The sequence below is a fragment of the Phoenix dactylifera genome, chromosome 10 (genome assembly GCF_009389715.1).
Source record: "Phoenix dactylifera cultivar Barhee BC4 chromosome 10, palm_55x_up_171113_PBpolish2nd_filt_p, whole genome shotgun sequence".
Taxonomy (NCBI): Eukaryota; Viridiplantae; Streptophyta; class Magnoliopsida; order Arecales; family Arecaceae; genus Phoenix; species Phoenix dactylifera.
Genome location: NC_052401.1, coordinates 14,385,931 through 14,458,019, shown reverse-complemented (window position 1 = coordinate 14,458,019; position 72,089 = coordinate 14,385,931). Strand labels below are relative to the sequence as shown.

General features: G+C 40.3%; 3 protein-coding genes across 5 annotated transcripts; 2 read left to right on the top strand and 1 right to left on the bottom strand.

The window, feature by feature from the left end:
* The first annotated feature begins 27,118 nt into the window (after window positions 1-27,118).
* Window positions 27,119-48,544, top strand: LOC103722008 (ethylene-responsive transcription factor-like protein At4g13040). Of its 2 annotated transcripts, none has more exons than XM_008812421.4 (7): window positions 27,119-27,335; window positions 32,861-32,919; window positions 33,488-33,618; window positions 38,744-38,828; window positions 40,791-40,971; window positions 47,819-47,940; window positions 48,038-48,544. In XM_008812421.4, exons 2-7 carry the CDS (start codon window positions 32,877-32,879, stop codon window positions 48,169-48,171), a joined length of 696 nt encoding a protein of 231 aa, XP_008810643.1. In that variant the 5' UTR covers window positions 27,119-27,335; window positions 32,861-32,876; the 3' UTR covers window positions 48,172-48,544. The 2 variants fall into 2 exon arrangements, with proteins under 2 accessions (XP_008810643.1, XP_026666181.1); XM_026810380.2 differs by lacking the exon at window positions 27,119-27,335 and adding an exon at window positions 31,480-31,701.
* Window positions 48,545-49,584: 1,040 nt separating this feature from the next.
* LOC120112090 (RING-H2 finger protein ATL57-like) lies at window positions 49,585-50,238 on the bottom strand. Its single transcript, XM_039130657.1, has one exon. The coding sequence runs from the start codon at window positions 50,236-50,238 to the stop codon at window positions 49,585-49,587; it is 654 nt and encodes a 217-aa protein (XP_038986585.1).
* Window positions 50,239-56,186: 5,948 nt separating this feature from the next.
* Window positions 56,187-63,248, top strand: LOC103722007 (ensconsin-like). 2 transcript variants are annotated; one of them, XM_026810381.2, is made up of 3 exons: window positions 56,187-57,688; window positions 58,809-58,889; window positions 62,933-63,248. In XM_026810381.2, the coding sequence occupies exon 1, from the start codon at window positions 56,362-56,364 to the stop codon at window positions 57,616-57,618; it is 1,257 nt and encodes a 418-aa protein (XP_026666182.2). In that variant the 5' UTR covers window positions 56,187-56,361; the 3' UTR covers window positions 57,619-57,688; window positions 58,809-58,889; window positions 62,933-63,248. The 2 variants fall into 2 exon arrangements, with proteins under 2 accessions (XP_026666182.2, XP_008810640.2); XM_008812418.4 differs by lacking the exon at window positions 58,809-58,889.
* The last annotated feature ends 8,841 nt before the right edge of the window (window positions 63,249-72,089 follow it).

The window sequence follows — 72,089 nt, the reverse complement described above, 5'->3', positions numbered from 1 at the left end:
AGACTTCCTCTGGACGGCTGAATGTCAAGTGGCGTTCGACCAGCTCAAGGAGTACATGGCGTCTCCTCCCCTGCTGTCCAAGCCGCAAGAGGGGGAGATGCTCTACCTTTACCTGGCGGTCTCTCCAACCGCAGTCAGCGCAGTACTGGCTCGGGAAGAGGCAAAACTTCAGAAGCCCGTGTACTACACCAGCCGAGTCCTCCGGGATGCCGAGACGCGGTACACGAAGGCTGAAAAGATCGCCTTCGCGCTGCTGACTGCGACCAGGAGGCTTCGCCCCTATTTTCAGGCTCATTCTGTCACCCTTTTGACCGATCAACCACTGCGGCAGATCCTCAGCAATCCTGAGAATGCGGGACGGCTGGTGAAGTGGGCAGTAGAACTTGGTGAGTTCGACATCTGCTACCAGCCCCGGCCCGCCATCAAGGCCCAGGTGCTCGCGGACTTTCTCGCTGAGTGCACTATGCAGGAGGCGGAACCTAGGCCGCCGGAAACACCCAGCCTCGATCTCCCGATCTGGACGCTCCACATTGACGGGTCGTCGAACCCTGAAGGTGGAGGGGCTGGGCTGGTCCTTACCAATCCCGATGGAGTGATAGCCGAGTATGCCTTGAGGTTCGGATTTCCAGTGACCAACAATGAGGCGGAGTACGAGGCCCTAGTCACGGGACTCAAACTCGCCAAGGAGCTCGGCATCCGGCGTCTGAAGGTCTTCACCGACTCCCAGCTGGTGGTCGGGCAGGTTCGAGGGGAGTTCGAGGCACGGAGCCCGACCATGCAGAGCTACGTCCGGAAGGTGCAAGCACTCATTCCCGACCTCGGCAGTATTGACATTCAGCAGGTCCCAAGGAGCGAAAATGCTAGGGCCGACAGGTTGTCCCGCTTGGTGGGCGCTGAGGCACACAACTTGTCAAGGGCGATATACCTGGAGACCCTAGATGCCCCGAGCATCGGCGAGGCTGAAGCGGTAATGGCAATTGATCCGGAACCATCTTGGATGGACCCGCTTGTAGCTTACCTCGCCGAAGGGATCCTCCCCGAAGATGAAGATCAAGCTCGGCGACTTGTTATGAAGTCCGCCCACTACGTACTCTACGAAGGGAGGCTGTATCGGACCTCGTTCACCGCCCCCCTCTTAAGGTGCCTCCGCCCTTCGGAAGTGGCTTACGCCCTCAGCAAAGTCCACGAAGGCATCTGCGGATCGCACCTGGGGGCTAGGTCCCTGGCACATAAGATCATGAGGCAAGGCTACTATTGGCCGACCTTATTGGAAGACTCAAAGGATCACGTACGGAAATGCGACGCCTGCCAGCGCCACGTCAACATCCAGAGAGTCCCCTCTATTCCCTTGGCGCCAATCACCGCCCCCTGGCCCTTTGCACAGTGGGGAATGGATATCCTCGGACCATTCCCCATCGCTTCGGCCCAGCGGAAATTTTTGATTGTCGCCATCGACTACTTCACCAAGTGGGTGGAGGCAGAGCCACTGGCCACCATCACGGAGGCGCAAGTCCGGAAGTTCGTAAAGAAGAACATCATTGTCCGATTTGGGGTACCTCGGGTCCTCATCTCGGATAACGGTCGACAGTTTGATAACAAGCATTTCCGAGACTTCTGCGAGGAGTTCGGGATCGAACATCGGTTCACGTCCGTGTCGCATCCCCAAACCAACGGCGAGGCCGAGGTCACAAATCGGACAATCCTCCAAGGTATCAAAGCGCGGATCGGACGGACGGGGCAAGCTTGGGTCGAGGAACTCGAGAATGTCCTTTGGGCGTATCGGACCACGCATCGGACTCCTACCGGGGAGACGCCTTTCAGCCTAACCTATGGCACGGAAGCCGTTGTCCCCGTAGAGCTCGGACTTCCCTCACCTCGGGTAGCCGCACACCGACCCGAGGCCAACTCGGAGCAACTCCGAGGGAACCTGGATCTCTTGGAAGAAGCAAGGGAAATGGCGCAGGTTCGGATGGCAATGTATCAGCGGAGGGTGGCCCGATATTACAACTCCAAAGTCCGACCGAAGCTTTTCAGAATTGGAGATCTGGTGCTGAGGCGAGCTAAGGCATCTCAACCTACGGAAGGTGGGAAGCTAGCGCCGAATTGGGAAGGCCCGTATAAAGTTCGTTGGGTAAACCGACCTGGCTCCTACCAGTTGGAAGCCCTAGATGGCCGAGAAATTCCAAGGGGCTGGAATTCCGCTAACCTGCGGATGTATTACCAGTAGAACAACAAGGCCAGAAAGACAATTTGAAAAGGTGCAACGCTTTTCATTTCAATAATTTCTGGTTACAATGGCGTGCTCGTGTGATTACAAGGAATTCCCAGAGGGGAATTAGGGAGTAAAGAAAGCAAAGAAGAGGTGGAGAATCCGTGGAGCTGAGGACCGAGGATCCCAAACCCTCAACCCAAAGCAGCTGCAATCCCACCGGAAGTGGGTGCTTCTAACCGGAGGCGCCATCCAGCACCTCACCAAAAAGACGAGGAGCCGCCGCAGAAGAAGCTCCCGCTGCCCCCAGGGGAACGCCGCCTCCAAAGGATATTCCCATCCTCCCCAGTGGTAGGAAAGAGAAGGAATTCGAGGGGGAAGAGCATATGGAGGCGCGGTCCCGGACTGAGCGTCTGGTGCAGAGCTCAATCGGGAGGCTGAACTTCAAGGAGGGGAGATGTGATCCCGGATGAAACGCCTAGAGCGGAGTTCCACCGGGAAGACCCTCCTTGTTGATCCCAGATGAAACGGCTAGTTGGCTGAAGTCGCAAGGGGAGCGCCTCCCCTTTCCTTCAACAGGAGTCTCTCAGTCATATGCCAAGGAGGAGGTCCGCGATCCATGGCAACCTGAACAGCTCCGGCTTGGCAAACTCCATCGTACCTGCACCTGTATTTATAGCCAAACTGCGGCCCCCTGGTCGTTCCGATGCGGGTGGCTCCAATAAATGCAGGCGCATTGAAACCGGAGCCGTTCCGGCTCCCGAGGCGTATCTCCCCGCGATTTTCTAAGCGTCATTCTCCTTAAACCGCATTCTTTGTGCAGGACAATCCGGGTGTCATGTACCCCTAGGTCCACATATCTCCGCTCGCGCCCAGGCCGTATCCTCCTCGAAGAACCCGCGTATCGCGGCCGCTCAACTAACACTCCTCGCAAGCAGCAGCTGGCGATCCGATTTCCCAGGTAACGCATTAATTAGCGTTTAATGCCCTTCTCATGTTCCCCCAGGCAACGCTTAGAGAAAAGGAGAAACATGATCGCGGCTGGCCACGGAGAAACCCCGTCGGGCAGCGAGCGACAAGCGCACGACCAGCGAGCGGAATTTCCCGAGGCTCGGCCCTCGGATGCCTGGCTAGCCCGATGATCATCCCGGGAGCAGACTAGCCGGAAGCCCCGACCGGTCGCCTCGGCTTGCGCCAGCCTTGGCCGACCAACGAGCGGAATGTCCCGAGGCTCGGCCCTCGGATGCCAGGCTAACCCGATGATCATCCCGGGAGCAGACTAGCCTGAAGCCCCGACCGGTCGCCTCGGCTCGCGCCAGCCTTGGCCGACCAACGAGCGGAATTTCCTGAGGCTTGACGGCCCTCGGATGCCTGGCTAGCCCGATGATCATCCCGGGAGCAGACTAGCCGGAAGCCCCGACCGGTCGCCTCGGCTTGCGCCAGCCTTGGCCGACCAACGAGCGGAATGTCCCGAGGCTCGGCCCTCGGATGCCAGGCTAACCCGATGATCATCCCGGGAGCAGACTAGCCTGAAGCCCCGACCGGTCGCCTCGGCTTGCGCCAGCCTTGGCCGACCAACGAGTGGAATGTCCCGAGGCCCGGCCCTCGGATGCCAGGCTAACCCGATGATCATCCCGGGAGCAGACTAGCCTGAAGCCCCGACCGGTCGCCTCGGCTTGCGCCAGCCTTGGCCGACCAACGAGCGGAATGTCCCGAGGCTCGGCCCTCGGATGCCAGGCTAACCCGATGATCATCCCGGGAGCAGACTAGCCTGAAGCCCCGACCGGTCGCCTCGGCTCGCGCCAGCCTTGGCCGACCAACGAGCGGAATTTTCTGAGGCTTGACGGCCCTCGGATGCCTGGCTAGCCCGATGATTATCCCGGGAGCAGACTAGCCGGAAGCCCCGACCGGTCGCCTCGGCTTGCGCCAGCCTTGGCCGACCAACGAGCGGAATTTCCTGAGGCTTGACGGCCCTCGGATGCCTGGCTAGCCCGATGATCATCCCGGGAGCAGACTAGCCGGAAGCCCCGACCGGTCGCCTCGGCTTGCGCCAGCCTTGGCCGACCAACGAGTGGAAGGTCCCGAGGCTCGGCCCTCGGATGCCAGGCTAACCCGATGACCATCCCGGGAGCAGACTAGCCTGAAGCCCCGACCAGTTGCCTCGGCATGCGCCAGCCTTGGTCGACCAACGAGTGGAATTTCCTGAGGCCTAACCCTCGGATGCCTGGCTTAGCGCCGGAAGAGTTTCCTGGGGCCTAACCCTCGGATGCCTGGCTTAGCGCCGGAAGAATTTCCTGAGGCCTAACCCTCGGATGCCTGGCTTAGCGCCGGAAGAATTTCCTGAGGCCTAACCCTCGGATGCCTGGCTTAGAGCCGGAAGAGTTTCCTGGGGCCTAACCCTCGGATGCCTGGCTTAGCGCCGGAAGAATTTTCTGAGGCCTAACCCTCGGATACCTGGCTTAGCGCCGGAAGAATTTCCTGAGGCCTAACCCTCGGATGCCTGGCTTAGCGCCGGAAGAATTTCCTGAGGCCTAACCCTCGGATGCCTGGCTTAGCGCCGGAAGAATTTCCCGAGGCCTAACCCTCGGATGCCTGGCTTAGCGCCGGAAGAGTTTCCTGAGGCCTAACCCTCGGATGCCTGGCCTAGCGCCGGAAGAATTTCGGGAGCCAGGAGTCAGCAAGACGCTACCGAGAGTTAAAAGAAAAAGAAGGACGAAGGCGAGATGAAGAAACATTCAACTTGCATTAATTTTCATTGTTTCAGGGCCGAGGCCCATACAATTTGGCAAAACGCCGGTATACAAAAAAAAAGAAGACAACGAAAGGTACAAGAGGTCAGCTTGGAGGAACTCCCGGGTCGGGAACGTCGGGCTCGTCCGCAGGAGGTAGGGAAGCAGCAGGAGAACCAACAGGCAATGGCGCCGGAGAGGAGTCGAGAAGGGAGATCTCGCTCAGGTCAACTTCGGGGTACTTAGCCGACACCCTTGCCAGGCCCTCCTCGAAGCCTAAGACAAAGGCTTCGGCCCCCGCGTCCGACGCGTCACGGACAAACTCGTCGGACTGACGATAGGTCTGTACTGCCTCCGACATATCATGAGCGAACTCGGCGGACTGGCGATAAGCCTCTACCGCCTGACGCCCGATTTCCGCACTCCTCTCGGCCAGCGCCGCCTCTGCCTGCTCCATAATCTGGGCTTTCGCCTCCAAGACCTTCGCCACAATTCGGCCTTCCGCCTCGGTGGAGACCCTCAGCAGCTCAGCCCGAGCCTCCTTGTGCTTCGCTTCGGCAGCAATGCGAGCAGCCTCAGCCTCCGTCAGGCGCGAATGAAGCTCCTGATCGCTCGCACGGGACTTCTCCAAGGCCGACTCCAATTCGCCCAGCTTAGCTTCAAGAGACCGGGTTCGGTTGCGGGCGTTGTCGGCTGACCGCTGGGCCTTCTCCCACCTCTCCCGGTAGTCGGCAGCCTTCCGGGACTGCTTCTCGGCCCGCTCATCCGCCTTCTTGACCTCGCCCTCGAGACCCGAGGCAACCTTGAGCTGCTCCTGAGCCTCCAACAGTTGCTTCTCGAGGGCAGCAAAGCCGAGTGCCCGCTCTTCGGCCTCCCGGAGCCTCGCCTCGAAGTCCCCGGTCGTCCTGCCTGCCACAGCCTGGCCTCCCTTTTCCACTGCTTTCAGCCGGTCCTCGGCCTTCGCCAGAAGCCCCGCCTGTTCCTTGTAGCACTCCTCCAGACGGATCATGTACTGGGCGAGCTAAGAAATAGGAAAAATAAGGGAGTCAGGCGGAGAACAACAGAGCCAATAAATGGTGAAAAGCGGCCAGAAGAACACTCACCGACATGAGACAGACACAGCTGGCAGCCCCAACGTCAGAGACCTCCAACTCCCGGACCCGCCGACGGTCCTTCTCCAGCAGCACTGTTTCGATGAGATTTCGGGCGCCATCGGTAGTGAAGGCAGACCCCGATTTCTCCCCAGAGCCGGACGGTGGTTCTGCAGCCTTACCCCTATCCATCGCCTGGGGAAGAGTCCGGCCGATCGCGCTCGGGGCGGGGGTCACCCCAGGAATTGATAGGGTCCCGCTCGGTCGGGGCCTCGGCGCGTCCCTCCTCGAGTCATCAGGAGCTGACCGAGTCGAAGGCCGGGTCGGGGACCGATCACGTCCGACCCGTCCGTCTCGGGCAGGCTCGGATGATACCTCCGGAGTAGCGGCAATCTTACCACCGGAGGGCTGATACAGCGTCAGCTGCCGGTCCGTGCCCACGACGTCTCCCTGATCGGTGGGCCCGGACTCGTCGGTCGGCGTCGGAGGCACCTCCTTACGGGACTTCTTCGCCGGTGGGGCCCCGCTCGGAAGAGCTCGTTTCCTCCTCTGGGCTGCTTCCAGCAGGGACGCCCTACCAACAGCCTTTGTCTTCACCGACCGCATGACGTCGTCGATATCTGCAAAAAGGACGGGATAGTCGGAGACGGAGAAACCAAAGGAAAGAACGGGACGAAAAAAGGGAAAAAGTCAAGAAAGAATCGGTGGCGGACTCACGGTCGGTGGGGACCGAGCTCAGACCGACATTCACCAAAGTATCCTCGGAAATAAGGCGGGCCACCGGGGGGAGCTGGCCCTCGGCAACCAACCCCTTCAAGGCGGCCAAGCCATCGGACTCCTCCCTTGACAGTCTCGATAGGCCGATCGGAGACTTCATCGGGGTCTCCCAGGTCGCCCTGATTTCCCAAGAGGGATCTGCATCAACAAAAAAGAAGCGCTCCTTCCATTTGTGAATGGAGGTAGGAGCCTCCTTGACAAGGCCGCATCCTCGCCGCGCTGCGAAGCACCACCACCCTTTGTCCTGGGGGTGGCCGCTCAGGCTGTAGAACTCCCAAAAAACATTCAGGGTGGCGGGGATCTCGTGCATACGGCAGAGAACCTGGAAGACTGTCAGGGCCCGCCACGAGTTCGGCACCAGTTGCGTCGGTGCCACTCTTAAACCCCGTAGCACCTGCATGACCAAGTCCGAAGGGGGAATGCGGAACCCGGCCTGGAGAATGCCCTCATTGATGGCGATCTTCCCTGGAGGAGGATGGGACATCCTCTCCTCAGGCCCCGGGAGCGTGGCGTTGCAGGCCTCGGGAAGGTGGTACCGAGCCACGAGTCTGTCTAAGTCTGTGGCGACCAGCTCCGACTTAATTTGGTCTGCTCTCACTTCGCCCATTCCTAATGGCCAATAAACCTACGGTCAGGACGGGGACAGAAAGGGGGGAAAGACCGGAGCGACTGGAGTACACTAGTATAAGAGGGGAAAGTATGGAGAGCCCTAAGTAGAAGAATGGGGAAAACTCACCGGAAAAGAGGTAAGAACGGCTCCGAGAGCGCCAAAGGAGAAACAAGTGAACAGTCCGACGGCAGCAACAGCTGCGCAAAGGGGAAACTTGAAAATATCTGTAAAGAAGAAGACGGACGGGGAAAGGCCCCCGATTAAATAGGCGGAAAGGCAAGTGACGCCTCGATGACGCCAGAGGACGCCTGGCTGCCGAAGGGTCGCTCGCGCCCCAAAGGCGAATCGACACCATTAAGGAAGGATGTCCGCCGAAATCCTCAGACTGCCAGGTCGGCAATAACCGCCATACGCCATAAAAAGGGCGGGGAGCTCGAAGCGCGCGCGCCTCTCCGAGGAACGGCGGCAATCCCGAAACATCACTCCCTTCACCTGTTCCCCTTCTGGTTCCAGGCTCGGAAGTGGGGGGCTACTGTTACGGGGGAAATAAGCCGCCATGCCCCACGTGACCGGCACGCGCGCCCAGGAAGACTACGGCTGCCCTTTGATCCAGCAATCCGACCCCGAGTCGGACATCCTCGGCTCCGCAGCCCGACCCCGAGTCGGCTGCCCTTTGATCCAGCGCTCCGACCCCGAGTCGGACGTCCTCGGCTCCGCAGCCCGACTCCGAGTCGGCTGCCCTTTGATCTAGCAATCCGACCCCGAGTCGGATATCCTCGGCTCCGCAGCCCGACCCCGAGTCGGCTGCCCCTTGATCCAGCGCTCCGACCCCGAGTCGGAGATCTCTTGATAACGACAGGCTATTCCCCAGAGGCACGCCGCGGCCTCCTGCTCCACTACTCCCTGCAACGGCTGTATCCGATGCTGCTCCACGATCTCCTGCATCAGCCGTACAAAGCGGAGCCCCACTATGCCCTGACGTGGCCGTACCCGGTGCTGCTCCACGACGCCCTGTAACGGCCATGTCAGTGGCCACACCATCGTGCCCCACGATAACGAACCCCCCTGAGAGACCCCCCAGCCAGGTATATATGCGGCTGGGGGGAGAAAGGGGGGGGAGGTGAGCAATATCTCCCAGAGCACTCTCTTATTTGCGATTATCACCTCTCCTCCTCCTCCAATCTCCTCTGACTTGACCGTCGGAGGGCCATCACCACCCTGGTGGTGGTGCAAGGCTTGTTTGCAGGTTTCTTGACGGAAGGTGGAGCGCAACCAACACCAACCAAAACAACTCAGACGGAACCCCGTTCACACCGCAGTGCCAATCGTTCTCGGTTTGGACCACCAGCAACAGAAATAAACTAGATGAAGATGGAATAGTAATAAGAAACAAAGCTAGGCTAGTGGCCAAAGGATATAATCAGGAGGAAGGAATAGATTTTGATGAAACTTTTGCTCCTGTTGCTAGGTTAGAGGCTATTAGACTACTTTTAGCATATGCATGCTTCATGGATTTTAAACTCTATCAAATGGATGTAAAAAGTGCATTTTTAAATGGTTATATAATGGAGGAAGTTTATGTAGGACAACCTCCAGGTTTTGAAAATCACTTACATCCAGATTATGTGTATAAATTGCATAAAGCATTGTATGGCCTTAAGCAAGCCCCTAGGGCATGGTATGAAAGATTAAGTAATTTTCTAATTGAAAACAAATTTAAGAGAGGAAATGTAGACAAAACCCTCTTTATTAAAAGAAAAGGAAATGACTTATTGCTTGTACAAATTTATGTGGATGATATAATTTTTGGTGCTACTAATGACAGTCTTTGTCAAGAGTTTGCCAAGCTTATGCAAGGAGAATTTGAAATGAGCATGATGGGTGAGCTCAACTTCTTCCTTGGGCTACAAATAAAACAATCAGAGGAGGGCATCTTCATCAGTCAGTCCAAATACATCAAGGAAATGTTGGAAAAATTCAAGATGAAGGATGCAAAGGAAATCAGCACACCCATGGGCTCAAGTTGCAAGCTTGACAAAGATGAAAAAGGTAAAAGTATAGACTGCAAATTGTACAGAGGTATGATAGGCTCTCTACTTTACCTTACTGCTAGTAGACCAGATATATTATTCAGTATTTGTATGTGTGCTAGATACCAAGCATGTCCTAAGGAATCACACTTGCAAGCTGTTAAGAGAATTTTTAGATATCTAGTAGGGACATCTAATGTAGGCTTATGGTATTCTAAACAATCTGACATAAATTTAATTGCTTATTCCGATGCTGATTTTGCTGGGTGCAAACTCGACAGAAAAAGCACAAGTGGCACATGTCAATTCTTGGGTGCCAATTTGGTTTCTTGGTTTAGCAAGAAACAAAATTCAGTTGCCTTGTCCATAGCTGAGGCTGAGTACATTGCAGCTGGAAGCTGTTGTGCCCAAGTTCTTTGGATTAAGCAACAACTTGAAGATTTCGGTATCAAAATGGATAATATACCAATTAAATGTGATAATACAAGTGCAATTAATTTAACAAAAAATCCTGTCCAACACTCTAAGTCAAAGCATATAGAGATTAGGCATCACTTTATTAGGGATCATGTGCTGAAAAATGATGTGATGATTGAATATGTATGTACTGAAAATCAATTGGCTGATATCTTTACAAAGCCCCTTTGTAAAGAAAGATTCAACTTCTTAAGGAATGCTTTGAGCTTGTATGATCCTAGCAAATGAATTGAACTTGTATTGCATTGTTTTGCTGCGCAAACTAGTAATCAACCTCAAGGTAAACATAAGTGAAAACATGAATTCATGTAAGCTAAATGACGAACTGTTTGACTTTCCGGAGGATGGTTACCCTCCCTTGGACTCTTCATGGAGATATTTTCAGAGCCTATTTCATAGGTATTCGAAATTTGGTCAAACATTCCTCATTTCAATATTAATAATTCAAAAATTATTATCAAATTATTATAGGATGTATCATTAAGGGGGAGGATCACAAACAAATTCACTCTAAGTTTATCAAAAGAGATCATGTTGATTAGGATGATTAAACAAAAATTGGAAGAAGATAGAATTTAGTCTGAAATTTTTCAGTGCCGGAGACGTCTCTGGCAAATTGCAGAGACGTCCCCCCAGGGGAGACGTCTCGCCTTAGTCGTGGAGACGTCTCGGGGACCGAATGAGGACTTTTAAAATAGGTCGAAATAGCTCGAGCTGACCCGAGCTTTCTCCTTCATCCCCGACCAAAACGAAAAACCCTAGCCTCCATTTGCTCTCCACCTCAAACCCTAGCCTCCGTTTGCTCTCCATCACAAACCCTAGCATCCATGGCACCAAAGAAGGCTAGGACGACCCGTGGAAGGCGACCTAGGGCAGCGGCCGACGGTGAGGAACGGCGGGAAGAACCCTCCGCGCCGTCTCCTCCGGTTGCTCCGCCAACCACGACTATTTCCTGTGCAAATCGCACAGTCACGACCGGAAGGTACATAGATTTCTCATTTTTAGATCATGAGGGGTTCTCTATTGGAGAGAGACTCCGAGCCCAAGGGTGGGAGCACTTTTGTACCCTCAATACCTCGACCTACCCCGGCCTAGTTAGAGAACTTTTTAGCAATATGGCCTTAGGGGACATAGGGTACACTGCATATGTCCGAGGGACATTAGTAGAAGTCAATGAAGATGTCCTATCCACTGTCTTACAAATTTCTAAGGACGGTGAGGCTCCAACCTCACATCCCCAAAGGGAATCAGCCCTAAATCTACTTTTAGGAAGAGAGGACTGCGGCCCTCTTGATGTTGTCAATTCCCAGGACCTAAATGCAGAGATGAGACTTCTTTTAAGTATTGTCAACCGGGTCCTATTTCCCAAAACCGGTCGCTTCGATTTTGTTTCGGAGCGAGATTTAGTTATAATGCACCATATCCTACTAGGGATACCCCTAAACCTCCCTAGACTTATGCTAAACTACATTGCCCTATGTCATAGGTATTCTAGGTTTAGTTTACCCTACGGCATGATCTTTACCTTAGTTTTCAAACACTTCAAAGTTCCCATTCCAACAAATGAACCTGCAAAGCCCTTGAGAAACACCGACTATTATAAAGAGGGCACAATGAGAAGAATGGAATTTCATAAGATAGATGGGTCGTGGGTGAAGGTACCAAAGAGAAAAGCCCAAATCCTAGAGCCCGAGAACCCACATCATGAGTCTGACCATCACTCTCCTCCACCTAGCCACTTGGATATCCCTGATATACCCTCCAGCTCAGCTGGACCTTCCACATCCATGCCACCACCTCCTCCAGTTAGTGGGCCCTCCTTCCTGTCAGAGGATCAGATGCGCACCTTAGCATCTGCCATTTGCCAGCAGATGAGGGAGAAGATGAGATCCATGATTTCTACAGAGTTGGCCCCCATCAGAGCTTCACATGAAGGGCTTCTACAAGAGATGAAGGATATTAGAAGTCAAATTGAAGCTACAACACAAGAAATAATGGGTGTGGGTGCCACCCAAACCATCAGATCAATAGAGCTCAAGGACAGCTTGAGGAGCATTTCCAAGAGTCTCAAAGAGCTGACAAAACCAGATGGCAACGTGGGCACCTTGGTTGCCCAACTCAGAGGAAGAATTGAAATGGCAACCATAGAGTTTGAAGCACTTGTGGCAGGTTTCCACAAGTCACAGGAAGATCAATTTAAGACCCTCATAGATTCCATCAATGCATTCATAGATGCAGCTTGTAAGGTTTATGAACAAAATACAGCTGGTAGGGCCCATGAGCAACGTCGCCGATGAGGGACATTTTGCAGGCTCTTCTTTTTGTAAATCCTAGGCTGTTTTGAAACACTTTTTGTATTAGAAATCAATACTTGTAATGATTTCTTCTTTTGACTATGTACTGACTTCGAAGATTTACAATGTCATATGAATGACATACAATTTCTTTTGCAACCCTGTGTACATTTCCAACTCTGTATATGTAAATATGAATGTGCCTCTTGATGTGTCATAAGAATCTCATAACATACATTATGTATTCAAATTTGGCACAACTTATCAAAGCATATGAAACAGGGGGAGCACAACCTGAATATCAAAGGGGGAGTAAAATGAATGCTGAACTCTTTAATAAAGATAACTTGAATATCCTTGAGTGGTTAATTATATTATACTATGAATTGAGTTTTAAGCACCTAATGATAATTTGTCCCCTTCATTGTTGATGACAAAAAGGGGGAGTAGATATTGAATATGGAGATATTGAAAGGGGGAGTAGATATAATTGAAAGGGGGAGTAGATATATAGAAAGAACCAATATGGATATTGAATATGGAATGCAAAATTTATAATCATACTCCAAAGTTGATTTAGAAAAGATAAAATTGAAGAATATTGACTTGATTCAAATTCAGCATCAATATTTTATTTTAACTTGATTCAAATTCAGTTGATATGCTAAAATTGCTTAAGAGCTATAAAGTTCAATCCCATGCAATTATGCACACTGTATCTAGCTCTAATCAAAACATTATACTTGTACATCTGATCAAATACTGTGTATATGTTTAAACTTCAAATTTTTGCATATACTCAGTGTTTTGTCATCATCAAAAAGGGGGAGATTGTTGACCCCCTAATGGATTTTGATGAATACAAAACACTAGAGTATAATTCCATTTATCTTAACAATTTAATTGAGGAATTCATGTGATTAATTGAGAATATTGTTAACAAATGTCTAGGCAAGTTCCCATAATTTTTATGAATTTATTGAAGAATATTTTGAGTTAAAGAAAACAGATCAGGGACAGCCGAGACGTCTCCGGATAGTTTCAGAGACGTCTCTGGCACAAACAGGAAGAACTGGGACACTTGGAGACGTCCCCGGCACCTGCCGAGTCGTCCCCGCGCTAGCGGAGTCGACTCTCTCAGTAGCGGAGTCGACTCTCTCAGTGGCGGCAGAAAGGCAATTTTCAAGAGATATGCGCGAGACGTCCCCACTGTACGCGGAGTCGTCCCCGCAAGTAAAAAGGAGACTTCCCGAGTCGTCCCCAAGATAGCGGAGACGGCTCTCTCAGGGTTTTCCAGAGAATGGTTTTTTCGGTGATAAGGAAGCGGAGTCGACCCTGAGACAGCGGAGTCGTCTCCATGCATAAAGTGCAAACAAGCCGAGACGTCCCCTGAAGGAGCGGAGTCGACTCTCTCAGGGAATTCCAGAGGACATGTTTTTCAGAGATAAAGAAGCGGAGTCGTCCCCAAAGCAGCGGAGTCGTCCCTATTCAAAAAGTACAAACAAGCCGAGACGTCCCCTTAAAGTGCCGAGTCGACCCCAGACAACGTAAAAAGTAAAATCTTGTAGCCGAGACGTCTCTCGTTGAAGCGGAGACGTCCCCGGAGCGCCTGGGACGCGACTGACAGCTTTTCAGGTTTGGTTTGAATTTCAAATCCTTTTTACTTTGTCTCTAACGGCTATATTTGCTTTTTTGGGCTATAAAAGGGACCTCTTAAGTGCTTCTCAACAACTCTTCACCAACCCAAAGCTAGATCATTCAAGAGAAAAGTAAGAAAGAAAAGTTCAAGGGAGTGAGTGCATTCAAGTGAAGAAATCAAGTGTTTTCAAGCTTCCCAAGTGATTTCAAGCTCAACCTCTCTCGTACGCTCGGGATTCAAAGCTCACACTCAACCCTACGCGGTCCACATCGGAAGAATCAACATTTCTCACGCTTCCAACGGCAAAAGGATTCTTCCGGGTTCTATTGTTCATAATTGTCATATTTGCTTTTTAGAGCTTTACTTTTTCTTTGTAAACTCTTTCATTGTGGTGCTTGTTCCAGTCAAGGGACTTGGAACAAGAAAAAGGCGTCCCAAGCCTAAGTGAAATTGGGGGTTTTAGGGTTTGTTGTGAGCCCGGTGTAAAACAACGAGTTGGGTAGTGAACTCGCAAAACTACCGTACTGTAATCTTGGATTATAGTGGAAATTCCCAAAGGTGATTTGGGGAGTGGATGTAGGAGCAGTGGAAGCTCCGAACCACTATAAAACATTGTGTTTGCGATTGACCTTTCTTATTCCTCCTTCTTTACTTTAGTGCATATATTCATGTGTTTTATTTTTAATTAGTCAAAAGCTTTTAAAACACCCAATTCAACCCCCTCTTGGGTGACCATCTCTGGGCAACATCTCTCACTACAAGACTTCACCTTTTTATTGGCAAGTCTTTTATGGCAACTACATAGGGCTTATTTGGTTCGCGGAAAAAGAAGGGGGGAAAGTGTGGTCAACGGAAAAGTGATGAGATGCTTTTTGTTTGGTTGGAGTTTTCAAAGGAGAAAGACGGAAAAGTTGTATTTCTATGGGAATATGATTATCACATTTTATGGAAAAGTCTTTCCCATGAGAAACATGTGAAAGTTACTTTCCTATGAGGCAGAAATCACTCCATTTTATTTTTTTCAAAAAAGGTCCTTCAGCATTAAAGAAGCATTAAAGAGACATTAAAGACCTAATTTTTATTAAGGGCATAATAGAAATTATACATAACTTTTTCAGGAAAGTGGATGGCCAACCAAACATAAGCACTTTGGAAATTTGTCACTTTCCCATGGTCAACCAAACATGCCAAAAGTACTTTCCTAAGCATCCTCTTCCTAAGAATTTGTTTCCTAGAAATCATATTTCTAGGAGGAAAAATGCTTCCTGCGAACCAAACAAGGTCATAGAGTCACTTTTTTGGCCTTCTTATCATTGAAGTCCCTTTTCGCTACTACAGCAACCTCTTGTACTTCATGTGATTTCCCCTCTTCTTTTGATGTGAGGATATTTAATTTACATTTTACTTTACTAAAATCTTTGTTTGTAGTTTCCGAAACCTTCTCCTCATGATCTATTTCTCTCTTTTGTTACCAAAGTAGTAGGTACTTTATAAACAGGTTCTCTTGACTGTACTAGTTGAGTTTATGAGTAGGACATTGACGAGCAAAGTAGCCTCTCCTCTAGAACCTATAGCAGCCTACTCTTTATTGGATTTCTCCTCTATCTTATATACCAAGAATTCTTTTCCTCAACCCTCTTCCTGATTAGTTAAGTGTTGTGAAGGTTCTGGTGTAGTTTTTCTTCATTGGCTTTTAACCCTTCTTTTGTTCAGCTTCATCACAATAGTTTTGATTCATATTTAGGCACTAAGCAATAGAATGTTTTTCGAATTTATTAACCAACATCTTTAGATTTTAGAATCTTAATTTGCAATTGTATTCAAAGTAGGAGAAGAAATTTGAACATGGTACTCCTTGGCTTGAAAAGCTAGCCTCTGGGTGTACTTAAGGAGATAGCCTTTTCTTGCCTTGGTTGGAGGAGCTTTTTGTAAACTTGATTTGGATAAGTACATGACAAGTATCTCTCTCCTTCAACTTCACTTATATTGTTAATTTCCCAAGTAATTGGTTTATGATAGCTTCAATATAGACCTTTATCTTGTTCCATTAGTTCTTGGCTTCTCCTTTGAACTTATTCTTGAGAAACTCCATATTTCTATGTCCAAACATCTTGCATCAAGAAAGGTAGCCTTTAATAGGAAAAAAGCCAATTTATAAAGTCTCTATTAAGGTATCCATGGGATCTCCACAAAAGTCTTCAACTACAAGTCTAACATTTTAATGAGATGTTAGTTGCTTGAATGATTCTTTGATCTTCTACACTTGTTGTTCTCATGAATCTGCTCCTGGGTCGAAATTGACTTTTTCTTGGTTTCTCCTGTTGACCATTGTGCTTATTATGCATCCGCTTTATGGGTGTCTAAAAGGACCAAGTTTTATAGCAATATATTTGCCTTTTTTGTCCCATTCGGGAATGCCAAGGAACTAGTTTGCCGATGGAAAGGGTTGCAAGTCAGATGGCCAGGAGTATAATGCGTGCATATGCATGCCACCATCATTGCATTAGGTAAAAATATGGTAATCAAAAGACTTTCGTCGCCGTCACACCACCGTTCAAAGAAAAGAGATTTTGGATAGGGATAAGGGTGTAGTACTGGGCTATGGCAATAGAGATTCTAAGTTACAACTATTCCTAAAGTAAAAATTAACTACTAGTAGGCTAAAAACTAAGACAAGAAAAAATGTATTAATTTGATTTGTCAAAGAGCTTCTTATTGAGTACAATTATGCATATTTATTCTAAGAAATAGAATAATTGTAACATAATTGCTGGTCCCTATAACTGCCCACATGGCCACTATTTTCACTAATTGTGAAGTTTCCATGTGTAGCATAACTGTTCGAATATTCTTCAGCTTGTGACTAGACTTGGGCATCGGGCCGTGCCGGGTCGGCCCGGCCCAGGCCCACCGGGCCAGAGGTCTAAACGGGCCGTGCCCAGCACGGCCCGCTCAGCAGAGAACCGAAGCCCGGCCCGGCCCTAGGCCCGTCTATTGGCGGGCCGGGCCCAGCACGGCCCGTCTGGAGAGGGGGGGAGAAAAATAGCCGTTTCCAACGGCTATTTTGGGATTTTTCCAAAAATGCCCCTCCCAACAGTCCAAAAACGGCTAAATTGAGGGGTATTTTGGAAAAAAAAATTTTGGGCTTCTATAAATACCCCTTTCCTTCCTCATTCTCACCACACCAAACCAACTATTCTCTCCTTCTCTACTACTATTATTTCTCTCTTCTAAAGTGCTCTTCTAGCAATTTAATTTTTAGTTTTCATTTAGCAAGTGTTCAAGTGCTACACAAGAGGAGGTTTCTGTTGAGAAGAGAAGGTCACTCCTGTTGAGAGCACAAGAGGAAGCTCAGAATCTCGACTCTGCCTCTGCCCTCCGACCCTCTACTCAATTCCTCCTTGTGGTTAGTTTTTATTTTTTGAATTCATCAATTTAGATATGTCATCTTTTGAGGAAAGTCATTTTGGCATTCCTCCTGTTTCTGAGGGAGAAGAAACTAATCCCCAACCCCATGTTCCTAGTTCCTCTAGAACTAGTGAACCGAGTGAAGATCAAACCTCTTCTCGTAAGAGGACTAGTGCTGTATGGAATGAATTTGATAGAGTTATGGTTGATGGAGTCTGGAAAGCTAAATGTAAAAAATGTGCCAAACTTTATAGTTGTAGTAGCAGTGGGGGAACAGGGCATTTAAAAAGACATCAAGAGAGTCATAGGATGCATGATTCTCATGCTCAAACTCAAAGTACCCTTAATATACAAGGGGGATTACTTGTAGGTAATTTTGCATATAATCAAGAAAATCAAAGAAAAGCGCTTGTAAAATGGATAGTTAAGGATGAATTATCTTTTAGTTTATGTGACTCTTTTAATTTTGAAGAATATGTTCAATTAAACCTACAACCTGCTTACAAAAGAACTAGTAGACGTACATTTAGAAGAGTAGCTATGACTAACTTTTTAGCAATGAGACAAAGTTTAATTGAAATACTTTCTACTTTAAATGTAAAAATTTCATTAACTTCTAATATTTGGTCAGCATCTGTAGGTAGTAATTGTTTTATTGCCATTACTGCTCATTATATTGATAATGATTGACAATTAAATAAACGTATTCTTGCTTTTCGTGCTTTTGATTTTCCACATTCTGGGCAACAAATTTTAAATGTCATTTATCAAACTACATGTTCATATAATATTAATGATAAAATTATGTCTATTACTTTTGATAATGCATCTAATAATAATTATGCTGTTACATTATTAAAAGACTCATTGCATCCCATGTTAGATGGAAATTTATTGCATATTAGATGTGCATGTCATATCTTAAATCTTTCTGTTCAAGCTGGCATGGGCATGATTCAAGATGTGATTTAAAAAATTAGAAATGCAGTTTCTTTTATTCATGCTTCAAGATCAAGACTTCAAGAATTTAAGGAACTATCTATAAATCATGGTAAACATTTTAAAAAATTTAAACTTGATGTAATTACTCGTTGGAACTCAACATATAGCATGATACATGATGCATACCCATATAAAAACTTATTAAGTGCATATATTAATTATCGTGGATTAGGCTTTACATTGACTGAAACTGATTGAAATAAAGAAAAAATTTTGGAAGATTTTTTGCTTAGTTTTTATAATGCTACCAATGTTCTTTCTGGTATTTATTATCCAACTTCATATTCATTTTTACAACAAGCATATATAATTAGTCAAAAATTTGCAGAACATAGATATGATGATGTTTTAATGTCTATTATTAACCAAATGAAATCTAAATGGAATGAGTATTGGGACAAGATATGTCCTATGCATAACTTAGCTGCTGTATTTGATCCAAGAGTTAAATTGAATGGCGTGCTAATTTTACTTGATGCATACTGTGAAAATATGATTCAAGATCCTGAACCTGCTAAAAATGAGGTAAAACAACTTCTTTATAATATTTATGCTATATATGATGAAAAAATTCGTGGATCTAGATTCTCCGTACAAAGCTCTATTTCTTCTTCTAGTAGTTCTCGTTCGTCATCTATTTTTTCATTCATTGCACAGAGAAAACACACACATGCTTTAAGTTTATCTTCATCTTCTTCATCTTTAAGTAGTGAACTAGAATTTTATTTACGAAATGATCTTCAGTCTGCATATGATGAAAATCAAATAGAGAGTCTAGATGTATTATCTTGGTGGAAGAGTGTTAAAAATCAATATCCTGTTATGTCTACAATTGCACGCGATATTTTAGCTGTGCCGATGTCCACGGTAGCATCGGAATCCGCTTTTAGTGCAGGTCGGCGTGTTCTTGACGAAAAAAGAAGTAGGATGACGGGCGAAACGGTTGAGATGCTTTTCTGCTTCAAAGATTGGTTGGATGCTGAAGCAAGACTTCAAGATAAAGGTGGACATAATACAACATCCTCTGATGATGATGATACAAACACTACTGAAGAGTGAATACTGATTCACTGAATCACTGATGATTAGTAAGATTTCTTAATTTTTTATAATTATACATTTTTATTTTTTTAATTGTTAAAGTGAGTCATCTCTATTTTTTCTCCTTTCTTATTGTATTCTGGAGGTCAGACCAAGGTCCAAACCTCCCTTCATGTACCATTTTGATTTAAATTAATAAACTGGTAGGGGTCTATGCCAAACCCCCCACCATTAAGGTAGCTTTATATTAATAAATCCTTAGTTTTCAATATTTATTAATTTATTAAAAAAAATTTATGAAGCATTTATTTTAATGGAGACGGGCCGTGCCAGGCCCGGACCGGGCCTGGCCCGCGGGCCATGCCGTGCTTGGCCCGCGGGCCAAGAGCGGGCCATGCCGGCCCAGGCCCGAAGCGGGCCGTGCCGGGCTCGGCCCGCGGGCCAGAAACCCGTGACCCAGCACGGCCCCCTTGAATGGGTCGTGCCAGGCACGGCCCGGTACTGTAGCTAGCGGGCCGTGCCAGGCACGGCCCTCTTCGTGCCGGGCCGTGGGCGGCCCGGCCCAGTGCCCAAGTCTACTTGTGACTCGTACTGGTACATCATAATTAATCATGGCTAGATTTTAAGCTCTGTTTGGAGGAGCTGTTGGTAGTAGAGCTTTTGAAAGTAGAGCTGTTGGAAGTAGAGCTTTCTGAAGTAAAACTTTTATAAAAAGTTATTTACTGTTTGGTAACTATATTTCTAAAGTGTGTGACACTTTAACATATGTTTGGTAAACAAATTGAGAAAGTATTTTTGTATAACAAAATTACCATAAAAGTATTGCATAGTATTATACAACAAAGCATAATAAAATATAACATACATTAATACATAAATATATAATATAGTATCATATTACTATAATATAATATAATATTATTATAATATAGTAATACAACATTGTATGCTATAGCATAATAATTTAATATAATATTAAATTATTTAATATAACATATCATTGTATTATGATATAATGTAGTATAATACAATAATAAAGGTACAAAATATTATGATTATTAGCATACATTATTTTTCATAATATAACATAATATTAAATTATTTAACATAACATATTATTGTATTATGATATAATGTAATATAATATTATATTTATAGTATAATATAATAATAAGAAACAAAATACTTTTTTTTTGTACGGAAGGGAGTCTGATCCATAGCTAGGGTTCTTTGTTAGGGCTCCAGCAGATTTTTAAGTTTATAAATGGACAAAGTATGTAATTATTATATTTTATTATAGGTATTTTGGTCAAAAAAATATTTTTCTGACAAAGCTGAAAACAGTTTTTTTGGAAAGCTCCAAAATGGAGCTTCTCCTAAAAAGCTGTTTTTAGCTTTTTGAAAAAGCTTAAACAGCTTTCCGAAATTTTTACTAAATATTTTTTTTCATCCAAAAGTGCTTTTGGAGGGCGAAAGTGCTTTTTGGCCCTTCAAAAGCTCTCCTAAACGAGGCCTTAATCATTTAGCTTGCCTATTTATGGTATGGCTAAATTCTACCTTTTAGACTATGCCTCTACACTTAGTGTAATTCATTATTGTCGACTTAGTGTAATTCATTATTGTCGAACCCTATCTAGCCCATCAAGGGTCATTTGACTTTCATTTAATTTGTCTCAAATCTAATTAGATCCATATAGTGCTTGTTCATGGCTACAAATTAGATTGATTGAGATGGGGTGTAAACATTACTCACCTCTCATGTCATGAATTTTGGAAAGTTGGGTACCATTACTCATTATGGACACTTATTTTTACTGTTGTGTACCATATAAGCCACTATTCCCATGCATGGTAGATAGTTTGACCACTCCTCTCATGCATAGGTAGTTGTAACCGTTAGCCTACCTTCATCTCTGGACTCTACTCTACTAAGGCTTCATTCTAGCTCGGTTGAGAACTCTTACTTCCTTGGATGTACATCACATTTACTTGGCTTGCACCCTTGGTGTTTCGGCCTGCTTCTCCCTTGGTGGATCGGTCTTTTGATCACAACTAGTTAGGATGTTGTGTAAATGCAATATGACTCCTACTCATACATATTCCTATTGCTGGGAGTCATTTGCTTTTGTACCATTCTAGTGGTAGTTGGACTGCGGTTGGTTTGGATCCAATGATGTGTGGCTTGCCATTGAATTGAGGTGCCTTGGAAAGCATGTTATACATTGACATATTTGTTGGCTTTTGGGAGCAAGGTGGGGGGCAGCAATTAGAGCCTAGTTGCATTAGCAGGTTGCGCCTAAAGTTACATTGCAAGTGTGGGGTTGGGGATGTTTGAGAATGGTTGTCAAGGAGCAAATGCCAATAGGATAACTAATGGGACCCAAAGATGCCCTCCAACCACCCAAGTACAGTCGTTGCTCAAACAACAAAGTAAACAAGCAAAATTGAAAAGCCTGTAGGCAAGTGAAAGCACAAAGAGTTCGAGAGTGATTAGGAATTTAAGAGCAACTAGGATTTCAAAAGCAAATAGGATTTTGAAAATGTTTTTATTTTGAGAATTGATAATGAATTCTACTTCAACTAGGATTCATACTTCAACTAAGAATCCTAAGTCAACTTGGAGATTGAAAGTAATTTGAATTGAAATACTTTTTTTTAATTAGTGGGGAATTTTAGTTTAATCGAGAATCCTAAGTCAATTAGAAATTTGTGTAGCTAGGAATTTGAAAAGCAACTTTCACTTTATTGTTTAGAACTTTTCTATCAACTAGGAAAAGTAATTCTAATGCTAATAGAAATCATACATAATTTCAAATGCTAACATAAATAGAAGAGAACTTGCTCCAATACCAAATCTTATGGAATTAGATTTGGGGTCCGATTTGAAAAGAAATATTTTTATTTTTTGATTTTTAGAAATCCTAAACTAATAATAAAGACAAAGAAATGTTTTTCTCTGATACCAAATTTGATACAAGTATAGGGTCTTATGGGATTCCTTAGCCCACATGAGATCAAAATAATAAAGAAAAATAAAAAAAGAAAAAGGAAAATGGAGTTGTAAGCTAGAACTAGAGCTAGAAGCAAGAAATTAAAACTAGAAGAAGTATAAAAGTTAAAAGGAAATTAGAAGGCCATGCACCTTCTCTCTATATTAGACCTTCAACTTTACACCTCTGGATATCATTGACTCGAGATAGAAGATGCCAAGCCTTTCATCAACATCTCCTCCTCTCTAGTCTCAGAGCATGGGCTCTTGACTAGTCCCATATAGGGGTGTTAATTTACTTTACTACATTAAGTACCTAATTTAACTTGGCTTTAGTAGGGCGAGTTTTACCCGACCTTTAGCATATCTGAAGAGGATGTGGGTAATGGTAAAATTCAACCTGAACCTAAGTCGGATATATATAACCCTTTACAAATGCCCTTTCCACCTTTTGCCCTAGTCGCTCCACTTGTGAGAAAGACCAAACATATAAAAGGTTATACCGTTTCAGCGAAAAAAAAGTTACATGTCATGATGATTAGTTATTCATTTTTTTAGTTGATTACTTTTCTTAGTTTAAGAAATATTTGACTTCTTAAAGAACAATATTTTGTTTGTATGTTTCTATTACTGTTGAAAATTTAGTTTGTTATGTTCTATGTCTTCAACTTTTATTTGGTTTAATATTATGTGAAGCACTAAGATTTATTTTTATATTTCTTTTTATTTGTTTGATTTGTATACAATGAAATTGATTTTTATAGCTCTACCCAATCTAATCCATCCAACCTATTTTGTCTAACTCTACCCATCCCACTCTACCCGGAGGTGAGTACGGGGTGACATGGGTAATCGTCTATCCGACCCATACTCGACCTGGTATCATCGCTAGCCTTATACCATATGAGAAATTGATAGAAATCTCAAAGAAAGCTTTGTTAATTATACTATGGTGATTGATTAAATTTGAGTATTATGAGAAAGTATTTATAGGAGAGATTTTTTTAAAGCTAACACGTTTTTCTTAATTCTCATAAGATATAATTTACCTAAAAGAAATAAAGAGATAACATCAAGAAAAAGTAAAAAAGTAATTGTCTAAGTTCAGTTGGATTTCTAACTTATCTAACATGAGTTTTTAGAAGAAATAAGCAAAAAAAATTTGAAAACATAGAAAAAAATCATCCTTAAATTATTTTGTATTTTTCTGAATATTTGGAACTTTGCTAGCATTAGCATGTCTTCAATAAATCAACCATAACTCGCTTATCTAATCTCCATTTGAGTGATTTAAGATAAATTGGAAGATATCTTAGCATCAAATGTAAGTGGTTTCATCTGAAAGTTCTAATTATGTCGATGCCGTTGAAGCTTCTTTTTGAACCAATTTGCATAAGACTGTTCTTTTTAATTCAGCTTGATATAACCTTCAAAATTTAAGTCTATTGGATATGAGTCAGGTATCACCTTATATCCTCTTATAATCCTATTAGAGGTTTGATGACTATCCAAAGTGTACCCCATCCCACCAGTAGAATTTAACGCGAATCTCAATAAATTGGCCTTGAAGCTTGTTCAAGCACAATTTTTGGTATAGCAATACAATCCTTTTCATCTTTGGTGGTTCTCAATCAACCTTATGGGGCCTCTTTTTTTTTTTTTTGGTGCACTGGATCTCACATCATACAAATATGAGTATAGCCAACAAAATCAGAAAAAAAAAATTAGCTAAACGGGCAGGAAACGTCTGCCTGATTCCTACAGAAGAAGCTCCTAGAGTGATGCGTTGCATAGGAGGCCACCCAATCCACGACTGTGTTTGCCTTTCGATAAACATGTGCGGCCCTGAAAGCGCCACAGTCCTCGGTTATCCTCCGTTTGTCCTGGATCAGAGACATCCTGTCCGTCATGGTATGCCCCCTGCTGATCCTCTTGATCACAAAGGCTGAGTCGCCCTCCAGGTAAATATGCTCGGCACCCAGTGTACGCCTCGCATAGATGACACCCTCCCATGCCGCCTGCAGCTTCGCTCCAATGGCCAATGTTTCATAAATCCTGCAACCACTAGCCGCCACAAATCTGGAGTGGTGGCTCTAATAACAAAGACCACACCTCCCTTCTCACCTTTCTCCACAGCACTGCCATCAAAATTCATCTTAAGAAAACTAGGGGATGGGGGCTCTTAGAAAATAAGGATAAACCTGGTCGCTGACTCAGCTGGATTAGAGACCCAGATGTCCTTAGTTGTCTCAGGGGATCGAGATGGAGCACTGCTAATGACCTCCGATGCATGTGCGAGGCTCTGTCCACCACCACCCTCGGATGTAGCTGGCTTTCCTCAAAAATTCGAAAGTTTCTATTTAGCCAAGTATAGTAGGCCAAATAGGCATACCGGACCTCCCACTCCACCATATCTGACCTCCTCGTAGATGTTCCCAGCCAAGTAAGAAACACCTCTAATGGGGACTTGCTCCGCCCAACATCAAGGGATATCTCTGCGCACCACCAAATTTTGATTGCATTAGTTACCCTTATAAGTTGCGGGAGAAATGATGGATAACCATTTCAAATTGGTATCTTTTGTAACCTCTCGATATTTTTTCATGTGATTTGGTTAATATAATTTCTGTCTAACTATTTCTCAATGAGATTTCATATGACTTGGTTAATATAACAACCTATGATTTGGTTAATTCCTGCTTGCCACTTAGTATTTTTCCAACATCCATCAATTATTATTCTCTCTGAAGTTTGAATAGATTATGCACAAAACAAAAGAAAGAAAACTTTTAACAAAATGATTAACAATATTAATATACCATAAAAATTAAAATATAAAATATTTTGTAAAAGAAGATGGTCAAAAATCTCAAGTACTCTAAATTTTTTTGAACTAAACCTTGTGGCTGTCAGTTGTCCAGGTATGCATATTAAGATAACCCGCAATACATGATTATGACCCAAACGATCCAAAGTCAACCTGACTCTTGTAATCTCTATAATTTTTTAATACCAAGCCTGGATTTGACCCTTGATCTAACAAAGTTGAATATAGGCTGACTTAATCCAGATTATCTCAAGACGATTGAACGAGTCGGGCCAAATGCACTTCTTTGACACCAACTGACCAACCGATATACACAACAAATAATCAATCACATTGATACAAGCCAAGTTAATACAACTGCTTTAAGATATTCATCGTCTGTTAGACGAATGCATCTTTTATCGAGCTTCTCATACTTACAGAGGGGCCAACAGTGCTGCGGATTGGATGGCCATATATGCAGCTCATCATTCAGGGGATTTTATCTGAGTGAACCAAGCTTCTGTCCGCCTCTTTTACAATCTAATTTACTTTTTGATTTTTTGGGCAAGTCTTACAATCCTTATGTGTGAACTGGCGATGTACCAAAAAAATAATAATAAAAGAGTTAGATGAATCCACAAGCTTATGCAAATGCACAATTTTTTAACTGACACTTGCGCCAGAAGAACATAAACAAAACCAGAGGGAAGAAGGTTGGCAGTTAGGTTCAAGTTCAACACGACTCCCTCTCTAAATGCTCCACCTATCAAAAACCACCACCCACACGAAGACACGTACTTTAAAGCATTGCCCCTTGAAAACCTCCTTCCAATGCTCCACACCTCCATCTTACTTATCCTAGACCTCTCATTACCTAATGGATGGATGCATTGAGGGGGTGTGATGGATGATCAAGATGGATGGATGGCTTGGGAACAGGATAAGGAGGGAGTTTTTGAGGGGCAAGGTAGTTGGGGGAAGTACGTTATCCGAACGCCTTATGGCCGCCTCTTCCTTCCATCCAACCAACGCCCCGTCGGTGCCTGCCGCTTAAACCTCTCTCTCCTCCCCTCGTCACCCTAGCTCCACCAATGAAAGCCCCGGCCCACCCGGTTAATTACGGAAATGCCCTCAGAAAAATATTTTTATTTTCCCGATCTGCCCCTCTCTTCTCCGAGAGTCCGGAGGCCCGCGTTTCCTTTCCTGGAATTCCCGTTCTGCCCCTCCGATCCCTCCGGCGAGCCCGCCGCTAGAGTTTTACCGTCGCCTCCTCCTCATTGGAGTGGGCGAAATTATTAGACTTCGAAGCAAATCGAAAAAATTCAAAAAAATTTAGCCGCTCATCAATTTCTAGGGTTTATGCGACGAAAAATTCGTTTTTTTGGGGGGGCTCGAGAAAGGGGTTTTCTCAGGTAATTTTCAGATTTCGATCAGAAGAGGGATTGTTGCTGAAAAAAGAAAAAAAATTGGATGCAACTCCAGCTTCTAATCGAATTCTAGAGTTTATGTGATGAAAAATTCGTTTTTCTCTTACAAAATAGGGGTTTTGCTGGGATTTGCGGATATTTGCATGAAAAGGGATTTTACTTGAAAAAGGAAAGGGAATTTGATGGATCTCCAGAGTCGGTCTATCCCACGGAAAATTTGTTTTTTCCCTTTGCCGGTGGGTTTTCTCCATTAAATTTTTCAGAAAATTGGATTAGAAAAAGATTTTTAGTTAATAAAAATAAATTATAACAGAATTCTAGTTTTGGAAGCAACCAAAAACCCTAAAACGCGACGGACGAGAAAAGCCGTTCCCTTGGAATCGGGATCTCCCGAAAGGTCTCCTGGGGGGGCATTTCGGGAATTCCAAAGTTCATACACAAATATGGGAAGCCGAAATTTACGTGGTCTTTTCGGCAATTCTTCCTAATCTTCGGGGGCATTCCCGGAATTGAACCCAGAGTAGAATTAGCCCAAACATACGTCCCCCCATCCCTTCAACCCCACCAGCCATAAAACGAAAGCGCAGTAAAGAGAAGAGAAACCAAAAAAAAAAACAGAGGGAGGAGAGAGAGAGAGAGAGAGAGAGAGAATAGAGAGAGAAAGGTGGTTGATGTGAGAGCTTCTCTCTCGTCCCCTTCGACAACTTCTCCACCACCTTCCGGTTATGCCCCTGCGAGCCCACCAACCTCTGCCGGCCTTCCCTGAATACCCCTGATCTCTTCCTCCCTCGGCGCCGTCGTAGGTTCGTCCTGCGTGGTTTTCCTTTTTTTGATGCTTATATCTTTGTGTTTTGTGTTTGTTTTGGTGTGGAGTGGGGTTTTGGGTGGTGGGTTTTTGATGGGCTCGCCGCCTTCGGATCATAGTTTTCCAGCGGTTTTTGTTGCTGGGTTTTTGTTGGGGTTGTCGGCTTTGGGAGGAGGAGGATGAAGGACGGAGAGTTTGGCGTCGCCAAGCTTCGCGGGGTGGTGGATTGGTTGGTGGTGGGATGGTTGATGAGGAAAAGAGTCAGGAGATGGGTTTGTTAATGGGTTTTCGTGCGTGGTTTGAATTTTTGTCGTGAAAATTTTGCGCCGTGGATTGGGTTTTGTGGGGTTTGGGGTTTGATTGGTCGAGCTGAGGGCCTTGCCTTTTTTTTTTCTTTTTTTTGTGGATTGTGTGAGTGTGGAGTTGTTTGTTTTCAAGTGTGTACTGTGAGCGTGGTTTTAGTTTGGCTGAAGACTGGTTATTCATGTTGATTAGTTGATTAAAGTTGAGGTGGTGAAGGAGTTGAATTTGGATACCGAGATGCCTAGAAAACTAGATGTGGTTGTCACTGTTGCCGAAGATTGTGTTTGAAAGCTGATTCGGTTTAACTTCCTCTGAATTCTATGAAAAATAATTGTATTTTGGGAAATAACCTAGAAGTTGGTAGATTCATGCAAATTGAACTTTGGGCATTTCGTTAATGGTTTTGACAGGGTTGTTCATGTGTTGTTTCTCTGTTTCTAGATGCGCTTCTTATATCAGTTAAGAAGTTATGATAACAAAAATTTGTACAGTAATTTTCATCCTATTAGCAACTTCAGTAGTGCTCCTTTGATTGAATTCCTTTTCTTTTCGTTCTAATTGCTTATTTTATTTATTTGTTTATTTAATTTGATAATCAATAATCAGAGGGTGAGGGTGTGCCTGTGGTGCCTTCACGCTTGGGTGGCTTTGTCTCTATGGTCAACTAATTTGGTCTTGCAGTGTGATGCTTATATGTATATCCCCATGTAATGCAATCCTATGAAGTCTTGATCCATTAATCCAGATGTTTCAGCATTTGATGAAAGGCACATGTCTTGCCAATTGGGACTCTCTTGCATAGATTTTCTAGGCATCCGTAGTTTATTGGTCATGAGGGATGTCATGCCCCCGCCTGCGCGGGGCACATGAGGCACCCAGTGCCCACGTGGGGGCCACATGAGGGGAAAACATGGGGCTCCCTTGATAGATATTGTCCGGTTCCGGGGCTTGCCCACGTGCACACGCACTGCTCAGATCCCTTTCCGATTTTGTTTTCTATCAAAAACGCGTCTGCAGGATTTGCGGACGCCTGCCTCATATGCCCAGGCTCTGGAACGAGTCTAGTCGATGTGAAATTTTTCATTCACCCATCCTCGGACTAGAGCCGTCCTCGGCTCTGATACCAAAATGTCACGCCTCCGCCTGCGTGGGGCATGTGAGGCACCTAGTGCCCACGTGGAGGCCGCATGAGGGGGGAACACAGGGCTCCTCTGCCAGATATTGTCCGGTTCTGGGGCCCGCACGAGTGCATACGCGCCGCTCAGACCTCTCCCCAGTTTTGTTTTCTACCCCAAACGTGTCTGCAGGATTTGGAGACACCCACCTCATATGTCCAGGCTCTGGAACAAGTCTAGCCGATGTGGAATCTTTGAAAGGCCTTCTTCATTTCCTGTTTACCTACAACATGCTTGTTTTGAGTTATTTGCATTTCATATTTGATAACATTTTGTAGTCTCTAGCACAATTTTTTAGCCACTTATGGTTTCAACCAACCTCACAGGTTCATTCCTTCGATGTTTCTCTCTTTGTCTGTATCAGTTAAATTTTGCACATAGTATCTTATGTTGTTTGTGCCTTTGCTTGTTTCCAGTATCTTTTCCTTTTTTTTTTTTCTATTTTTTTAAATTTCAACTCCTCTCATTTATATAACATCCACAAACAATTTAAACTAAAATTTCTGGTCCAGTTATATTATATTCAGATTTCAGACCATGCGAACAATAATCTATCTTGCCTTGGTGTATAAGACTGGGATATAATAAGAGTGTGACTTCTTGTTTAAGCTTAGCAGGGTTCTTGAATGTATTATTTAAGGCCTTTTTTTAAAAAAAAATGTAACATAAAATTCTAAAGTAATCCCACTTGCACTTTTTGAACTGTAATGTTGTATGTTATTGGTCAAATAATCATTTATCAACTGGTTAATCTTACAATGAGATGTTTTGGATGCTTCAGATATGATCTTTTTTTGTGATATGTGGTGAACAGCTTTCTGTTATTTATCAATCACAACTTTTCTGCAACTAATACCAGGATTGCTGGATGTGGCCTCTTTATTGTACTGCATCATTTTATATGGTTGCAGATCTCACTGTTGATGATAGTACCTTACCTGTAGGCATCTTTAGGACTTCATGGTTGATTGATGGAATGACAATTAGCTCATGATCATGATAATCAATGATATGATCCTCCATCTTTTCTTAGAAAATCAACTAATTGAGTTTCGTCTCACTTATTCCTTATTATTAAAATTATTAATCTTAATGTTCCATGAACCAATATTACTTTCCTATGATCTTTGTCTACAAGACCTTGGGCACCACTGGCTTTGGGGGACTACAACTCATGATCTTGGATTGTAAATTTCATGATCATGGATCTTTGTGATTTACTATTTTTTTGAAATTTTAATATGTAAATATACATTCCGTGCATAAGCGTCAGTCTCAATCCATCCTTATTTTAAAATTATAAATCTGTTAAGTGTTGCAAATTTCATACATTCGTTGACTCTATTAGAGGAAATTCTTCTGTCATTTCTAAGGAGGCTCCTTTTGCTTCTATATAGAGTTAATAAAGATGAGTTGCAATTGATGATGGACTGTAGATAATATAATCCTTTCTTTATCTCATAGTCATGAAATTTCAATTTTTCCTCATTTTCATTTGAGCTTTAGAATTGCAATTTATCCAGTTGATATACAAAGTCAACAAGTTTCTAGATTCCTAACATCCATATTTTTTTTAAAATTTATAAAGTTCATATCAACATGTGAATTAACATTTTTGTGGCAGTTTATCATGAATTGGACTCAATTCATCCTTGCAAGTTGAATGACAACTGTAGCCTCACTAATATTGCCACAACTACTAATTGCACTTGGAATCACTTCCGTGTACACATCCCGAATAATCTAATGAATTTTCAGTACATATTTCTACTTTGTGATTCTTTCTCTTTCTCTCACACATGCAAACACACACATACACTTTCTCTGTATGTCCACACATGTGCATATTGTACTGTCTGTCTGTCTATCTCTCACTTATATTGATTGTCAAAGCAAAGATTTGTTTTCCATCGTCCTTGCCCTACAATTGTATACTTAAATTGAATTAACCAGCTTAGAAATTGTTACTACATTTCATAACCCATCCCCTATGATTTGATAGAAGGGCTTGTAAGTATAAGTTCAGAATAATTGGGAAATTTCGTATGTCTCATTTTGTCAATGTTTGTACAATACTTGTTGCTAATTCATTTGATATCCTTGCTATATGCAAGATTGTTGAATAACCTATCTAACCAAATACATATAATTACTGCTCTATTTTTCTAAAATAATAAATACTTGGGAAAAAAACTAGGGACTGCTTACTTTATGTCCTAAGCCTTGTGTTAGCGATCTCTATGAGGATTGGAAAAGCTGAGCCTCGTTTATTTGCTGAAAATTACAATTATCATCATGTGAAATGTAAGCCCGACATTTTTTTGTTCATGTATGATTATTACACCTGAAAATCAAATTATGATATCTCTTCTTGCTATCACCATTGGGTCGATTTTCAACATACCAGTTTGCACTGGCTGTGCCATTGTTTAGGTGCTAATAAATTGTTCCAGCTTTGTCACGAGCGATACATGCGGTGGCACTTTGTGGTTAAATAGATAAATAATAGGTCAATGGTTGACCAGTTGAAGGCCATTTTTTAAAATTCTTTACTTTCTTATAAATTTGTCAAAAAGTGGATTAATATCAACATGCAACTCGATAAGAAGTATGCCTAGTGTGAAGTTTGTTTTTTGAGCTTTTCTAAACACTACGTTTTATAGTTGTTAATATTTCTGCTCATGGTAATTCAGTCGATGTTATGTTGGCTTATGCATGGTAGTGGAATGAATGCTTTGTCTAAATAGGCTGATGTTCTTTTTGAAAACACTCTGAGGAGTTATAAAATTCTTATTTCTTGTCCTGGTGAACCAATCAATCTGTGCTTTTAGGTCACATAGGCAGGAGTCAGCATTGGTTCCAGTCAACATGAAATGCAACCAAGAGGTATCACAGTCTTGTGATTAGTCATTCACCACCGATAGAATCCTTTCCGATTTTATTTTTGATTTGCTTATGGATGTTTGTAGTTTAAAACCGTCCATCTCTGTCCTGATAGTGAGGTATATTCATAGGATATGTTCAGGTCAAATGATTATCCAAATCAAGGCAAAACTACAGAGCATGCTTTACTCATGCACTTCTCAGATCTCAATAACAAGTAGTTGTTTTCTTTTGCGGTAATTCTATTTGAGGAACTGCAGCATGGTTCAAAATCTTGGTAGGATGTCCCATGGAACACTGGGATGGGGGTTACCGTCCTAAGTGTCGGGATAGGGTGAGACAGAGGTGCATCCCCCATTCCACGAAAAACCTGGATTGCCCTATCCCATGGGATTTAAAACTTTGAACTGCACCTCCGTTTTAGTCTTCTATGTTGACCTAGACCAAACCTTCTTGCCATGCTTTTCTTCTAAATGGATTCAATACAAAAGGATCTATAAATATTGAATCAGTGAAGTACTTTGAGCATTGGTTTTCTCCTTTGCCACTGAGTGTGTGAAGGAAGTTGAGGTGCAGGGTGTAACCTATCAAAATGCATATGACATGAAGTCTTTCATATACATCATCATTAAGGGTTCTACGCTATGTGATATTAATGGATAACAACTCCATGAATGTAGAATACATTTTTCTCAAGATAATGCAGATGGAGTTATCCCGCATAATGACAGAAAATGATTGATGAGAAGTGGTTTTCCATACTCTTTATGTTTTTAGCCATTTTTATTTTGTTGTTGAGACTCCTATAAGCTGCAAGAGTTGATGACTCATAGTTGAAGCCACCGAGCACAAATATCTATGGTGCCTAATGTGAAAGAACAGCTATTCTTTAATCACTACAGTCGCACATAGTCTGTTGACTGCTAAAATCTGTGAGTCATTAAGGGATCCACTTCACTTTAATAGATATTCTATGATTGTAGCAGTATACTGAATGTTTAATTTTCAGATTCATTTTATGGTCCAAGTAAGCTTTGATATGTTTCATAACTTGTATAGTTGTTAATGCTGCTGTTATCATTGTTGCTTTTTTTTGTATCATAATTTTTGCCTAATTTTTGAATAATACTCTGATACTGAATCATTTTATATTTTGCATTAGAAAGTTGCAATCAACCATGGTTAGCATAAGGAGACGCAGATATCTGGGGCTCTGCACTGGTATGGTAATTATGTTTTAATATTTTAAACAAAATTTTTATTGATAATGGAAATGACATTCTATTCACTAATTTTCCCTTGTTCAGGTGTGGTGACTTGTACTTTTCATTTGATTAATTCATTCATAGAATATAGTGACATTATATTGTTTATGTTCTAAAATACTGCTCTAAATGAAGAATAAATAAATAATCATAAAAGTTCATTATTGTTCATTTTGGATCGCTTTGAAATATGAAAGTTCCATTTTTTGAGCTAGATAATTACTTAACTATTCATAATAAGTGGCCAGAAAATAATTCAATTGGTAAATGAGAGCGTTCCTTTTACCCCGGTCATGAATTTTATAACCTAATGTCATGTCAATCCATAATTTCTTTCTTGAATACTGGGGGCATTTTAAGGAGGGGGGTGGGTGGGTTTGTCAGGACTATGAAGACATGCCCAGCATGATGAGTCATTTTTACTTTTCATTATGTAAATTTATAATTTCCTTGCTTCAATGAACTTATAATATTTCCACTGGACTTGTCAATATAATAAAAAACAATTAATTTATAATTTTCAGGGAAAGGTTCCGTTCCAGTTGAGCTTCCCAAGCCTGCTGAAAAAGGCAATGCTGTGGAATATCCTAATCAGAATATCAAGCCATTCAGTGTGCATCCTATGCCTCCAGATAATTTAGGCTTTCAAAAGCCGGTAAAGATGGCTTTTATCATCCTAAGCTCATTTTTTTCTGCTAGTCATGTCATATTGCCCTACTCTTTTTTGTTGTTGCGATTTTTTGAATGGCTTTCCTCTAACATGAATCATGTTTACACATCATGCTGATTCAATTGCGGAAAATTTGAATTTGTTGTAATAAATTCATATTTATGTTAGGAGGATTAAAAGATATATATTTATTTTCCTTGGTATCATTACATAATGTTGGCTATAAGAATGTTTATACCTTCCCTAGCAAGCTTGTCAGTTAGACTGTTGTCATCTAATCCATTTGCTGGTATCTTAAATATCTTCTACTACTCACCTTTGCTTAGGCCTATCTTAACTCATCTTGCCAACATGCCTTGATATCCTCATCTTTGCCCAGGCCTCTTATGGTCTGATCCAAGGTCTGGTGAACTGGTATTGGGACCCGCATGTCGGTGTGTTACCGGTTCGGTAGCATACCGACACACGGTGCGCTTGGGCGTGCTGGTTCCGTACCGGCACACCTAATTTTTTTCGGACTTTTTCAAGTTGATTTAATTGGTAATCAATTTTTTTGATTTTTCGATAATTTTAAGTCTAATTTGATATTTTTTTATATTTTTTGTTGTTTCTATGATCCCCGTTTAACCTAAATAATGCATCTTATTGTTTTAAAATAATACAAATTATAAAATAATTAGTAAGATGTTGCATGCTACAAAAGACAATCAAATACGTTGCGGGCTCCACTAGATCGTACACCGTGGTTCCTATTCTGTGTAGCATTCGTAAATCGGACTCACCAGTGAATCGAAGACCATCTTGCGGCTGTCTCCTAAATGGTTATCCCTCCTGTGGGCAATTTCGGCACATAGATATGTTGGGATAACCACCAGCTAAGTGCTGCTTCAATCTGGTTATCCCTCTTCCTTTAAACTCTGTGTTGCATCTACTGCACTTTCAATAGTACCAACCTAAGAGCATTTATCCATGATTCTAACCAATATCACGTTCTGGCTTCTTGTTTCTTGATGGCTCCATTCCTGCAGATTTATCAACTACGCCAGTTTATCAATTATTTAAAAATAGTAAAATTTTATTACAATGAAGATAATTTTTTTACATCAGAAAATATATCTGATTTATCTAATATATAATACTTTTTTATATTATTTATTTATTTATATATTTTTAATAATTTATAAAATTAAAAATATATTTAAATATCATAAATTCAGAAAAATATGTTTTCTACTTCAGAAATTATTTCTGAATTATGTAACACATACTACTAATTTTTTATAATTTTTGGTATTATTTATATATTTTTAATTATTTTTTAAATTTAAAAATAATTTTTAAATATTAATACTTAAAAAAATTAATTTCAGCTTAGATCCATGTAGAACCCAATAATGGATACTACATGTATTTTTCTAGGCTCAGGGGCATACATCAAAGACTACTTATTTCTCAATTCTTTTTCAAATTTAGGCCTAAGCCACTGTGCGCATGATTGCATCAAAATTTGAGTAAATGGACATCAAATTTTGCTAGAGAGCAGCTTGCATGCCCCTAATTGCGCTTCTAATTTTACATTTTTTTAATTTTATTTATTTATTTTTTATTTTTTAATCCAAAAATATATTTTGAATTTTTAAAAATTATATATAATACGAAATTAAAATTTTTTATGTCATCGTGTAGATTATCCACAGATCTACAACATATAATATATTCAAACTTAAATCAAAAATTTTGGTAAAATCTTTCTTTATTTTGCAAATTTCGAGCTATTTTTTCAAGCTTCTCTAAAAAATTGAGGAAATGAGATAGAAAAGAGGAAATATACTTTATTTAGCCTTAGATCTTTTTTCAATCGTGCTGAATCAGTGTGATTTTTGTCGTGAGGGAAAGGAGGAAAGCCGAAGAGCTTAGAAAGGATATTGGGAAGGCCTTCTCGAGCCTTTTCATCATCTTTTAATCAGCAATCAAAGAAAAGAGGAAGGGGCCTAGTTCAGAACTAGGTCAACTCGGTGCAAATCGGACAGTTTGCACTGAGTTTGAATGGAATTGGCTGGTTTCGACGGTTCCGGCCGGTTCCAGCCGGTTTGGAGCCGGTTCGGGCCGGTTGGAGCCGGTTCGGGCCGGTTGGATCCGGTTCGGACCTTTTTTGGTCGGTTCAGAACCGGTTCGGAGTTGAAACCGACTTCAATAAGTAAACCTACCTGGTTTTGCACCGGGTCGGCTTGGTACAGGTCGAACCAGATGGTTTGATCCGGCTCGGCCTTCCTTGGTCCGATCTATCCTCACTTTTGACAATTTAGTTCATGAATTATGCTGTTCTTAGCACTACCTTATTTTTTTTTTGACAAAAAATAAAAATTTTAGCAACGTTCAACATTAGTATGGTACTTTGTTGTCTAGAGGCACATTGTGGTATGCATTAACTAATTGACTTATTAATACTTTGAATCAACGTTCATCATTTCAGTATCAGACCCCGTATTGGTATCACAATGTTGATACACGGTATGGTACAAGATTGTGAGGCATACCAAGTTTCGGTACAGTACGAGACTGCATACTAAATTGATATCGGTATGGTATGGTATGGTATGTCTGGTGCTGTATGATACCGACCAGTACGGCAATCGTTGCTTTGGATACAATCTCATCGGCCTCTTTTTTATGGAATAGAACCAAGGTAGCTTAAAAACTTGTTTAGGAAGATTTTTTGACTTTTGGTTGCGATTATATTTTGCAGTAACTGCTGTTTTTGATGATTTCAAACACTCAATACAAAGTTATTTGGTAAGATAAGCATTTAGTTAGGATATTAGTGCTCTTTGTGAAGTATATCATAATATGTTCTTTCCATCTTATGGCATGGAGTGATAAAGCAATATGAATTATCGATTGATATACCACTGCATGGAAACTGCATCAAGCAGTTGTTTATAGATGCATAGCTGATGAGCATGTACTTTAATATCTGTTTATCCAAATGGATAAAGTAACTTCTGCCTCACAAATGATTATCTATTAACTAACAAGAAAGGCAGCTGGGACACAAGGTAGTTACAACTTGCTGAAACCCCTTTGTTGAAACCACAACAGTGGCTAAATTATCTGCACAAGGAACAAAGGCTATATTCTTAGGTGTTGGTGAATCTTTGTCACAGTGGAGATCATTGTTGGGGTTTCTCTAGTTGTGTTTGGTAATGACGTTAATCTTTTAGAAATGTCCTTCATATATTTGTCAAGGAGGATGTACACCTCAGGGAATATTCCATTATTTTTGTATTGACGCACCATCTATTACAGGTTTAATAATATGGTGAGGAAGGGTTATTTTTGAGATAAAGAATGCTATTTGAGCCATACATCCTGTTATTAATGACCCTACCATGAGACTACCATCGCTGCAATTAAAATTCCATTTCCGGTCCATGAACAATGGGTATGCGCTTGTGCTGGATGATGGAAATTGGGAAACAATGACGAAGAAAATGAACTATTCAAGACAGCATTCTTTTTTTATTTCTTCATATCGCAACCCCCCCCCCCCCCCCCCCCCCCCCCCCCCCCCCCCCCCCCCCCCGCACTGCCGCTGGTTTTTTCAAAAATTTTTCACTTGAACTGGCAACAGCAGCAGCTCTGAAACTGATACTGCTTAATTTTCATTTAGTAATAATTGATTCTTATATGTTCCTTTTTTATCCTTTTTGTTTTATATTTGGGAGCATGCATTTTTGAAGTTTAATCTCATACTTTACAAGCAGTATCTTGCAGTGATTACACTGTTGGTGGTGCTTTCCGTTTAAAGATCTGCATAATTTATCCCTCAATGATATGATTTTTAGCTTTTGTTACACCGTATCTGTCATGTCATATGTAAAGCTGAAGTAATGTATATGGAGAAAGTTAGCAACCTTCTTGTGATTACGTGAAGGTGCTAAACGTTGATGCAAATGTTGAAAGACATTTTTTTTAAAAATAACAGGATAATCTACAAGCTTAATTGTCAGTGTCAGACGTTTGACACCCAGATTTTTGACACTTACATTGTCATGAATATTTCTTGGTAATATCAAGCTTTACTGGTTATGTACCCAAAGAAATCAAGCTTTATTGGTTTAATATCATTGAGACGTGTAGTTAGCATATATTTGTTGCATTGTTACTGTTTTCAACACTTTAGAATTTATTGATGTTAAGGAATGTTCTCCATCAGCAAATTTGCTAGAAGCTTCTAAAGCATCATATTCAACTTTTGATATGACATAATTGTTCATAATGTGTCACACAGGAATTTACACCCATTTTCTAATAGAACCAAGATTATCCTACTATTACTGTCATATCCATGCCAAGAGGACATGACTAATGCGCTTAAATTGTTAGACAAGTCCATAACAGCTGTGGAATTTATTTATTTTATTTCAAAATTATCAGCATATTATTATGTTAAGCAAGTTGCAGAAGGTCTTTGTTATTTGGTTAAATGCTTATTGAATAACAGTGCAATAATGCACTAATCTAGTTGATGGGATTTACAGTGCAATAATGCTTGTAGGAGTTCTGTTATCTCTGATGCCAGAACAACATTTGTTTTTGTTTGTATGTGTTTATTTGTCTGCATATGCACCCCTGATATACATAAATATATGATATAATGCATTTACTTTTTAATAAATATTTATATTTCACTGAGCTACCATTTATTGCAGATCATGAAACAGTTCTGCTTCATGATCAGAGAAGGGACATTGCTATGCTTAGAAAATATGAATTTCCAGGAAGCTGATAAAATGTCCTTGTCTTTTAGAAAAAACTTTCTTGGTCCATCACAGTTCATCTCTCCTTATTGCACTATTTGCATATCATATCAGTACACATTGACAAAATTGACATGTATGTACTTATATCTCTGGGGTGTGCATATAGTGGTTACCGGTGCTATATTTCTTCTGCAATCATGCCAACTTTTTAAGCTGTCGTCCATAATACTATTAGTAATTTTGGTGCAATGTCAGTTGTTTCTGTGACAGTTTTTTTGTTTATTCTTCTGTAGGATTGATGATTATCTTATACTGAAACATGATCCACCATTTGATGCTGTTTACAGGTTAATATTTCTGAGGCATTCCCTGGATCCTCAAATGCATCTGGTTCAAGCTCATCAAAAGAGGAGGCAAATCATTATTATCCAGGTTAGTTCTTTCAATTCAATGCTATTATTTAAATGACTAAAAAACTGAATTAAGTAGTTGTTGGAAACAAGGTATGCTGAACTGGCCTGTATCGGCCGGTTAGCATGTACTGTACCGGTATCGGGGCCAACTGGTGCGGTTCAGCCGTGGAAAATGGTTTCTGCTGCATACTGGTGCGAACTGGTTTGGTTCGCATCGGTACGTGCGGAGCAGCGCGCCGGCGTGCGTTGGGAAGAAGAAGAGGAAAGAAGAGGAAAGAAGATGACGAAAGAAGAGGAAGAAGAAGAGAAAGAAGAGAAGAAGACTTACCGGTACTGGGCCTCGTCGGAGTGATCTTTGTCGGGGTGCTCGCCCTTCCTTACTCACAGGAGATGGGGGAAAAGAGAGGAGAAGAGAGGAGGAGAGAGAAGAAGAAAGGAGAAGAATCGGGAAGAAGGAAGAAGAGAAGAAAAAGAAAAAGAAAAGAAGAAAACAAAGAAAAGATGCAGCTGCATGTGTCCCGCGCGGGGAAACGTGTCCTACACGCGCAGGGCAGCGCGCCCGCGCGCGCTGGGAACCATGCGGGCACGCTCCTGCGCGGTGGACCGAGTCGGTACTGGTTTAGTACGGCCCGAACCGGTACTGACTTGGTCCGGTCGCCACCAATATGCTAACCGGTACCAGTTCGACGTACCTTGGTTGGAAATAGTTAATTTATTCATTTTTGCTATCTTAGGTATGTTCAAAAGGTTTACCGTACCGGTTGGTACCATACCATACTATATCGGTACCGAAGTAGTATGGAGTCTCCTACCGTACCGATACTCAGTACATCTCGCTATCTCGTACCGTACCACATACCGACACTATAATAAAATGATACTGATATAGGGTCCAATACCAAGACGACGAACCTTGGTCTAGCCTATTCTTCGAACTTTAAATTCTACGTTCTAAAACAGTCCGGACAACATATAATGAATAATCTGCAATTCTGTTCCATTCAACAATGATTCATTGGCAAGAAATCATTTGTGTATGAGAAAGAATGAACATATTCATAATGGATGTTTCATGCAAGTTTTCAAATTACGTGAGACATGGCCACCGTCGGCCTTGATAGCAATGTTTGTTAAAATTTCATTGATTTACCAAAATCGTTCCAGATTGGGAAAAGGAGCAATATTAGTTGCATTTGAACTTAGTGAGCGCATGCTTCATATTGCTAGGGCTAGAGTAGCCATATACATACATAGATACATGCGGATGGATGGACGAACAGGCACGCACACGCACACTCATGCATGCACGCACTCAGTTTACTCTTTAAAATGTCTGCTTTCCACTGGGATAAAGTTGTTATAAGACGTTTGGCAAAATAGAGTAGATGGGTAAATTTATTCCATCTTGACCCACCAAAACAAACAAATATATTTACCGCCTTTTGGAATTCAATAAGCTGACTGTAGCTGTTGAAACAAAAAGAAGTGAAAAAATGGATGTTTCTTAAGGAACAATATCATCACCAGGAGTTTGTTGTTCGTGTACTCATTGTGGATGCTACATGACAATCAAACATTTGTTTTTTGACTTCTACAGTTTCTATGTGTCCTTGATATTTGGCATTCTTGTCTTTCTGCAATATTTACATGTGCTGGACCAATGAAGAGAAGGAAAAAGAAGGGAAAACTTGCATTGATTCAGTTTGTCCGTATTAATTGATTTGGGCACACTTTTGCTTTGAAGAAACAAATTAATCTTGTAATTTCCCCTTTTCTAGTTCATGTAGTAATGAGTTTGTCGACCTATGTGCCTTCAGTGTATTGACTTTTGTGCACCAAAGAAAAAGAAAATTTCTTTAAAAAAAAGAAAGAAGAAAGTAATCTTAAAAGAAAGCTAATATGTTATATTGGCACCATTTCTATTAATATTAGATGTTTTCCCATTTTCTTAAGATTTTGCTATTGCTCTTTCAATTTGCAGGTAAACAAATCAAACGCAGGAAGCGGCACAGGAGAAAGCACTATGAAGACCAAGAACCATGCATGATGAGAGGTGTTTATTTCAAGAATATGAAGTGGCAGGCAGCAATAAAAGTTGACAAGAAGCAAATCCACTTGGGCACTGTTGGATCACAAGAAGAAGCAGCCCGACTGTATGACAGGTATTCACACACAACTAATTGAAGTGATTGCCATGTGTAATTTTCATTTCCATTGGTGTCCTACTAAAATTTGATTTGCATCCATGAGAAGCACTACTTGTGTTTTTCTTGATTACCTTCCATTTCAAATTGCTTTAGCAAATCTGCTTCTCAGAGTGAAACTTGCACGTATATAAAAATTTCTATGATGGATATTTTTTATTGTTTCTTTAGTCTTGAAAGGACAATTGCATGGTATGACATACCGTACTGTACCAGATGGTACCGGATATACCATACTATACTTGTTTGGTACTGGTACGTGTATGGGTGGTGTACCGACCTTCGGTACCATAGCGACACTATGCTAGTGTGGCACCAGTATGGGGTTCGGTACCTTTATGGCAAACCTTACAATTGTTTTGTTGTTGTTCTTTTAAGCTCGTTTGGTTCGCGGGAAAAGAAGGGGAAAAGTGTGGTCAACGGAAAAGTAAAGAGATGCCTCTTGTTTGGTTGGAGTTTTCAAAGAAGAGAGACAGAAAAGTTGTATTCCCGTGGGAATATGATTTTCATATTTCATGAAAAAGTCTTTCTCATGAGAAACATGGAAAAGTTACTTTTCCGTGAGCCGGAAATCGAAATATTTTTATTTTTTATCAAAAAGGCCCTTCAGCTATCCTTATTTGATCCAAAGCATTAAAGACCTAATTTTTATTAAGGGTATAATAGGAATTACACAACTTTTCAAGGAAAGTGGATGGTCAACCAAACATAAGTACTCTGAAAATCTGTCACTTTTCCATGGTCAACCAAACATGCCAAAAATACTTTTACAGGCATTCTCTTCTCAGGAATCATATTCTTATGAGAAAAAAAGCTTCCCGCAAACCAAACAAGCCATTTGAGAGCAGGCCTTAAACTTCATTACCAAACAAATGCAGACACCATTAACGTCACTGATCTTTACAAATATCCATTGATGCTGGGCTAACCCTGACTGGGTAATGTTTAAGATAGGAAACATAATATTTTAGGCATGAAATTTCAGAACTTAATAGCAGTGACATATTGTTATGAATGCATGAATTTGTATCAAAGGTGGACTTAGGATCAATGATGTAGATTTTGACTGAGGTTTATGTAAACTACTTTAAGGATATTGTTGACCCACAAAATGATAAATAGCAGCAGAAAAAGCTGCAAAATTTGGCTTGGTGGACTATTAAGCTGGAGTAGTCTTCTCTGTGGAAACCTTGGATCCGACACCCGAGGAAACTATCAATTTCGAGTTAATCTTAGCAAGGGTAAAAATTTATTTAAGAAGACTTGAAATGGCGACAAACTCTTTTAGTACATTAATAGGTGGGTCTCATTAGCTTCTCAAATGAAATAAAACTCTGTACTACGCAAATTCAAAAGTCATTTCCTACTCATGAACTTGTAACCCTTCCCCAAGCCTGATCATCTTACTAGTCAGATTTTCACTATCCAAGTCAAATAACTACATCAGTAAGTCACTTTAAGTAATGAACAAGCAGATGGTTCATTTAAGTTGGTCAGATGACCTCACATAATCAGTCAGTAAACTGATAAAAGACCTAAATAATATGCCAACATTTGTCTTTAGCTGTTGATTTCTCTTCATATATGTTTTTTTTTCATGAATAGAAAAACTTCCTAGAGAAGCCCTTATATAACATAATATATGTTATAGTCAGATTCTTCCAACTCTTCAAACTCTACTTTGACGATCTTAGATGTCTTCTTTTATGGTTAATCCCATCAACCCTGACAAGACATATAAGTCTACTTATTTCATACTTTGCGCCGATGAATTCTAAGTCACAATTCTGCCTAACTTATATGGCTGCCATAAAAAAAATATTTTGCTAATTGTATGCTGGACCTCCTAATAACTGGATGTGCTCCCCTATGGATTTGTTCCTGTTATTTTTTTCATTCTTTGGATTTTTAATGTGTCTGACCTCATTGCATGTTTAAGTGGAAGGAGCATGTGTCAAAGATGCTGCTTATGTGGGACAATCCATCACAGGCGGCAGCTTTGATATACACATTTACTCTAGGTCATAGCTTCTCAAACATAGCATTTGTACATATCCCATTGATATGCAATGTTCACACATAATACAACTATTTAAAGCAGATAAAAAATGTATATCTTAAAAACTTTCTCAAACTTATGACAATATCAATTGAGTCTGCTCTCAAGCAACTAAAAGCTTGTCATGATGTAGATCTGGATTGCATCAAGGGAATGTTTTCCAACCAACATGTTAAAGATTTTTCTTTTCCTTAGGGTACTTGTACAAAACTTTGCCCCCTCGTGTACTGGAACTTATTCATTGTAATACGTCATGTGCAGCTTCCTGTAAGATATTTAAAAGTTTCAGTGCAGCTGTAGAAATGAATAGCATATATAAACCCAATTTATTGACAATAGTAAAAATGACCGCTTTGTACTCCTGCATACAAGATAAATTATCATGTCACTAAAACAAACAACCTCTGGTATTGTTATTCGGTCTACAGGTTTTACACTAAGGAGAAATTTGTTGAGCAGTAGATCAACTGTTGCTTCTTGTTCAGATTTTGTCAATCTTTCTCATGAATAAAACTCCAAATGCCAATTGTATAGGTGATAGCTCAGGAACTCATAGGTTTTGCTTGTAAATCAAGGTGAAGCCTATAGTGAAACAAGTGACCAAGAAAGTTTTATTTCTATATGAGACAGAAGGGTCAAGAAGGTGAGGGAGAAGAAGAATAATTAACACTCATTAGATTTACCCTTTTTTTTTAATGTAATAAGAATGCAATTGAAAGTGAAAAAGGGGAATAAAGAACTAAAAATGAGATTGGAATGAGCTCGACATAACCAGAAAATATAGGCCATTCTATGTTTGATTCTTTGTTTAGCACCAGATAAATGAGGCGGAGAATTGAATCATGTTTTAAAGTTTTTGCTTTAACTGAAAAGTTTGGTCAAATTGTATTGCTTTCACTAGAAATCCATTCAGAACCAATCCAAATTTTTAATAAATTTAGCTTGCTTTTGGTTTTTTGAGCACAAATTGACTAGCCCTGGTCTGAACAATTTGCATAAGGCATATTAGCCTTCTTTTGGGATGATTCTTCTTCTTCTTCTTCTTCTTCTTCTTGTTATTTTGTTTCACTGGGAGGTCTTTCTTGTTGGTGAACAATTGGGTCTCTGTGAAGCGCATTTGCATGACCGACATTGACTTTTGCGAGTTTCAAGCAGATGTGGAAACATTTTGATATTTGTTGGAAAGAATATTTTCAACTATTCTCTGTATAGTCATTTAAGCTTTTGGAAAATTTCTTTCCAGTGATGAAATGCCTCAAACTTGAATTTTCCTTTTTGTAATTAGGCAATGTTTCTAAAAAAATAAGATCTTGTTACTTTTGATGAACTTTGTGGTATAACTGTCATCCAGAATAAAGATATTTAAATTTTCAATATTGTAATCTTTTAAAATCAGAATCTGGATATTGGGGAACTTTTAGGTTTCAGCTTGTACATTTGTTTGGTGTACAAGTTTGAACCTACCAATAATGAAGCAAATTTTATGTTAATAATTTTTACACTTGGTAATTTAATTATTCACATTTTCATAGGAGAATTGATATGTGACTGTTGTGCCTCAATGGTTTAATTTTTTTTGTTATCCTTATTGATTTCTATTTAGGATCACTCTTATTCTCTAATTCTTGATAATACTGATGATGCTCAAACCATTTTTGGGTTACTAAGACTTTTAGTCACACCAAGATTTTAGCTAGAATTTATTTGAATATTTTCTTGTATTCTTTATAATTTTATTGTTTAGCAGATTTTTCTTTTTCCCTTTTTATCTACTTATAGTTATCTATTTTAGTATAATCTTAAATATTTATTTATAGGTTTTCAAAAAAAATTGTTGAAATTACATATTAAAACAGCATCTTCTAGTTTAAAATATTATGTATTGTACTTCTCAACATTGTATTGATTTTTTTTATTTTTCTTAATTTTTATTTTTATTTATGGTATTTTTTTACCATTTTGTTAATTAGTTAGAATGTGTATATTGGAGCCACAGATATTGAAATTATTAGATATTTTGGTCAACACTTCTCCTGAAAGTCTGAAACTAAGTTTCCAACCTTAAAGTAGGTGCCAAAACCCCCTTTAGCATATGACAAATGAACTGAAGTGATGCACACTGATTCAATTCAACTATTATAACTACGAAATATTTATCACTAATGTAAGAATAAAAGAGATTTGGTGATAACCAAATTGCACAGTAGCCGAAGTCTTCTGACATTTTCATCCGTGATTAGTCTACATTGTTGGTTGCAGATTTATAGAATCTGATTATGGTTTCTAATGTTATTAGTTTGGTCAAATTGCTATGTGCCAGTGCTGTGGCAGCCTTGCTCGCATGATTCATGCCATTTCATGCTAGTGCTTGGTGCACGCTTGCATGTATAGCTCATACTACATGGTGATAAGAGTATTATATGGACTAGGGGACACTGCAGCACGAGTTCATGGAGACGGACCACGGGCCGATTATGGTGCTTGTGATTAGATTTGAATGAATTTGAATCCTTAGCCTGACGAGGACGTCGGGACTTAAATGGGGGGAGTATGTGAGGACTTGTGCAGGCGTGTGATTAGTCCCACATTGGTTATTCGATTGGTAGATCTTGGGTACTTATATAGGATCAAGGAACTCAAATAATACTTTCGGGATAGCCATTTTGGGTGAGGTTTTAGGTTGTTACAAATGGTATCAAAGAAGACCTGGCCCATAAACTATGTGGAATAGGAAACACTGTAGCACAAATTTATTGGAATTGTCCACGGGCCAATTGTGGTGCTTGTGATTAGATTTGAATGGATTTGAACCCTTAGCCTGACGAGGACGTCAAAGATTAAACGGAGGAAGTATGTGAGGACCCATGCGGGTGTGCGTTTAGTCTTACATCGGTTATTCGCTGGATAGATCTTGGGTACTTATACAGAATCAAGGAATTCAAATAATACCTTCTAGCTAACCTTTTTAGGTGAGGTCCTGAGTTGTTACAATATAGAAGGTAGAGCCTTCTGCAATGGAGAAACTATAGTATTCAATCTTTCCTACATAATATCCTTGAATGCAGCAAGAAAGAGACAACAGTTAGTATTCCTAAAGAACCATATACATAAACAGCATTATCAATCCATGGATCAAATTTTGATGAGACCAATATCTAGCATAGAGTCTTCGGAATTGTAATGTATCTTCAAATCTCTTCTCGACCTACTCCAAAGCCTTTGTTGGTCGCTTCACTCAGTCTTCACCTCTACATTTTTGGACTCTTAATCATAGATCTCAAACCCTTCCTTATCGGGTTGCAAAATGCTTTATTGATCATTTCATGGGGTTTCCTTTATTTTAAATCCCCTACTGGTGCTACTACTAACCTTCATTTTAATTACTAAAAGAAAAATATTATTCTTTCTATTTTCGACACCCACCTAAATTTCATCATGTTTATTACATTCTCTTGAGCTTTTATTCATATCTCACTAGGGTCTGAATTTGTTGCATCACTTTAAAAATGTTTTCTTTTGTACTTTTATTCAAGAGTGTTCATCTCCCTACATCCTTGTACTTGAAGAACCAAATTAGCATGATAAATAGGAATCTTGTCTCACTAAATTCACTTGAAATGTTAAAATTACAAAAGCAAAAATAATGCAGTAAACATGTCATTTGCTATAAAAATTTTCACTTTATATGGATCATGATATTGATTATTTAGAAATCATTACATTGTAAAATATTAACATAAGATACAAATATACCCTGAATACATTGTAAATTAATAAGAGTAACATTTTGTCATTTTGTTAGTCAATATACAAAATCAACTTGGAAGCAACTTGAAAAGTAACTGATGCAGAAATGCACTGGACAGATCCTTACATTTACATACAATGTTCTTTCTTTCTTTCTTTTTTTTAGGAGGGGGGGGGGGGGAGGGGGGGGACAGCTTACTGTAAATTTTTTAGGTGGTGGTGGTGTCTGCAGTCAAATGCCTTTCTAACTGCTGCTGATCAGAATTAGTATTTATGTGGATGCAAGGCTAATGTGCACAAATAATATGCTTGCACACAGGTATTATGAGAGTAAGTAGGAATTTCAATACATTGGCCAAGTGTGATGCTTTAAACTTTCTATGTAGGGCGTAGGTTCTGGTCTATAGTACCACAAAATGGATGTGGTTTGGAACAGTGGCTAGATACAGCTTCCGACACTGCTGTAACTTTGGATAGAGCTTTGTGTCGATAGAAAGCACCGTCATGAGACTAGTTCGAATCTACTTATGTAACTATTAGTTCTTCTTGACAGCAATAAGGATTTTTTTCCCCCTCTCTTCATTTTCTTCCTCCTCTAGCACGGATTCAGGTGTTCAAACACAGGCATCTGAATTGTGAATATCAGATATAAAGCATCATATGTTGGAAAAAAATATAAGAATGCTCTTCATGATCCAGTTCTACAGGTCAAGTTTGTTGGTTGTCCTGTCCTGGCAATTAAGTGTAAATTGTTCACAGTTTAGGCAAGCCCAGTATGAGGCTGCGCAATTCTTAGAGTAGCATAAATGTAACAGTCTCATGCATGGTATTTTGGTTGTTCCTCCCTCTCTGTTTCTGGACTTTATATATTTTAGCTATATGCATACATTTACATGTTAATTTACATTTGCTGTGTACAACTCTTCTGGAATAATTTGTCTAAGGTGATCTCTTGGTTGCTTCATGTTCTCACTTTGAAAACTGGATCTTTGTTTACAGGGCAGCTTTTATGTGTGGGAGAGAACCCAACTTTGAACTCTTGGAGGAGGAGAAAAGAGAACTAAGCCAGTACAATTGGGATGAGTTCTTGGAGATGACACGCAATGCCATCAACAACAAGAGTAAAAAAACTTAGAGCTCACTTATACTGATCTGATCATGCAATGCTTGGCTGAGGTTATTAGCGGTAATAACTGTTAAACTGCTTTTATTTATCAGAACATCAGAAAAGGCTTGGTGCAGGAAGACAAAAGAAGCCTGAGAGCCAGTTGCAGAGTAGTGATGGGGAGCGTGAGAGAAGCATCCATGGTTCATCAGTGTCTGACAATGGAGATGCTGATACATCCGTCTAGCAATCATCAGAGTGCAAGCAGGCCAAAGGCCGATATACAACTGACCCATATTTTTGCTATAGGGGTTAGTCTATATCTACATCATATATAGGTAGTTTATAGCTTATATTTCTCCATTAAATTGCTGGGTATAAAGGTCCCTATTAGGGCAAGCTGGTGATGATGAAACACATTAAATGCTGGTAAGAGAATTCTGTTGCCATTTTCAACTAGTCAATATAAGGCTGCATTTAGAGCCCTTTACTCCTAAAGGTTGGGTTTTATCCTTTTGCTTTGCTTGGTTTGTTTCTATGTACATAGAATCTGGCTGCAGCCCTGGGGTGACTTCAACCCAGAAATAAAATTAATTGATTTCCATGAAAGTTTATTTTGATGAATGGTATACACTATGAAATCAATGTTTCTATGATTGAATAATACGATTTATACCGTTCTGATCAAACAATTTTCCAAATTCTAAGTTCTTAACTAGTTGGAATTAAATGGGGAAGGTAGTAATGGCAAGTCATTACTTTGGTTCTATGTTGGCAGTCAGCATGATAATGCTGGAAAAAATACATGTATCGTAGTGATTGAGATTCTTATTTCTAACCCCTCCAAACTTTATCTTCAGCAAGATTCGATGTCTTGGTATCGGATTCCGTATTGGTACCATTTTATTATAATGTCGGTATGTAGTATGGTACGAAATAGTGAAGCATATTGAATATCGGTATGTTAGAAGAATGTATATTGATTCGGTGCCGGTATGGTACATTCTGTATGGTATGGTATGATGGGTATGTCAAATCTATGAGTGTGAAGACGTAATCCAGGAGCTGATAAAGGTGCATTAAATAAGCACCATCCAGTCTTATGCCATTGTTGATCAAGTAATCGGTCTATGCAAGAGGTATAGCACATAAAACTCTCTTTGCAAGTAATTTCCAAGCCAGATAAGTGCACAAATACTTATCGCATTGTGTTTAGGGAAAGGAAACTGGCACGGGTTGCAATCATGGACTCCTTGAGTTGGAAGACTATGAAGCCAAACCTCCATGAGGCTTGAAGCTGTGTTTCCTCTGCCCTGAAAGTCTCCTTCTCACCAGTTGTTCCTCAATTCGGTCCTTAAGATCTGAAGTGGTTTGTCCCACAATAAATTGACATGCATATTTGGTCAAAGAATTCTAGATTGACAGTATGATCATGATTACTCCCCAGCACATAATTAAAAGTCAAAAAGTTCCAAGAAAATCATGATAAATTTTGTAACCAAGTTCTATAAAAATTACCAACAAATTTCTTTAGTACATATATTCTGATGGATTTTTTTTTTGTGAGTCCATCAATGCATGACATCTCTTACAAATGTAGCACTCCAATGCTTGGTCTTCAAATCTTCTTGTATGTCGTTGAAACATCTTTTTTTTTTTTTTAATGCACGTCAGATCGGCAGAGTGGGCACCGCTGCTGTCTCTGGAACCACTCCTCTATGCAGTGCCCGTGAAAAGAGTGGGAGCACGCCAACTTCTCTACCTCTTCCACCTTCTCCTTCTCCTCAAAACAAATACAGCAAACCTCTTCCTCCTCCTCCTCCTCCTCCTCTGATTCCTCATAGTCCATCATGTCCTTATCTTCATACGTCTCAATTTTTACTCCACTAAACTCCACCACCATGGTCATCATCTTCGCCCTCATCCCTGCCGCCGCCATCGCCGCCATGCACCCAAACTTCGACACGTCGTGCACCCAATTCTTGGCTAGCTTCTTCTCGCAGCCACCAAAGTCCAGCTCCAAGATCATCCTTTCGAAGATCTTGAGCGCGGCACGAGAGTCCAACAGGGAGTCCAAATCTTGGAAGAATCTCTTGTGGCAGAGATCCATCTGGGTGCCGTTCTTGATGGTCTCGCCGTCAAGCCACCTGCGCTTGTGGCGGCGATGGAAGAAGATCCCGGCCTCGGCGACGGAGGGTTTCCTGCGTCGTCTCGAGGCAAAGGCAGTGAGGCGAAGGTTGCAGGTCTTGGAGTTCTTCGTCTCCAATAGGAAGCGCGAGCCATCGTCGTCGAGCTCAAGGTTGTATTGCATCATCCTTGCTAGAGATCAAGAGAGACGAGAGAGAGAGAGAGAGAGAGAGAGAGAGAGAGAGGAGAGTGAGAAACTATGACTCTGAAACGAGAGGGGAGAGAGGTATATATATTAATGGGAGTTCCGAGTCCATCAAGGAAATATCAGTGGATCATTGGATTGGTGACTGGATTTGGAAACTTCCATAATCCTATGGGGATGAGGACTTCTCAAGGTATGCGCCTAGATTTGGTAAGATTCTAGTTTGAAGGTTGCCAAGTCCAAGTCGGATTTGGTCTAATCTTTGTCCACGAAGCAATACGCCACGCGGCGTTCAATTTAAATCCCGGATTTTACGCGTTCCAACGGCCCTAAAGCTCTAAGTAAAGAAGTAAAATTTGGAAAGGGTATTTTTTTTGTAAAATTTGATATTTAGAAGAAGTAATATACTTTGAATATTGCAGGAGTTCAAATTCTGAAAAATATTCTGTCGTAAAACAGAGATTTTTGCATGAATCATGATCCGGGATGTTTATTTCGTCCAACCAAAAGTTCTGCTGCCAAGAAGGATTGGTATAAATTCCAGAAGTTAATGCGATACTTAATGATTTGAAAAGCTACCAAGCTAGCAAAGTATAAACATAACAAGCACCTCATATATTTTATTTTTTTGTAACTAGCATGATTTTCCACAATGCCTTCTCACAGAGCAGCTAAACCAAAATAGAGCTGCGGCCAAACATTGAGATTTGTTAATGAATCCGAGCTAATCATTGGGATTTGACAGGGGACACCCATGACACAAATTCATTGGGTCAAACATTGTTGATTACTGTTTAAATTGCAGATACCAACCACAAGCTGGAAATATGAAGTCCCAAAACCAAATGAAAAATAATACCATATGCTGTAATCAAACTTCATAAAAGTTTAATTACAACTTCCTTAAGTACATTCATGGAACCTCTCATGGGCTTCTAGGGCTCGTTTGGTTCGCGGGGAAAGAAGGGAGGAAAGTATGGTCAACGGAAAAGTAATGAAATGCCTCTTGTTTGGTTGAAGTTTTCAAAGGAGAGAGACGGAAAAGTTGTATTCCTATGGAAATATGATTTACACATTTCATGGGAAAGTCTTTCCCACGAGAAACATGAGAAAGTTACTTTCCCAAGAGGCAGGAATCACTTAATTTTTACTTTTTCCCAAAAAGATCCTTTAGCATTAAAGAAGTATTAAAGATGCATTAAAGACCTAATTTTTATTAAGGGCATAATAGAAATTATATATAACCTTTCCAGAAAAATGGATGGCCAATCAAACATAAGCACTTTGGAAATTTGTCACTTTCACATGGTCAACCAAACATATCAAAAGTATTTTCCTAGACATCCCCTTTCTAGAAATTTGTTTTTCAGAAATTATATTCCTAGGAGGAAAAATGCTTCCCGCGAACCAACGAGCCCTTCGCTTTCATATTTTCCTAAGAATCCATTAAGATTGCGGTAGAGTGGGCACTGCAACCTTTGCTTGGAGCCACTTTTGTATCACTACAGGTCATCAACTCCGTCCCCGTCCATGCCATATCATGACTGCCATATAGCTGAAAGCTGACACATCACATTGAAGCGGAGGTGGCAAGTGATGGAATTCTTTGTTCTCGGCTAGAAACTAGAGACATTACGATCAAGCTTGAGGTCAATTTGGGTCCATGAAAAGGATTTCAGACCCAAGGGGTCCTTTAGGTGGGTTCGGATTAAGCATGACTTGGAACCAACGCGAAACATTTGAGTTCAGGTTTGGACCAGCGGATCGAGTTTGTAGTTCAAATTAAGCATCTATTTATTTTTTTTTAACTAAAATATATAGTAGTTGATGATTAAATATAAGATTACTAAAAAATTTAAATAAAAAGTGAAAGAGCCAAATCAAGCTTGAATTTTTATTTAAAAAATATAGTTTCATCCAAGTAATTCATCACTCTTAACTTCACAAACTACGATTTTTAATATATATATATATATATATATATATATACACACACACACATACTTGGGGGAATTATGAAAAGAATCAACCGAAACAAATAATGAAATATGAATGTTAAATAAAACTAAGTGAAAATAAAAAGAGGAGTTGTAGTTCATGAAATCAATTGGGAAAGGTATTTAGAATGAAGGAGAATGAGATTTATATGATTTAGGTCTTTGCATTAGCCTGATCATGTTCGGGGTCAAGTTAGGTCCATTTTTTGTTGATCCAATTTAGACTTGAATATATTAGTTGGGCCGAGTCAAGCCAGGCTGAAAAATATAAGACCCAGACCCGGCCCAATCCTTCGGTCTTTAAAAACGGATCCCATCAGATCTAATTGGGTCAGAACCGAGGCAAGCCACGAGTTTGAATGCAGCCATATTAGCACTCATCAAGGCTGCATTTAATTTTGACAACTTCTTGTTTAGTTGTTTGCCTAAATCCTACCAGTCTAGACTTGTGTACATTTTGGACACATCTTACTTATAGAAAACAATTCCGACCTTGCCGTCTTAAATCCTTAACCCTTCACATCACAATCCAAGTTGGTATTTTTATTAAGACTAGATATATATCAAATCCCTAATATTCTGTACAAGAATCCTCAACCCGCACTAGCGTCAAATCGCTACCCTCTATCGCAAATATGTTCATCATGCTATAACAAGTCTCCCTTGGAATATAAAATAAATTTCAATAGATTCATATTGTCACTAAGTGAGAGTTAAGTTAATAGAATATATAGGTATAAGAACTTGCATGACCATTTGTTTACTCCTACAAAGGATTTCAATTAAGGACCCGGTTACTAAAGTAAGCCCAAGGATCCCAACTAATAACCTTTTTTCTAGTCTTGTTAAATGAGTTCACGGGTCATTACAAATTGCATTAGTGTCGAAGCACACCATGGTTCATGTATGACTAGAATACATTATAGCAAAGGCTTTTGGGTTGACCATGAGCCAATCAGGAACTTGTGATTAAATCATTACCTTGGTAAGAATGGTAAGGACTTGTGCAAGTATGTGTTCATTTCCATATTAAGTCATATTAGGGAGGTTTTAGATACTTAAGCAGGATAATGACCCTAGTTAATAACCTTTTAGCTAATCATTTTTCTTGGTAAAGTTCGAAGTCGTTACAATACATGATCTGGTGGAAGGGAGAAAGAAGTAATCCTTCATTTCGCTCAACTTGAATCTCACAGAAAATATTAGAAAATACATGAAAGGAGAGCTTTAAGCTCTTTTACTCTCAGTTGTTTGTCTTTACTTAAAAATTCTTTACAAATTCTCTGTTTTATACTAGGGGGGTTCAAGTCTCTAAATCCGAGTGGAATTCCTCTTTCTTTTCTTAAAAGAGATAGATAGCCAAATAATGTCCTTTTACTTTCTTCCAGTCAATGGTATAAAACTATGGTAGAAGACCTTTATTTATGCAAGTGAGATTTGCCTCCTAATTTGGTTCAAATTCATCTTTTAGTGGGAGTCAATTTTTTTCAAAATAAAAAATATTATAATTTTTTTAATTTGGACAGAAGCTAAATCTTGACTCTTACATCAGCTTTTGACTGCTGTCAATCGCCAAATTTCTCCGGATAAGAAACTACAACATTCTAAAATTTTGGTTCATAATTAAGTTTTAACCTCCATCCAAATCTATCTAAAGTAACCAAACCGGTCAACAATGGATCCAGGGACCCTCCTAGATTATGTAGGTCGAGTATGATTAAAATATGTCCGGTTTAGAGTTTGTTAAATGTTGAGTTTTTGAATTTTCACTTGGCTACATATGATGGGTTAAAGAGAACATAGAGATGAGTGTGAAGTGAGAGATGTAGTGGAATTATGCGATTGGGAGGTGGTGTTTTGGTAGTATTAAGTTTGAAGACTCTTGAGATCTTCGATAAATAATTTGGATATAGATATTTGTCTTTTACTTTCTTTGTCTAATTGGCATGTTTTTGTAGAACAAAGGAGGGCAAGCTTTCCTCAATAACAAATATTCGAAAGTAGAGTAAGAAATATCAGAATGAGCTAAAATACTTGCAAGAGGAGGAAAGTTATACAACAATCATGAGAGGAAGCTACCATATTGGTAAGATGGAACACAAGGTTCACGTTAAAAGATATGAGAGAAATGGAATAGGATACCTGTTTACACCCCATCTCAATAACCTAACTCACAACCATGAACAAGCACCATATAGACAAGATTAGGAGGAGTTAAAGCAGATGAAAGCCATATGAATTTTGTTGCACTTAATAAGATTCGGTCGTGATAAATTATAAATCCCACCAGGTGTGAAGGTACAAACTGAAGAGGTTGAGTTCGGCCATTATATTAGGTCAAAGGACCAAGGTATAGCCCTGATCAACCATGATGCATGGGTCTGAGTCATAGGCTTAAGGATGTTGCTTCATGATCTAGTTCATGGTTATACAACGTGTAGGATCGAAGGAGGAAACTTTTGGAATATTGAACATTGTGGTGATGCGTGCAGTTACAAAGATAAGTGGTTAATTTGGAGTTGTTATATTATGTATAAATAAGTAAAATTGTATTTAAAAAAACTTTCGACATCCAACATTTAATTTTATCTTATCATAGCCTTATTTTACACTTTATTTACCAGTATGACTCTACCGTAGAAGTAACATTAATTTAGATTTCTACTACTATAGCCTAAGTTACACCTTACACCTATCTAATTCCATCTTTTTCAAACAATGGTGTGACAATGGCAAAAGTCCTTAAAAGTTAAGGCATTTGGGCCCACGTTACTCTCGTATCCTCTTTTCAATTATTCTTCTTCTAGTTGATATGCCTGCACACCTATCTATCCCCTGTCATTGGACTTGTCACCCTTTCTGTCAACCAATAAGTTCTTAGTGTACCTGAACGGAATAGGAAGGGCAAACAACACCTAATTACAAAGATGGCAAAAGTCAAGCATCTAGATATAGAAGCCTTGGAGTTCTTGCTTTTAGAAGCCAAGACATTACTGTATGGGAATCACTTTTATCACCTTCGGATTTTCAAGAAAGGAAGCTTCAAAATGAGTTATTACACGCTACAGAGTTGCCCATGCTGTTGAGAATCCAGTGAATAGAACACAGAAAGGTCTCCTTTTGCATTGTAAGCAGCAAGGCTTTTGTTTGCAGAGCTTTTGTTAATAAAGTTTTTAATAAATAGCTGTTTGCTATTGGATAACTATATTTTTCTTAAGTACTTTGGAACATTAACACATATTTGATGACCAAACTAAGAAAGTATTTTTAGTGCATAGTGCTTCCAATCTCTAACTGCTTGTACTATCAAAAACTCTTAATAATAATTTATTTATTTTAATATTATAATCCAGATAATATAGTTAATAGCATTTTAATCCAAATAGAAAAATGTGCTCTAAGTTGTATTTATGTTTTAATTTCTTTAGTCGCTGTTTTGTATTCGTATCATCAAATATAAGGAGTTTCGTAATAGTCTTCAATTTTTTCAATATAGTTCTACCATTAAATTTAAGAATAAGCAATCCTTTCGAAATGGTCGGCTCAAAATTGTATTAATTTTTTTCGAAGATTTTCTAAGTTTTTTTTTTTAAAATAAAAAGAAAGAAAGGGAGACCTATGATACTATAATTATTGAGGTCTAGATTTTTTTTTTTTTTTGATATACATAATTGAAAAATCAGAGCTAAAATCTCTGATTGTGAAGACATATTAATTTCAAATAAAATATTGTGTTGATTATTTATAATAGGCCCAGAGTTTCTAATCTCAACTAAATCCCCTTTTATAGCTTTACAATGGCTTGCGTGAACACAGACATGTCACTAGACCAGCACTTCTAGCACAATAAATTGCAAATTTTTATGCAGTCCTACCTAAATTACTAATAGTCTATTTCGACCGTCCGATCTAGCTGTGCATAAAAAGGACATGTTCATCGTCCTGTTACTCCCCTGCCCTCCCCATTCCGGACCCCTAATTCATTAGAACCCGATCCCATCGAATTCGGGCCGTAAAAAAGTATCCAGAGTCTTTCCTCCCCTTTTCTTGATGGCGTCCTCCGGCGGCGGTGCGGTGGTCTGTCGGAGCAGCAGGTGAAGGGGGCGGCATGGCGTCGTCGCAGAAGCGGAAGAAGTGGACGGAGGAGGAGGAGCGGTCTTTGATCGACAAGTATGCGGAGATGGCGTCCGACGGCAGCCTCGCCCGCATGCGGACGCGGGAGAAGAAGTTCCGGCCCATCGCCGCCCACGTCAACGCCGGCCACCACGCCGTCGACCCCGTCGCCTATCCCTTCGTCTGGTCCTGGAAGGACGCCTCCACCAAGGTCCAAAATATGCGACACCAGTACCTCCTAGTCAAGCAAAAGCTCATCTCCGCCCTCCCTTCCCAATTTGACGGTTCTCACGATCCCTCCGCCGCCATCGACTGGGGCGACGGCGTCTCCCACTGGCCCAACTTCATCCGCTACAAGCAAGTCTTCGGCGACGCCCCGCTCCCCCCAAAACCCCCCGAACCTCCCCCTCCCCCTCCCCCTCCCCCTCCCCCCTCCGCCGCCGCCGCCGCCGCCGCCGTTCCGTCCTTTCCGGCGGCCATCGATGACGGCGATCTGGGGCTGGGGCTCGGGTTCGACTGCTGCGGCGGGGAGGATGTGGACGAGGAGGGGTTCGATTACGAGGAGGTTGCTGCTGTGGCGGTGGAGACGGAGACGGAGCCTCCGCCTCCGCCGCCGCCTCCTCCTCCTCCGCCTCCGATGCCGCCGGCAAGGTTGAGGAAGAGGAGGAGGAAGCGGCCGGAGCGGCGGCGGGCGTGGGCGGCGCTGGCAGTGCAACTGTCGCGGCTGAGGGAGCGGGAGGCGAGGCTGGAGGAGCGGGAGGAGGAGAGGGAGAGGGAGCGGCGGCAGCGGGAAAGACTGGATGAGGAGGTGGAAGAGGAGATGGAGAAGCAGCGGGAAAAAGCGATGAGGGAGGCGGAGGAGGCGAGGCGGCGGCGAAGGGAGCAGGACAGGGAGTGGGAGGAGCGGATGGAGGAGCGAAGGACCGAGTGGAGAAAGAGAGTCGAGGAGATGCTGAGCCAGCACCGGGCCGAGATGGAGCAGATCCAGGCAAGGATCCTCCATGAGCAGCAGAGCATCATTGGCCAGCTGCTCGGTATCCTTTCCCAGTGGGCTGCGTGCCCTACTGTTGGAGGGCTCTCGGACGGCGGTGCAGGGCTTGGAAGCCACCCCCACCACCCCCACCACCATCAGCATCACCAGCCCTACCACTCCCATCTGATGCAGGGCTTGCACCACATGAATGGGATGGTTCCGGGGGAGAATCGGGTTGGTGGGGATGGGCAGGAAGACCAGTTTATCGTCGATGGATGATCGAACTTGGACCTTTCGGGTGTGTTCATCGTGAAAGTGGATTGTTTGGAAGATTGGTAACATGGATGAGGTTCGTTTTGGTCATCCTTTTGGTATCTGTTGTAAGTTTTGTTGCAATGTGTAGTTGTAGTAAATGATATTGTCATTCGTTGTTCGAAATTCTAATGAATGAAGCTATATATGCTCTGCCTATTTGTTTGAAGTTGGATGAGGTCTTCATTATCTCATTTTCTTTTTGGCTGTAATTTTTCGTGGAAATGTGTAGTCTAAAAATGATGGTTGTTTCTTGTTATTCATAATTCTAACCAACATAGTTATAGTTACTTTACTGATGGTATACGTTTGGAGGCTGGGCTAGCTCAGGAGGTTTTGAATGATCCAAGGGGTTTTAGTCAGATGAATGCAAGGGGTGAAAATGTGTAACTGAAGTTGGTTTCAAAGGTTACTTGTTTGAAGAGGTTTATTTTTGTTATTTTTTCCTCCATATTGTGTACTGTAGTGTTGTTATGGTATTTCATTTGTTAAAGTTCTAACAACTGAATGTCAAAAAAAAATTATGATTCTCTACTCTTATTACTTTTTGGAGAGCGACCAAAGAGCTCCTAATGGGGGTTGCAGAAAGGAATTGTTTCAAGTGCAAGGGTAGCAATGTCTTGTAAGGCGCAGGCCACCTATTTATTGATTCTCCTTTTTTTTATTTTTTTTGGATAATAATAAAGCATTAGTATGAGTACCGGACTTTGGTTAGAGTTGTCTTTGATATGAGTTGAAATGAAACATATTTCTTGCAAGATACACTATCTTGGTACTAAGCTCTGTATTGGCGCCACCCTGTTACTATGTTGGTTTGTCCGGTATTGAGTGTCGGTACATTCCTTATACTGCATATTGGTACTGAACGGATACAGTAAGGTACACCTCATACCGTTTGGTTAGATATGGTATGGCATACTTTGGTTTTTTATTATAGTTCTTTACATGTTTCTTTGGCATTATCATTTTTGTTAGTCATTTTGTTGCTGTGATAACTGTATCAAACTATAATTGGCTTGCGAAGATATTGTTGGGCTTTAGATCTTCTACCATTAAACATTTAACACTTGGACAACTTTCACTTGAATTACTGTTTCTACCACATATTGTCTTTTCTAAACTTCATCAATTAACAACAGTTATTGAATATGTTCTAGTGGTAGAAGATTCAAAATTGTAATCCAATGGATGCCAATTGAAGCATCAAGGCATAACTAAAGGGATGTGAATCCTTCCTGGTAATTACTTCATCATTGCTGTTTAGACAATTTGTTTAGTCTTCTATTATACGGCAAATTTCTGAATACTATCTCTTGAGTGGTTATTTAAGAGTATTTGTTAAAATTCTTACTAGACACCTCAAAATCACCTAAAAGAGCTTCTAGTCATCCAAGAAGTGCTCTTGCCCCCCTAAAACCTATGCCAAATGGAGCCTAAAATAGTAATAGAGCGATCCATCCCATTGCTTAGATGACTATTCCATGTGTTACCTCTCTTGGCCTTCTATCTCTTGGGCTCTACACGTGCAAGAGGGTGTTAAGGAATAGTCCCATATCAAATAGGTTAGGGACCTTTGTTGGTCATATATACTTTTGGGCCCATGACCTCCTAGCTTAACTTGTGGGTTGGATATTAACATTCTTAACCGCATAAAGAATAAAGATGCAGCATTGCAGATAATGCTCTTCAAAATTCTCATTCACATGCCTGTATGTGAAAATCATCACAATGCTTGTTAGAAACAATCTACATCCACACTTTTTCCTTTTGTTTTTAAGACAAACACTAAAGAAAACTCACAGATTTGGACAAGTTTCAACTCGGAGGTTTACTTGATATATGATGATTGATTCAAATCTTACATGTTTTGCTACTTTTGGTTCATGCAATAAATCTTTATGATGTCCAACACTGGCTTGTTTTCTGTACTTTGTTGAACTATTTGGGCTTTATGATACTAAAGGGTGTTTTGAGAGACTATACTTAGAAATTGCTGTTGCCTTTTGAGTAAAATGCAGATGTTTAGGAAGACAGGACTTTAGAAAGTTCTTTGGTAATGAATAATTGGTTGTATACTTTGGGTATAATAGTTTGAACTCTACCATTCTCTCTATTCCTTGCAATCATCCAGATAGATGTTGTATCTTCTGGAGATCTAATAAGTCAATTGAAATTAGAGATTGAAAAATGGAGCATTGTTGTCAACAAGGTTTGCTATCTCAGTACTAGACCCTGTACCAGTACCATTCTGTTATTATGTCGGTATGTTGGGTATAGGGCCAGTTTGCACGCCTTGGTACAAATCAGTATGACAAACCATGGTTGTAAGCCTCATGCTACTTCTTTGTCAGTTTGTCTCAAGTCCAACTTTCAGGAGCTTCCTAGATGCTACTGGTGGTGGTGATAGAGCATTGGAGCGATACAGAAAAAAATATGTGATGAGGGAATAAGTGAAGCAAAGAATGATAAAAATTGCACATGTTTGTAAACTCTTGTGCATGTGTTTGAAAAATCTTGTGCACATGTTTGAAAAATCTTATGGATCTAGATTCGAGAAGAAATATCTCTCTGTAAGATTAGGCCATTCATGAAATCTGGAGCTACAGTTTAAGATAAAGACAGATCCATGTGTTGTCATTGTCTAAGTTCTGGTATAACAAACTGTCCTTGGATGACAAACATGCATCTCCTTGTACTCCGAGTAGGAACTTGTATTCCATGATTGAAGATTGAAATATGTACTGCTGCAAGATACTTGGTGTTGATTGTTCAATTATCAAGGTAAGCAAAGGTGAGGATTCTTTCCAAGATGTCCATGTAGACACTCTTTGGGACCTTGTTTCAACTTTGGAATGCTTGCCTCCCTATAATGGCATTTGGTTGCCCCAAAAGTTTCTGAAAATGTTATTCAAGGATGAGTATCCTGTCCCCATGTTAAAAAATTTGAATCTTGATAATCCCATTTATCTTGGCACACTGTAACATGGCCGAAAGGTATGAACCTTAATAAGGAATGTGAAGAAAATTTACCGACCCCTCTACCAGCCCCTTGTGTTCAGAAACAGAAAAGATATTAAAGGGACTTGGACATACATTTTCCAAGCAAATGTCTTACAAGTTGCTAACTGAAGCACTCCTGCCCCACCCAAATTGACTTCAATTCTCTCTCTCGCGCCCCCCCCCCCCCCCTTCTCTCTAACCTACAAATTTGAGCAACCATTTTGTTGAGCATTGTATTTAACCGTCCTTCCTTTTAATTGTAACTTCTTCTAGATACCCTCTTCCATGTGATTGGTTTCTCATTCTTGAAAGTAAACATCAGCCAACTCTGGAAAAGATTACTCTAAATACCCTCAACTTTACCATAATAGAAGCTAGAGGTTTATTTACATACGCTTATCCATAGCGAATATGGAGATTCGCTGAAATGGCTGTTATAAATGTAACTCTTCCTCTTTTTTTTATATCTAGTCATTAGTAAGATCAATAGATCATTCTAGTGCATCATTTGAAATCTCGTGCTAATGTTGCCAACAGCTGTTAGCTCCGCTAGTTGGCACCGCTATCTTTAAGGGCTTGTCCCTAGGGAAGTCCAGGCTCAAACCCTGGTGGTAACACATTATGATAGTATTGCTCACAAAAAAAGGAAAAAGGAAAAGAATTTTCATCCAAACATCAACTTGTCATTCTTGCAAGGAGTTGAACAAAATTGTGGGATCAAAACAAAGCACGTATGTGTAACCATTTTGCTCTTTACCGTTTTGTTAACTTGGCATATATGAGGTATCCTATGAAAATGATCATCTTCAGATTAGTTCTGAAGACTATCTATGGAAATGATGTTACTGAATATAGCCTATTCAACATTCATTAAGACTTATTGATGGAAATGATGTTACTGAATGCAACCTATTCAACATTGATTAAGACGGACAAATTTCGTAATGTATTCTGCAAGTTGTATAGTTGGTGAGAGCGAGCTTCATCAAACTCATTAAATTCTTAATGGGACTGCTCATAATGTGCGTATCCATATCTTTACTTGCTATGCATCTGGGCATGTATGCGTGTACTAAATTTGTTTAAATACTAAAATACAAGGTTCGTCATTTTGGTACCGGATCTATACCTGTACCATCCTATTATTAGTGTTGGTACGTGGTACAGTATGAGATGGCAAAACATATCAAGTATCGGTATGGTATGAGACTATATACCGGTATGGTAACGGTATGCTCGACATGGTATGGTACCTACGAGTACGATAAATCTTACTGAAACATATGTAAAAACAAGATTAACTTTATAGGTTTTGCACATATTTGATGGGAAGGAGCTCATGAACAACAGAACTAGGAGTCTTCAATGCCCTGAGAATATCCTGAGATTATGAGACTGCCTTTGATGGCAATAAAAATAGGAAATGAATCATATAAATAACTTATTGTGTTATGCAATTTTCTATAGTTCATCTTATCGTTCAGTTCTATGCGATCATATAAATTCATTGAATGATACAAGATTTACTTTTCATGTTCTTTTCCAATGTTACGAAGTGAACCAGACATTCAAATATTAAGGAAATGCTAGGTCTGGTCTTTTTAAGTGCTTTCCATGACATATATGGGGCTTGTTTAGGACGGCAATGCAGGACTCACAAAGCGAACACAACATATCATATTCCTTCGTGACTATTGCTGGTTTTTACTTCTCTCTATGTTCAACTCTGCATATGGTTGCTGGACTCTGTAAGCTTCATGGGTTTTTCTCTGCAATAATAGTCTTCCTTTTTTGCATGCTTATATAAGAGATCTGAAAACTAGATGCATGTGAAAGGAAATAGGTGAGAAGAGCAATGCCCAAGTGCTGCAGTGGGTGCATCAGTTGCTCTTCAAAGTTCTGAGATTATTGAAGGCTATGAATTAGTGGTCTTAGAAGCTGACAGGTCAGCTTTCTATCATGTCATCAAAGTGGGAGAAGGAAGGGGAAGAAAAAGAGTCGTTTGACATCAAAATTGAAGCTGCAGGCAGTGACTGTGGTCTTCCCATTTGGCTCATTGCTTCTGGTTGGCCCTGCTGCTGATCTGCAGGGCATGCACCTTCATTTTACACCATCATAGCATCTGAAGATTCTGATGGAAACCTAAAAAGCATGCTGGCTTGAAAAATTTCATTTAAAGAAATGGTCCTTCTTTGTACAATTAATCCTGGGTGATGCTCAGAGAAGAATCTGCCTTGAGAATGAAAAACTAGCAGAACTTTATATTCTTCTCTTTGTGCAGGTTTGTTATGTGAACTGCTGCCACTTTTCATCTGTTCGATTGTTGTTGTGAATTGATTGTCGTCGTGCTTCAGGAGCTTGAGAGGAACAACTACACATGCCTTCACAAACATGGTTCTGATGGGTGATTTTTGATTTCAGTGTACTGTTTGATCTGACTTGCATTTCTTTTGTTACTGGAGTGGCGGAGAATCTCATTTACAGCTGCTATTAGGTTGTTTAACAAATCATCCACAAAGATGATCTGGCAACAGCACTCGGCGGCAAACAGTTGACATGCTGCCCTATTCTGGAAATGGTGGTTGGATTTTTCTTTTTTAAAAAAGAAAATTCTTTATTTAGAACATTGTTATTTTGGAATACAATGAAAATCTATTGTTCCAATTCAGTTATCACCATGTGTCTGCTCTCGCAACTGCTAGGTTCAGTGAGCAATATCAAGGAAAACAATATGCTCTTAAAACTGTCATGATGATTACATGACCTATACTATATGCATGCCAAAGCATGTGATTGTTGTTTTATTCCATATTCAGTCATTATTTACACCTCCATCTAGATTTTTCCTGCAAATCTAGTCTCAGCATATTCATTTAGAGGCCATTTTCGATAAGCTGACTATCTTGATATTTGATGTAAATGTAAAAAATGCAATAAAATCAATCTCACATTTTTATCGTTAGAAACACGATTACGAAACCAAGATAGAAAACATGTTTGATGCTATTATTTTTATTTTCTATTTTTAAAAATCTCTTGCATTCTCTCTAAAAAAAGAAAGTAAGACTTTCTTACTTTCACTAGTTTAAAACAAGAAACTGACGTTTTTATCACTATCATTGATATTATCTGCATCGTCACTGCCATTGCTGCTATCACTGCCATTATCTTCTTCACTACTATCGCCACTACAGTTTTCACCACCATTGTTGCCACCATAGTTGTCATCCTTTCCACTACCACTACTCTTGGTATCCTCCATTGCCACAACAATTGTCGCCACCATCCCACCACCTTTGCCACATCATGCTCACGATCAAAGCTTTTGCCACATCACTATCTCTATCATCGCTGCCACCACCACATCGTTGATGCCTTTATTGCTGTTGCCACTATCATCATATTATTGTATTTGGCCTCCACTATCTCTGCAACCATTATCACTACCTCAGCTACCATGATCATATTAATACTTTTACAAATAATTAACCGTACCAAATATATTTATATTTTTAAAAATTTAGAAATAAAATGGAAACAAAGTTTTTATATTTATTTTTGAAAATAAGAAAAAAGAAAGTGAAGCCAAATAACACCTCAATTTTTTCTTTGATTAACATTTTAATTATAATTAAAGATTATGGATTTAATACATATTCTTTATTTGATTATTTTTTCTTGGAATTTATGCTTGTAAATTTGGTCAAGAAGAAACTTTTGTTTTGCATCTACTATAATAATTGTTGCATCACAAATATTGATTATTTAATCATCTTTTGTTTCTCTCATTAAATATGACCTACTATTGTATTTTGTATCATATTATATGCATTGTATGGTTGGGTTTTTTTTTTTTGAAATGAAATAAAAGGAATAAAACAAAAATACTTTTAACAAAAGCAAAGATCTTTAGATTTGTGCCAATATCATAATATCTTTCATGAATTCTTAGAAAACTTTGATTCACACATTTCCAAGAGTTTAGAATATTCAAAAGGTGAACTGGTGGCTAACCATTAGCTGGTTAGGCGGTGTTAGTAGTTTAGTAACACTTTATGACATGTGAGTAGTTTAGTGGGCATCATTAGCTAATCTTTTAATTAAATAGAATGGTTGACATACACAATGGACTCGATGACCTGCGTGAATTGTGCCTTTTAGGGTTTGTTGGACTTCATTCAAGACCTTCATGGTGCCAATACGAGATGCTAAAGCCTCTTTGACTGATATAAAATATAAAATAATATTTATTTTAGTATAATAATATCTAAATAATTTTTATATTAAACTAATAAAAATTATTTAGAAAAAGATCCAATGTGAGGCATATATACATATTCATTAATCTGCTCCCTCTCCATTCTTTTCTTTTATTTTTTTATGGAGACCTAATCTTATTATCTGTCTATTCCTCATTTCATCTCAAGTGGTAACTTAATAGAAAACCTAAAATAATACATTGAACTTAACCAATTCCTGATCCAAGACCAAGGTTTTAATGACAGTTTTAATTCTACTATAATGGATCCCCATTGACACCATTATTGATTGTTATAGTGTCTATTATTTGCATGAAAACATACTATTTTGAATTTTTAAAATTAAAATAATCATTGTTATAACAACTATTACAACGATGTTATAATGGAAAATAGTAGGAAGTATTAGAAAATTAACAATATTATCTGTGATCTTCAGGATCGGCTTGTGATCTTCGGGGATCAACTCATCCATTACAGAAACTCTTAAAACTTTTTTTTTTTTTTTGTCATCTAACCTCTCAAACTCATTGAGCTCCCTATATAACAAATTAACCACTCCAAAAATACAAAATCATTAGTATCATACTTAAATATTTTGTCCTCATCAAATTAATCCATTGGGTCAACAATCTCTCCCTTTTTTTATGATGATAAAACTTTAAGTATAAGCAAAATGAAGCATATTGTGTTTCTAGAAATTATGCACAATAAATTTATTTATGTAAAATATGAAGTAAATATATATATGCCTTAAGAACATACTTCATGAATGCTGCATAAAATATTCAGATTAACCTAAGCTAATATATATTCAATTAAGTATATACTCAACCTACTCTCTTCCTCTTTTTGACAGTATCAAAAAGTTGCATCCTAAAATTATCAAATATCAAGAGAATCATAGCAACTTCAAGTTTGTTCCAATTAATATTTAGAAAAATTGAAGAGATTAAAGATAAAAAATTAAATTAAGAGCTTTTGATCATTCAATTTTGATGTATCAAACCATTTGGGGTTCAAGAGTTTCAAAAATTTCAAACTTAGTAATAGTGAACTTTCGCTTTTCCCCTTTTTTGTTAAATTAGAGCTATTTAAGATCAATTTTAGTGGTGCTAAAAATATCAAATATTAGAGTTGAAATTTGGTTCATGATTGAAACACATGATGTATCCACCAAATAGCAAGCTTCAAGGTGTATCAGAGCAAATTTCAAAATTAAATTTCAAAAGAAGCTTGTTGGAGAGAATCATTTTTTAACTTCTTCATATGTTTAGCATCCTTTCCTCCCTTTTGTAAAAGTCTTTAATTTATGCTATTAAGTTTCATATAATCTTTCCCCTTTAAGTTTTCTTTATCTCCTTTAATTAATCATTCCACTTATAGTTTTAGAGTTTGAGAATAGTTTTCAATTAAACTTTTAGATTAATAATTTGAGATTTTTATTTTCTATGTATTGCAGCTCATCTTAAGTCATTAAGATCTTGAGTATCAGGATATAGAAAACACATATTTCAAAGTCTCGGATCATATTCATTTAAAAATATATGAAACTCTAAAAAACCAAAATCAAATAAGAGGCTAATATTGATAAGTTTCAGCAAGTATTGGTACATTGAAATATGGATCAAGGCATTACGTACAAATATCATAAAATTAAAGCATGTAAGGTATCACAAAGAGGTATAATAAAATCAATCCATTCTACCACTAATTTAGTTCTAACCAACTTATGTAAGAATTTATTTTATTTTAATTTAGGTTGAATTATGTTTCTTTCAAATAAGCACACTTACGATCTAATTTTTAAGTTTCTTAGTAATTTCAAATTTGAATCTAAATACCCAACTACTGATTTATGTTTGATTAATTTTTGATTTTGGATATCCAAATTTTTTTAGATCCTTGTTGACTAGTAATTATTAATCCTTTAGGAACCCAGATTTTCTTATTTCCAAAATTGGTGTTGTTTTTAAGGAAACAAGAATGTTCCATATGTCCCTTTTTTCCACAGTAATTATAATTTATGAATGAGCAAATAGAGTTAGTTACTTTTATATCTACTTTTATCCTATATGTATGAATTTTGAAAGCTTAGTATTTAAGTCTTCTATTTTTAATTTCAGATCATTATTTTTCATAGTTAATTGATCTTTTCTTTTGAAATTATTTCTTTTCTTTAGATAGTTTAGAGTTTAATTTTCTAAGTTCTTTATTTTTCTCTCCTAATTGTCTTAATTCAAAAATAAAATCTTCAAATGCATCTTGCAATACATCCAATGTAAAATCAAAATAAAATTCAAATTTTACCTTATCTTCTTGTGCCATAAAGCACAAGTTGTTTACCTTTTATTCTTCTTTTTTAGAGCTGAAATCTTTGTTGTCGCTCTAAATTTTCTTCTTCTTCTTTTTTTTTTGCCTGGCTCCCCCTTAGTTTGGCTTTCTTTCCTCTCATCTCTTTTTTTTTTTCTTTATTCAACTCCCTCTTTACTGAAGCTTTAGTTCTTCCTTCCTGCTTCTTCCTCTTCTTCATCTTTCGGAAGCTTCTGAATTTTTTGATGATTAAGGATAGGTCTTCATCTTCAGCACTAGATTCCTTAATTTTTGTGCTTTCTTTCTGATTGGAGGACTTGAATGCTAATATTCTCTTCCCTTCATTGCAATCCTCTTTTTGGTTCATCATGCTCAGCTAATGGGTCATGAGAAAACCCACACTACAAAAAAATATTAATTTGCCGACTCTTCCCCGCCGACGCTATCAAAAAGCGTCGGCGAATTTCGAGCGGGGGTCGAAACTCGACGACGCTTTTTGATAGGGTCGGGTGAAATTTAGAGACGACGACGCTTTAAAGCGTCGTCGGAGGCCAAAAGGGGCCCAACTTCCCCGATCCCTCCTTCACCCAGCGGGTCCCTCGATCTTAGAGACGACGACGCTTTAAAGCGTCGTCGGAGGCCAAAAGGGGCCCAACTCCCCCGATCCCTCCTTTTTCTGCCGCTCCATCTGCCCACCCCACCATCCGCCGACGTTCTTCTTTTAATCCCACACCGGAGACCCCACCCGTTCTCCCCTTTTCTTTATCTACTGCACCTTTGGGCTTCTCCGTTCTTCTTTCTGCTACTCTTTGGCGTGGGGTGTTGGGAGGGAGAGGATGGGGATCGATCTGAACACGATCGAGGAGGAGGAGGAGGAGGCGGCGGGCCCGCGTCGCCGAGCACAACCCCGACCTCCGCCACTCCGCCTTCAAGCCCACCTCGCCTGCCGCCAAGGCGGTCGTCGACCAGCTCCTCCAGATCGCCTGGGCTTCGAAGCAGGGGCACTTGGTGCATGACTCCAGGGTGGACTCCTCCTTGCCGGAGGCCAGAGGTCGGATGGAGCTCTACCAGTCAAGAGGATCTCGATGATCGACGACATTGAGATCATCCTCCTCCTCCATCAGCTCTCCTTCCAGGCCGACATTGAGTACTTTCGCGACGCTTTCATTAGCGTCGGAAAAGTCCTGTTTTTGCCGACGCTTTCTCTTAGCATCGGCAAAAATCGGACCCACGCCCACCTGCCCGACGTCTGACCCACGCTTTGTGGTGCGTGGGCTGGAAATCCGCCGACGCTTAAAAGCGTCGGTAGAGACCAAAAAAACCGTCGGGAGATATCCTTTCTTATGTAGTGCCAAGAGCTAAGTTTTCAAATCATTAATAATATTTGAAAATGTTTAAAATATTTTAGAAATAGATTCATAAGATTGCATTTTAAACATTTCATGATTTTGTGTTATCATATTTTCATGAAGTGCACAATAACGTATATTCATTACTTTAGCATTTAGTTGAGCTAATTTCTTTTCATTATTATCCCATTCACTTTCATGTTTGAGAATCTAAATCTATTTATAATTTTAGTGGATATGTGTGGGCCATTTACTATGATATTTCATAAATTATAGTTTTGTGCTTGAATAAGCGTAATCGAATCCGTTAAGAAAAGGAGGCCTAACAAAGGAGTATTTTTCAGCAAAAGACCATCCAAGGGTTGCTATATGGATCTTGAGCTCTAGACAGTTAGATCTTTAAAAGATAAAAAAGTACCTTCTCTGATACCAATTGTTTCCCAAGATGACAACCCAAGAGGCGGGATGAATTGAAATTTTCAAATATTTTTATAAACTTAAACAATTCTTAAGTAAAACTAATCTAAAATTTAAGTGTACATAGTAAAATGAATGTTGAATAAATGCAGAAGATAAGAACAAATACAACAACACAAATATCAGGATTTTATAGTCGTTTGGTGCCAAAACTGCACCTACGTCCACTTGCCAAGGCTTCCTCCTTAGAATTTTACTATAATTTATGCACAAGATTATAGCTCAGTTATTTTTCGGGCTCACCACCAAACCCAATTAATTTTTTTTGGCAATCAATCAAAAACAAGCTCTTTTTGCTGGTACAGCTAAACTAACCCTAAGTTCCATCCCTTAGGAACTCATTCTTGATTTCCAGGCTCAAAAAAAATTAATCAATTTTTCAAAGCAATCGACCATATCCTAGCTGTCAATGGGTATAGCCAAACCTTGAATGCCATCTAATTTTTCATAGTGTTAGCTATACCAAAAATCCCATACGAGATTTTCTAATCTCGTAAAGCAAAAAAAGATAGAAAATATGTACAATATAACCTCCACAAAGGTTGGATTAATGTTGTTGAAGCTCAAGTCTAATTCCTCTGAAGTTGGAATGTTGGTGAGTAGAGTTTAGTGCTCTCTCCTTTCTCTTTCTAGCTTGCTCATGATGTTGTGGTAGAACTCAATGGTTGGCATTTGAAACTCTTTCTCTATCGATCTTTGGAAGCTCACTATAAGGTGGGAGGAGGCTCTTTTTTTTTTGCTAAGGCGGGCAAGTCAGACTACGCGAGTATAGATACATCAAATAAAATCAAAAAACAACACATCCCAGAATGCCTTGGGTAACTCATCATCCCAGGTTCACAATGTGCTGCCAGAGTGATTAGCCACATAAGCAGCTACCCAGTTAGCAGCGCTATTGGCCTTCCTAAAAATGTGCTTGGCCTGTAATGCCACCCCATCCCCAGCCATCGACCAAATATCCCAAAGCAGGAGGTGGTCCTTGCCCAGACCACACGGACCCCCCTGAATCTAACCTATCACCGTGACCAAATCACCATTCATGATGATAGAGTCAGCCCGTAATACGCGGCGAGTGTAGCAAATGCCCACCAAGCCACTTGCAACTTGGCTCCAGAAACAGTGGTGTAAGAGAGCTGACAGCCACCAGCACCCACCACCCTCGAGCGCGAGTCCCTGATAATAAAGCCTGCGCCCCCTTGTGGGAGGAGGCTTTTGATGGTCACTTCTCAGATTGATCCTCAAGTTAAAGCTCAAGAAGTGGTGAGAGGCTTATATTCCTTTTTTTTTTATCTCATCCACTTAATCTCCTTAATCCTCTCTTTTCTTGTTGTCTCCCTTCGGTGTTCCCATGCATTTATATCTTTAAAAACTAGTTAGAAGATGTTTCTAGTAGTTAGAGAGGCTAAAATAGCCGTTCGAAGTGAATATGGTTGTTTTGGTTTCACAAAAAAAACTAGCTGTTAATATTGTCAGGCGTAGACGGTCGACTCATGATCTTCTGAGGTTGACTCATGATTTTCAGGGGTTGACTCGTGTTGCCCAAGGTGACAAGCCAAGAGGGGGGGTGAATTGGTTTCTTTTAATTTTAACTATCTTATTTGTGTTAAATGATGAGTTAGTGAACTTAAACAAATCACAATGCAAACAACAAGAAGTATAGTGGTTCGGTGCTCTCCTTAGCACCTACGTCCACTCCCCAAGCGACCCCTTGGGAATTCACTATAATCCCGCGGATTACAGTTGGATTGTTTTCCGGGCTCATAATCCAAAAACCTTTACACTTTGGTTTTCCGGGTTCACCAAAAACCTATGTTGGTTTTACGGGCTCACCAACGAACCTATGTTGGTTTTACGGGCTCACCAACGAACCTTTACAATTGGTTTTCCGGGTTCACCAATCAACCTATTCCATTGGTTTTGCGGGCTAACCAACCAACTTTTACAAGTAGTTTAATAAACAAAGGAAAAAGATTTAAACTCCTAGATGAGCAAATATAACAATATAATCTACAAAGAAGAGTTTAGAGAATAGTTATCGCTTGATGTGACTTCTCTCTTCTTTGTCAAGGATGCTTCACTCTTCAAGGGTGGAAGGAGCTCTTAATGACTCTTGGAATCTGCTCAACCACTTTTCTTTTACTCTTGAATGAAGCTCTTGGATGAAGCTTGCCTTACTAGGGTTTTCTCTTGAATGCACTTGATGATTTTCCAAAGCTTACTTCCTCTGATGAATACCCCCTCTTAAATACTTCTCCAACCTCCAAATAGACCTTCCTGACCGTTGGATTGAAGAAACTAGCCGTTTATAGCCGTTGGGAGTCCAAAAAGCACTTCTGCACAACTAGCCGTTATACTTCTGCCCGTGCTTGGGTCGACCCAAACTTTTCTTGGGTCGACCCAAACCACTGTTCATCAGATTTGGGTCAGCTCAAACTTTTCTTGGGTCGACCCAAACTACTGTTCATCAGATTTGGGTCAGCTCAAACTTTTCTTGGGTCGGCCCTCTCAGAACCACAGAACCTTGCATTTCAGCCTTTCTTCACTTGGGTCGACTCAAGGTTCAGTTGGGTCGACTCAACTTTTACTTGGGTCGACCCTCTCAGGGTTTCCAGAGAACCTTTTCTGTCATGTATTCTGTCATTGTCTTTGGGTCGACCCTCTCACTGTTTGGGTCGACTCAAGCTTGGGTCGACTCAACTTCATCTTGGGTCGACCCTCTCAGTATTTCTAGAGAACCATTTTTCCGAGTCTTTGAGAGGCTTGAGGTTTGGGTCGACTCATGCTTTCCTTGGGTCGACCCAACTTACTGTTCATCTGTGCCATTTTTGCAGAAGTGTGCCAAATGCTTTCTTGATGTGCCGGGGTCGACCCAATCAACCTTGGGGTCGACTCAATCCACACTTTGCTGCAACTCAAGGTTAGATTCATCCAAATAAACAATGAAATACATTTATACAAATATACTGAGAGTAACAGACTTATAAATGAAGTATCGAATTAACTTGTAACATACTCTTGATTATTGCTTGTTAATCATCAA

Coding starts and splice junctions, on each gene's coding strand:
- LOC103722008 (XM_008812421.4), top strand. CDS start 32,877: ATGGTTAGCATAAGGAGACGCAGATATCTGGGGCTCTGCACTG. Junction 33,619..38,743: donor ATTTAGGCTTTCAAAAGCCG/GTAAAGATGGCT, acceptor TGCTGTTTACAG/GTTAATATTTCTGAGGCATT. Junction 40,972..47,818: donor GCAGCCCGACTGTATGACAG/GTATTCACACAC, acceptor CTTTGTTTACAG/GGCAGCTTTTATGTGTGGGA.
- LOC120112090 (XM_039130657.1), bottom strand. CDS start 50,238: ATGATGCAATACAACCTTGAGCTCGACGACGATGGCTCGCGCTTCCTA.
- LOC103722007 (XM_008812418.4), top strand. CDS start 56,362: ATGGCGTCGTCGCAGAAGCGGAAGAAGTGGACGGAGGAGGAGGAGCGG.